Source organism: Rhipicephalus sanguineus, chromosome 1 (genome assembly GCF_013339695.2).
Source record: "Rhipicephalus sanguineus isolate Rsan-2018 chromosome 1, BIME_Rsan_1.4, whole genome shotgun sequence".
Lineage (NCBI taxonomy): Eukaryota > Metazoa > Arthropoda > Arachnida > Ixodida > Ixodidae > Rhipicephalus > Rhipicephalus sanguineus.
In genome coordinates this window covers 80,014,388-80,086,476 of record NC_051176.1, presented here as the reverse complement: position 1 = coordinate 80,086,476, position 72,089 = coordinate 80,014,388, and the positions used below count along the sequence as shown (strand labels likewise).

The 72,089-nt window shown below is 45.1% G+C and overlaps 1 protein-coding gene across 1 annotated transcript; it reads right to left on the bottom strand.

The window, feature by feature from the left end:
• Positions 1 to 49,916: 49,916 nt before the first annotated feature.
• On the bottom strand, positions 49,917 to 65,235 carry LOC119386002 (uncharacterized). Its single transcript, XM_049412069.1, has 5 exons — positions 64,567 to 65,235; positions 61,363 to 61,597; positions 59,782 to 59,848; positions 56,905 to 57,067; positions 49,917 to 50,147 (listed from the first exon to the last, which is right to left on the bottom strand). Exons 1-5 carry the CDS (start codon positions 65,196 to 65,198, stop codon positions 49,991 to 49,993), a joined length of 1,254 nt encoding a protein of 417 aa, XP_049268026.1. The 5' UTR covers positions 65,199 to 65,235; the 3' UTR covers positions 49,917 to 49,990.
• Positions 65,236 to 72,089: the final 6,854 nt, after the last annotated feature.

Genomic DNA, 72,089 nt, shown 5'->3' with positions numbered 1-72,089 from the left:
TGAAGGGCTCCGGTAAATTCGACTACCTGGGGTTCTATATAAACTTTACCTCACGTAAAGACAACTCCCATCGCACATTTAACAAAGGGCTTGTCGTGCACAGAGCGAGAGACGTCAACGTATGCAGGGCCCCGGGAACGAGAGACGAGATCTTGATATACGGTTACCCGGCGGCACTGGGGCGCGCCAGAAGACATCGAGTATACGAACTTGGTAAAGTATGCTTGTGTCTGTTAAAACAAGCTTTAAAATTGTAATACGCACAAACGCAAGTGTTTTGTATTCAAGTATTTGTGCTTATGTGTATGTGTGTTTGTGTGTTCAAACCTTCCAGACAACTAAGATGCACTTCGTGTGTTCTGCTGTTTTCGTGTTCAGATTAGAGCACTGCACGGGCCCGGGCCGGCCCGAAAGCCCGGGCCGGGCCGTCCGAAGCGTTTTCCGGCGGGCCCGGGCTGGGCTCGGGCTTGAAAGTGCGGGCCCGGGCCGGGCCCGGGCTTGAGGCTGCGGGCCGGGCTGGACTCGGACCCGCTCACTAAAAGGCGTAAGTCGGGCCTTATATATATATATATATATATATATATATATATATATATATATATATATATATATATATATATATATAGCACTAACAATGGGCCAGTTTTATTCGAGGTTGACACATAATACGATACATTTCATTTATATTCCTTGGTATTTCGTCCCAAAACCACGATATGATTACGAGGCACGCCGTAGTGTCCCCGGATCAATTTCGACCACCTCGAGTTCTCTAACGTGCACCTAAAGATAAGTATATACACGGGTGTTCTTGCATTTCGCCCCCATCAAATTGCGGCCGCCGTGGCCGCGGGAATCGCACCCGCGTCCTAGGACTTAACAGCGAAACAGCTTAACCGCTGAGCTACCACCGTGGGCAAAGCAACATTTCGATGCATGTACACACCGGATTTTCCGTCCGATCGCCCGCTACAAAGCGCACGGCATCATTAATAATCATCAACAACGACTAATATCCTCTAGCGGGCCCGGGTCGGGCCTGGTCATGAACAAGCGCGCCCTGGATTAGTTTAGTAATGAACGCCCGGGCTCGGGCCGGGCTCGGGCTGGGTTCGGTCATGTACGCCCGGGCCCGTGCCGGGCCCGCGCTTGGAACCATGGGCCCGGGCTGGGCTCAGGCTTCATAAAGCGGGCCCGTGCCGGGCCCGGGCCGTAAAATCCGGCCCGTGCAGTGCTCTAGTTCAGATATCATTTCATCTAAGATATTGGAGCATTGAGAATAAAGCAATATTAAGTTCTGAATATCGGAGTATTAAGGATTTAAGAGAAATAAAGTTCGATAAACGCCGAATTTCCGCCAAAAAAATTAGCTCCGAAAAACACCCTCCGAATTTCAAGAAAAATAAACTCCGTAAACACGGAGCCCCGTACCTAAGACCCTTTCCTCCCACAATGGGCGGTTGTCAAGTCTATCTAACACTTCGGAAAGTACTTTTCTTGGGGCACTGAAGCGAGGACACACACAGAGCAGATGTGCGATTGTCTCCTCGCAGCTACAGTTGTTAAATGTTGCGCTGCTGGCCATTCCGAGTCGAATGGAGCAAGCATTCGTGAAGGCCACCCCAAGCCACAGGCGGCACAGGAGCGTCTCCTCAGCTCTAGTAATTCCCGACGGAAGACGAAGCTGTAGATCCGGGTCCAAGTTGTGAAGACGAGCGCTCGTAAATTCCGTCGAGTTCCACTGTGCGATTGTCGTGCTAGTGAACGAAGCCTTGTAGAAGCGTTCGTTCGGGATAACGGTATAGTTACACAATGGAGAGCATCATGAGCAAGCCGGGCGGCTTCATCTGCGCAGTCATTTCCGTAGATGCCGCAGTGACCCGGTATCCACTGATGCGCTATGCTATGGTTGTTCCCTATAGTGCCGTGATGAAGCAGCCTTATGTCAGCGACTAACTGTGCATTTGGTCTATGACGATATGGCGACATATTTCACTGGAGGGCTGCCTTGGAGTCGGAAAGGATTATTCATACCTACGACGGTTCTTCAACTACGAACTCTAGAGCAGCACGGATGGCGGCGAGTTCTGCAGCAGTAGAGGATGTTAAATGAGATAACTTGAATTTTATTGTGATGGACTTCGCGGAGATGACCACTACCCCCGCTGAGCTTTCAGCAGAAACTGATCCATCCGTGCAAATGTGAAGGCGTCCACTTTGTTTTTCATGAAGGAACAGCAGTGTGGCTCGTTGTAGGGCCAAATATGAGGGCTGTTCTTTCTTTTTTTCTTTTTTTTCTATTCCGGGAATGGTTATCAGGGCTTCCAGTAGATGCAGACACCACAACGGTAACGGCGGTCTCGCTACGTGTGTGAAGTTCGAGGGAAGCACTGTGCAATGCGAAACAATATAATACCGCTGAATGCAGAGTGTGGCCTAGAAGAGGAGGCATGCGATCGGGACAAATGGGAGAATTGAAGTCCTTCGTGCGAGAAGCCCATTTCCGCATTGAGATTTACAACTGGCGGCATCTGGTAACGAAATTCGACCAAGTTCACAGCCAAAACCAAAACCGAAGCGCAGATGAGCGCAACTAGCAGACGGCCAGGATGACGTCACTGTTCACGAAAACCATTGCAGTGTTTTGGTTCTTCTGCATTCGTTAACCTATGTGTGTCACGCGCGCTATAATTGCAAGCACAGCCCGCACACCTACGAAGCGAAGTCGATCGAAGGTTTCTGTAACGACCATCGCTCATTCTGGAGGTCTCGGAAGAGTATGAAAATTGCCCTATTCCCGGAAGCTTTTCGGTTTCGGTTTCGCCTATGGTCAGATTTCATCACTCTGCTAATGTTACAAGCGTCCGGTTTTTGGAAATCTCAGAGCGGCAATGATATCTTCGCACGAAGGGCTCCAACACTCCCATTTGAGATGCGTACTCCACTAATTGAATGGAATTGAATCTTTATTTTCATGATTACTGCATGAAGGATGGTTGGAGTAAAAGCAGCACCAAAGCAGCTTGATTAGCTCCCACTACCTACAAAGGGGGTCATAAGCAGGGGCACATAAATATGAGATGAAAAGCATGATATTACTGAAATGCGACATTGTGAATCAGTAAAACAACAGGAATCAAAATTATTACGTAATCTAAACGTAAACAGAATAAAAAAACGCCAGGCCTGCGCGGAAAGCGCAGCATAGTCACAGCGAAAGCTGGAAGAGCGGCATTTCTAGAGCCCGTTATAAACTCTCTTGCGGCTACTAATACAAGTACACTAGCAACGTACCCACTACGCCACAAATCATAATTTTTGTGAAGTTGTGAAGCACCCACCACGACAATATCCGTCATTCTGCGGAGACGTGAGGTACCATCTGTAAGGCATTCTGTGCACTCTGTTGATGCGACGGTTGATGACGATGAATTATGGCTGAGCCCTTCGTAATGGGTTCGAAGCTTTAAACTACCCACTAGTTATGTATTTCGCATTGTGTGACGCCCGGTCGTTATTTAACTCTCCCGCCACGCTTTATAACATACGTTAACGTGAGAAAGAGAGAGAGGGGGGGAATTAACTTTATTGAGACCCTGAGGAAATGGATCATGGGAGCCTAATGGGCTTCCTTGGCAACCAATAGAAGTGCACTTGCGAGGAACCCACTACGCTATAATCATCATAATTTTGTGAAGTAGGGAAGCAGCCACTATGCAATTTTTCGTCATTCTGCGGAGAACTGTGGTACCCGCTAAACACCTGCAAGGCATTATATTCACTTTTGTTGATGCTGTGGCTGATGACGATGAAGAATTATAGCAGAGGCATTTTTAATGGGTTGGAAGCATTCAAAAAATCATTCGTTGCGCAGTTCGCATTGTGTAACGCCTGGTTGCAGAATTCGCGTTGTGTGACGCCTGGTTGTTATTTTACTCTTCTACCAGACTACATTACATATCCTAAGGTGGTTCCTTTCCGATATGAAGCCTGTATAGGGTATTTTTGCAAAGCAGTTTCAAGCACCGGCATGGCTCTGAGGTAAAATACCGGGCTACCACGCAGAGGGCCCAGGTACGAACCTCGTTCCATCCATGATATTTTTTCTTATTTAGCCTTTTTTTTTCTTTATTTCGCGCGGTAGTGGTCACGGACACCGGCGGCGCCAGTGGCGGCGGCGGCGGCGGACAACTACGGCGCCAAAAACGGCCCTTGTTGTGATCTCATAACAGCTTTCGCTGTAAAGCTTGGAGGACGCTTGAGCTTCGCTTTCAAGAGCAGAAAGTGTTAGCGTAATCGGACCGTCTTCGTATCGCCTCCCCAAATGCTAGCCTCGCTTCGCTTCTCGGTGGAAACCTAAACCATGCAGCAAAGAAAGCCAAAGTGCGGACGCCCTCCGGCTCCACTATCCATGCATGCGGTGCGACGAAACGCGGCCGTTTAAAAGCGTGCCCGTGGGTCCTTTGCGCCATCTCGCGGGTGATAGTCAAGCCGCTGAAGAACCTTCGAGATGTGCGTACCACCAACGCTAAATGGTGTATATAAATAGCTCGCCGTTATAATGCTACAGGCTGTATACGTGGCGGCCGAGCGGCTAAACGCATCGCGCCACGGAGCGAGAGGTCGCAGCTCCGAATCCCTGGTCTCACTCGAACCGAAGATTTTTTTATTATTTCCTCATTTGCATCTAACTCGATTTTTCGCTCACAACCAAAGACGCCGCCGCCAACACCGACACCGAAATTTCTGCGAAACGAGTTCTTTAACGCTATCGCGTTAATATAGTTATCAAGCAAAACGTCGCAAGATAGATTAGAATATACACAGCTTGCCCCAGCTAGCCAGAGTTCAAACATACGCCGACGCGATCTATGATGAGGCGACCGATTGCATGTTGTTAGCAATTCCATGAAGAAAGTTACACCATTTTCTTGTTCTGCTTAATTGCTTTAATTGGGCAGAATTAATTGACCAACTTTGGAAACAAAAAAGGCTGGGCAAAATTTTCCAGTACGAAAGTTGTAGATCGGTTTCCAAAACGTCCGCTAAGACAGTGCCTAACTTTGTACCTATTAAGCATTAGTGTTTTTCTGCTTACTACAGATGTCCGCGAAATACAAAAAACACCACGTGGCATGCCCACTGACGTACCTATGCGCGCCGTGATCGCAGTTCTCCCTAACGTTCCGCGTGCAAACGACCATAGATTTCGCCGCGTGTGCTACCGCTTAAAGGGCCCCTCACCAGGTTTGTCAATTTTGAGCTAACGAGCGCAATGCATACACTGGGCATTCACGATCACGTCTGCCGAAATTTGCAACGCTACGCGCCGCGGAAATGGGTCAAATTTCAAGGTGAACGCTGCTTGCCCTTCCTATCGCGGGCGCGTGCTTTAGAGAATGAGGGGATGACGTACATGAGAAAATGGCCCTACGTAGATGGTAGTGCTGTGACTTCGCTCCTCTACGTAGACGGCTGTGCTCTGACGTCGCCAACAGTAGCATGTGACACTGCGATAATTATTTGACACGACATGTGTAGTTTGCGTAATTTGTTGCTTGAATAGATTAATAAAACTTGAGAGAAATAATGAGACACACAAAGGGAATGTGTGCGTCTTTTTCTTTTTTTTTTCGTCAATTGCAGGGAGATGCGGGGCTAATGTGCCCCCTTTCCCATGCGTTCGTGTCCACGCGGTTAGCGCATCGAGCAGACGCCAGCCCTGGAAACGAAAGTAATGTTCTGGCGCGTTCGAGCACTCATCATGCTCATTTATTCTACCCCGTCCAAGTAAACGTTATTGCGGCACTGGCTCACGATACCGCCACTCTCGTGCCCGTAAAAACGTGTCAACTTTCATGCCCGTCCCGCAGAAACAGGCAGTACACCACAGAGAACGCCGACAAAACGCCCACGGCCGCTACATAAAAAAAAAAAAGGTAGCGGCCGTGCAACGGCGCTCGCGTGCTCGGGCTGGCTCGGGCACGTCATGCGCATGACGTCATGCGCATGACCATGCATGCGCATGACGTGTTCATGCGTATGTGTCAAGTGAAGAGGGCAGGGAAGGGATTTGGCTTACTAAGGCTACACGGGGTGAGTGGCAAGGGTTTGAAACTCGCCCCCTCTCATCATGGTTTCGCGCCGCTACAAATTATTGTTTTTCTCAGCTCGTAATGAACCGATTTGAAAAATTCTTGCGGCATACTGATCTTCATTCGGCACACAACAACTTCCAGCGTCTAACTAAAATTTGCTACATGGCCTGGTGAGGGGCCCTTTAAAGGCGACAGGGCCACAACGATGGTGGAGGCTGTGCCAGCTGTGCGATGACGCACCTGTTGCTTGAACAGCGCAAGCGATAAATGCCCCGTCTGCTTATCGCTGCCATAAACTTCCGCGAGGGAAGCATATCATTTGTACACGGAACATTAAGGAGCACCCCAAGTCCCGGCGCGCATTGCGGGCATGTCACGTGGTATGTTTTTGTATTTCGCTGGCACCTGCAGTAAGCAGAAGAACAGTAATACTTAACAGATAGAAAGTTATAGGATGTCTAATCGCGCGTTTTGCAAACCAATCTACAACTTTCTCATTGAAATTCTTTGCCCATCTTCAATGCATCAAAAGTTGGTTAATTTGTCTTGTTTAGTTAAGCAGTAGGGCAGATCACAAAAACTAGTGTGACTTAGTTCATAGGACTGCAGTCAGCAACATGCATTTGGTCGCGTTGTCATAGAGTGCGTCGACATATTTATAAATTCTGGCTAGAGATAGATGCGGCACGCTGTGTGTGTATGCTTGTTGCAAAAATTAGGTTACATAGATACAAAAGGGTAAATTACACATAACTAATGACCGGTATACATATATAAAAGCAATGATATAAGATCTGTTGAGGTCACATTTTCTGTGTCAACACCAATGCTACTTAGATAATTTAACGTCTTAATTAAAATCTAAATAATTGAGTTGTTGCCTCTAGTCACGTTAAGATGTTTGCCTCCACAGAAAAACTGTGAAGGCAGCGAGCAAATATTACTACTTTCTTTAGAATTTCCGGACACTGTGTGTGTGTGTGTGTGTGTGTGTGTGTGTGTGTGTGTGTGTGTGTGTGTGTGTGTGTGTGTGTGTGTGTGTGTGTGTGTGTGTGTGTGTGTGTGTGTGTGTGTGTGTGTGTGTGTGTGTGTGTGTGTGTGTGTGTGTGTGTGTGTGTGTGTGTGGTGTGTGTGTGTGTGTGTGTGGTGTGTGTGTGTGTGTGTGTGTGTGTGTGTGTGTGTGTGTGTGTGTGTGCGCGCGCGCGTGTGTGTGTGTGCGCGCGCGCGTGTGCGTGTGTGCGTGCGTGCGTGCGTGCGTGCGTGTGTGTGTGTGTGTGTGTGTGTGTGTGTGTGTGTGTGTGTGTGTGTGTGTGTGTGTGTGTGTGTGTGTGTGTGTGTGTGTGTGTGTGTGTGTGTGTGCAATTCCTAAATCCAAAAGTGTGCTGCGCCAAACAGCGCTGATACCCTTTAACTCGGCGGATTCGACGTCTTGTGCCTGGTTGCCAATAGGTTTTAATCATTGCCCACTTGATCAGGTGCTTTCTGGACGATTGCGTCCACCTTTTCTCCCGATATGATTGCACCAATTCGGTCCCTTATATATTCATTCATTAACCCTCGTTTTAACTACGTGCGAGTAAGCGCGGCAACCACATGCACGGAGCCGCCGACCCCGCTGTCTTTTCCGATGACCGTGAGCTCTAAAGAGCGCGTCGGTTGAATTCATGAAGAAGAGCTTGCCGCGACATCGCCCACGTGTCTGACCGACTTCGAGTGGCTTCGATTTTGTTGCGCAACGCTCCCTCCTATTCATTTTCCTACTCAGTGGCAGATTCGCGCGCGAAGAATGCTTGCCTTGTGCCGTCATGTTTTCTTCTCTATAGAGTTTATTTTCTTCGTCCTCGGAACAAGCACGCGCTTCCGGCGTTCCTCATCACGCCAACATTGTCCAGGCGTATCCTACGCCGGGCCATTGTTTATGCTGCGGAGTCAGGTTTCCTCTCGTTCTGCGGTGAGCTAAGAAATTACACCGGCGTATTGCTCGAACGCCGTCCGATGAGCTTTAAAAAAAATGCTCGTCGTGCAGCAGCAACAACGTAAACGCGATGAAGTCTTCCGATCAGCACACAGGAAACAAATATGCGTGGAAGCGCGGCTCACATTTGTGGCATCGGATGCGTGACAGCAGTACTGCTTTGTTTTCGTCTAAAGCGCAGCTCTTAGGCGCCCGTTCCTGCGTTAAGCGGCGTCGCCGTTGCGTCGGCTGGCGTCGGTGTAACCGATAGAGCGAACGAGGACAGAAGAGAGCGAAAGAGAGACTACCCCAAGGAGTTTTCCACCATGAGAGCCAACGAGCCGTTAAACTGGCGTCTGCAATGCCTCGTGCTTGCTCGCGTTTCGCCCTGTTAGCGTATGCAATGCATCGTGTCTGCTCGCGCTTCCTCTGGCAGCGCAACGCATGCCTCTGACCTGCGAGGCTTGGGAGAAGAAGCTGTGCGTTGGTCGAAGGGACACTGTGTGTGGAATGCTCCAGCGGACTCTTAAGGGCCCTTTATAGTCCGGCGTAGCGTTCACGTCAGCCAGCGGCGGCGGAAGTTGGCGATGCCAGGTTCACTACGTTACGTTGACGCGAAAAGCGGGCATTCTATACTTCTCGCGCCGCGCCGCGCCGTGTCGCCTTGACGCATGCACATTTGCTCAGCTTGTTGCAAAATCAAAACACCTAAACAGCTGCGCTTAGAGTTCGCATTAGGCAGTATTGTAATCGTCGATGAATTTTTTTTAACATATGTTTACTGCATGGTATACGATATACCCATGAATATACGAGTGTTACATCGTCTCGAAACTGATCACAAAGGACACTCATCTGCGTGGGAGAAATATTATGCGGCTGAAGGGGATTATCTGAGGCATATTCGAAACGCTGAGCCTTCATAATGAACTACTTAAATCGCATATAAACAGAGATCGACAATCTTGGCGAGTAATAAATCCTCAGGAGGCGCGAGGCGGCGGTGAGGCAAGGCCTCGACGTCCCCACGTGGGAGACCTAAAGCCCAGTCGGCGAAAGCTCTGCCGGACCATCAATAAAGTTGTTACCAACCAACCAAATGTGCACGATCGGCATATGCTTAAATGCACATGCGAAGCAGCCCGTGACAACGACTGTGCGAACATTTTAATGAGGGCTTCTTCTCTGTGTTTACTAATTAAATACTAACTGCAGACTTTCCGTCGTCATATGTTCCAACCAAGGTTAAGGTTACGTTCCCAATTACATTTTCTAAAGACGGCACCACCTCGATCATTCGAAATATCAAGCTTTCATTTTCTTCAGGCGCCATTAACTCAAAACGCACAAAAATTAGTTGTTCATAGAGCATGCATTTTTGAATTTTCCATGCAGAGGGATCTTGACCTCATCAGCTCTTGACCTCATCAATGTTCTTCAAGAGCAATACAGATTTTGTCACACAGCCATACTTTTCTTTCACTGATAGGTCATCCACCCTTGCATCCATGTTGAGAATTTTGTTACTTGCAAACCAGTGCAAAATAAAATTAAACGCGAAAACTTGGTCAATGTAAAAACTTGGTGTGCACTGCAGTCAAATATGGTGGGCGCGTTAGAACTCCAAGTGTGGTAGCTACGTTCAGTCGCAATATAGTAATCAAGCTCCACTTAAGTTCTTGTTTTGTTTGCAATTCCATTCACATTTCCTTAAATTCCATTCATAATTTGTTCTGTGTGTGTGTGTGTGTGTGTGTGTGTGTGTGTGTGTGTGTGTGTGTGTGTGTGTGTGTGTGTGTGTGTGTGTGTGTGTGTGTGTGTGTGTGTGTGTGTGTGTGTGTGTGCGTGCGTGCGTGCGTGCGTGCGTGCGTGCGCGTGCGTGCGTGCGTGCGTGCGTGCGTGCGTGCGTGCGTGCGTGCGTGCGTGCGTGCGTGCGTGCGTGTACGTGCGTGTGTGTGGGAGGTGTCATTTTGAAAGCATTATGCCGACGACTTGTGCAACGTGCATTCTTTCAAACACATGGTTGATCCCTCCGTCATAGGAATCGGTATCACAGTTGTATAACAGTTGATTGTTTATTGTAGATTGATGTATGAGAGCTTGCACAATGTCTATTGGTGTTCGGCCGCTATAGCACTGTTTGACGTGGATGAACCTACGTTGACCGCTAGTAGCACATCTCCACCCCGACGACTAACGCCAAAGATCATGATTAAACCCTTGTGATAGCTGACAATAGTTAACATACACCTGGACACATCATATGCTGCATCCCGTGCAAAGATGAAATCAGTAACTACATAACACTGGTACTCGATATGCGCTCATTCAAAGCGTCGTCGTTTGATGAGAGAAACGCCAATATGTGCGCTCCCCAGTAAAAGAGTAACCTACGCCTGTGCTCGACCTATAAGTGGCAGCACCGTCGCCCCGTTAGTGTGGATACGGGTTTCGTGCGGTGCGTGGAAGTGTACGATGCTGCTGTTTTCGCATCGTGACTCTGTGTTCCGTATCCACAGAAAACTCTTCGTTTTCGATGGTGAGGTTTTGTTTGGTGCCACAATGCCGTACATACTGCACAGAGCCAGGGATAAGCTTTCATTTCTATCCCACCGACGCGAAACGCCGTCAAGATTCGATCGTTAGGCTTCGTAACGGCAAAACTCTTTCCAAGTAAGCGATGGTGTGCAGCAAGCACTTTGACGACGGTGGATTCAAGCGTTCGCGAACGAGAAAGGATGGTGAGTAGTGAGCGAAAACTTCGGTAATGTGTGCATTTATGCTTGTTCCTGCTGTGCACTACGAGCGTGAAGACGGTTGCAGTAAGCGAACGCTCGGGTAAACTTCGTCAGTGGTGCCAGTCATGATTCCCCTGGGCTTTGATTGTCATACACTTCCGCAAGAAAATTAATCGAGAATCAGTCGAGAAAGAAGAAAATTAAGTCACGGAACTTATTTTTTGTCCTTCATGCACCGTCTGCGCTGCGAATGCAATGTTAGTTCGCGCTCAGCTGCGAGTCTGTTTAAGGTGTCCCCGAGCCCTATTCTAGTTTCCGCATGTTGCGTTGTGTTTACAGAGCTCAGAGAAGAGTTCTCAGTGTCCCGCAGTGTAAATACGAGCACCAAAACGCGGCACGTGTGTATCCATGATCTGGTGCATAGTAAGTAAACAGTATCGTTTTGTGAGCACTGACTCGCCACGTAAGATGAAAATGCACGAGCGAGTTGATCGCCACAACTGATCTTAATATATATTTTCTCGCTCGCTTTCTTTCCATTTAAGGGCTCTCACGGAAGAGATTGAGGCCTGACGCACTTCCGACAATGTACTTGGGCAGTGAAGTCAATCTACATACCCTGGGGCAGCATGGTAGTTCAGTTATGGGGACAGGTTCATATTTCTATTTCACAGTGTACTTTGCGTTCTGTACCCATGATTGGGGCAACTCAGTTGTTGATAGAAGGGTTAATCGCCTTACTTTGTTGACGTGCAACAGCACAGCAACACAGTGCTTGCACTTGTGAGATCTGCTGTAAGGAAAAGTAAGCAAAATATTGTCCAGCCTACATTTAATATTGACTAGGTGTCACTGATTCTAAAAAAAAAACTCACAAGGGCCCTTATGCATTCGACTAAGACGACTAGAAGGCGAAAGCTGTCTTCTTTTTTTTTCATAAGTCAATGTATTGATTCCCCCCCCCCCCCCCCCCCCCCCCCCCCCCGTGAAAGCTTTCTGCACCTCACCTGGTTTAGCACTGCCTCCTCGATCGGCCCGCCGATCACGGAGGAAGTGCAAAGCGGCAATGTCGTGATGGCGTCTTTATATGACATCACGTCATTTGGCGTTATATTGACGTCACGAAATTCGGCGCTGTGTCACGTCATGATGACGTTTTCTGCAACTCACCTGGTTTAGCACTGCCTCCGTGATCGGTCGCCGATTACGGAGGCAGTGCAAAGCGGTGATGTCATATAATGTCGTCATTATGATGTCACAAAACTTCACTATCTGTGACGTCATCACGTGATGATGTTTTTTTTTTGCATCACTCGTGTTGACGCCACCGACGGTCACTTTTCGAGTTTGATGAGGTATCTAGGGCTTCTGCCTTAAAGGGCCCCTAAACCACCCAGAGGTAGAAATTTAGTTGTGGCGTTGCAGTTGTGCACGAGTATACAGCGAACGCTGGCGGAGTTGCACGCCCTTTCTCGTTTCGCTCTTTCCTTCGCCAGGCTGCGTTCGTCGCTCGTCTATCCACCTCTCCGAGTGCCCTTCCTCAGCGTCCGAGATGGAAACGCAAGAAGCGCGCGCATTTACTAGCAGAAAACAGGCTCTTGTTTGCCCACTGACAGCGTCTCTTGCTCGCGACGTCACCTAATCATACAGGTGACGTCACGACGGCTGTTGTCAACAGAGCAAAGGCACGGAGAGGAGCAGGCGAGCGTCTGTTGGTGGTTTAGTGGCCCTTTAATAATGTGAAGTAGGGGGTTAGGATAGCGCGAATTTTAAAGTCAGCTTAGCATGATGTTTAATTGGTGTATTCATGTGGGAGGTAGTGGCCAAGTACTACACCAGGGTGGCCAATCCTGCTCTGGTGAGGGAGTGCATTGCTGGCTGTGGTCGCCAGTGAGGCTGCACCCCAGGCCTTTTTACACAATTCCATCATCACGCTGATTTTTTTTTTTTTTGGACTGGAGACTTACAAAGAGGGTTCAACGTAAATTGAGGACGACGCAGCGAGCGATGGAAAGGGAAATGATAGGTGTAACCTTAAGAGACAGGAAGAGAGCAGAGTGGGTCAGGGAACAAACGGGGGTTAAGGATATCATAGTTGAAATCAAGAAGAAGAAATGGATATGGGCCGGGCACGTAGCACGTCGGCAGGATAACCGGTGGTCATTAAGGGTAACTGACTGGATTCCAAGAGATGGCAAATGCGTGAGGGGGATACAGAAAATTAGGTGGGTAGATGAGATTAAGAAGTTTGTAGGTATAACGTGGCAGCAGAAAGCACAGGACCGGGTTGATTGGCGGAACATGGGAGAGGCCTTTGCCCTGCAGTGGGCGTAGACAGGATGATGATGATGATGATGATGATGATGATGATGATGATGATGATGATGATGATGATGATGATGATGATAGCATGATGTAAACAAATCGCGATACGTGCCGCGACCAACTACATCCGAACAACTTGAGGATTATACGGGCACTTTTGATTGCGATCAGGGCCGATACGGATAGGATTTCTCGACATAGATCAGCAATGGTTGCTGCTGCAAGATACAAAGTTATCCGGATCGAGTTTGGCACAGGCGTCGACCAGACCGAGATACGTAGACCGCGAACGTCGGGATTCCGATTGGGCCTCATCACTATTAAGAGTGACCGTGTCAGTGGCGTAGGCAGAAATTTTTTTCGGGGGGCACGCTCTTGATATGACGTGGGGTCCGGGCAGGTAAGTGTGGTCGAGTGTCATTTTGTGCTCTGTATACCATGGCAGAAAATTACACCATCTCCCACTAAAGGAAACCATGTGAGAGAGAGAGAGAGAGAGATAATAAAACGAGAGAAAGGCAGGGAGGTTAACCAGAATTGTAGCATCCGGTTTGCTACCCTACACTAAGGGGAGGGGGAAAGGGAAAGAAAGATGGAAAGGACAGCGGAGAGAAGAGCAGGCGCGCGATAAAAAAAGGTATAAACAAAAGGAAGCTGTAGAGCGGGAGTACTGCAGCCTATTCAATAGGCCACTGGCACGCAAAAAGTTCAGTAAGGCCTTAAATGATTTTCGCTGTGCAGACAGTTCGGGTCGGCATTCCAGCACTGACTGTTCCGACAGGGGTCTGTCATCAAGGCGGGCCAACACAGCAGCTAGCGACAGTCTGTGCGAGCTGTAGCGAGGGCAGCGACAAAGAACGTGGTCTATCGTTTCTTCGCTGTCACACTGGCAGCAAGCAACACTGTCTGCCATGCCGATTCGGAAGGCAAAAGAATTAGTGAAAGCTACACCAAGCCACAGTCGGCAAAACACCGTTGCCTCGAGCCGAGAGAGTCCGGACGGAGGCCGAAGTCGACGACACGGGTCCAGTCTATGCAGTCGTGTGTGCTGTAAACTTGGTGTGTTCCACAAGGCTTTTATTTCTTCATTGGCAATCTCTCGGATTTTCATCGCAGCATCCGTTCTTGATAACGGGATGGATTCTTGTACGCCGTCTTCATGTGCAGTTCGAGCAGCAGCGTCGGCATGCTCGTTGCCCAATATGCCGCAGTGACTTGGAAGCCACCGAAAGGTGATGTCGTGTCCTTGCACGAAGCGGTGATGGAGCAGCTCTCTAATTTCCAACACGAGTTGCTCGTGAGGTCCACGGCGTAAGGCGTATATCAGGCACTGTAAAGCTGCCTTGGAGTCCGTGAACACGCTCCATTTCTTGGGTGGTTGGTCATAAATTACTCTAACTGCGCTACGCAGAGCAGCATGTTCCGCAGCTGTCGATGTCGTCTGGTGGGAAAGCCTAATCATCACGGTGGTTGTTCTTGCAGGAAAGATCACCGACCCTGCAGACCCATCCACGGTAGTCGAGGCGTCAGTATATAGATGGCTATGCTCGCTGTACGTCTCGTACAACAAAAGAAGAGAAAGCTGCTTGAGCGCTGGTGACGAAAGCTGTGCTTTTGACCTTACACCTGGAACCGTGAGTCGAACTTGTGGATGAGTCATACACCATCGGGGAGTTGGAACTCTTGCTGGAGCTGTATATCCTGTTGGTAGGCGTGTACGGTAGGACAGGACTGTCTGACGCTATATCTATCGATGGCCAAATCATACCTTATGTCAGGACCCACAGATTTTTAGGTGTAATCATTGATAGGGACCTCTGCTGGGGTACTCTCGTGACCTAAAGAGGCGCCTGACGGACATTGCCCATCTGTTCAAGTATCTTGGAGGGAAAACCTGGGGTACCTCAGTACATGCAATGATGCAACTGTACAAGATGCTATTTCTCGGCTATTTGCGATACAGCCTGCCTGTGCTGACCAATACCTGCAGAACCAATATTCGCACACTCGAAAGCGTTCAGGCTATGGCTCTAAGAGTTTGTCGCGGGCTACCGCGATGTTCTTCAGCAGCTGAGACCATTGCGATTGCAAACGACTACCCGCGCCAAGACGCATATTATAATGGAAGCGCTCAGAGCACACGTGAGGCATCTTGCTCGCGCCCCTACCCATCATTTAGCCTCTCTGCCTGAAGACCGACCTCGTGCCTCATTTTGTCAGAACCATGTGGGGATGCGAAGCAGCGCATGGGTCGACTTAAAGTTCCGTCCATCACGGGCACCTTGCCCGATGTTAACGCGTCCTTGCAAGTCGGACCACACCATGAATTCACTGTAGTTGCTGTTGCTGTTACTCGTCCCGAACTCTTGCTGGAGCACGCCACGCGGGTTCATCGCGCGTCTGCAGAATCTCGTTCCCCGACGCCATCACGGGATTGCTGAGAGAGTGTAAGGGGGAGAGGCCACAGCGTCTTACCCAGCAGAAGCGTAGCCAGAAATTTTTTTCGGGGTGGGGGGGGGGGGGGTTCAACCATCCTTTTGTTATGTTCGTGCGTGCGTTTCTATCTGTGCGTGTATCTATGCGTTTCTATCTGTATGTGTGCGTGTATATATACACATGCAAAATCGAAAAATTTCGGGGGGGGGGTTTCAACCCCCCAACACCCCCCCCCGCCCCCGGCTACGCCCCTGTTACCCAGCCCCTTACACAGGCATGAACGCGCTATCGCGTGCTAGCACACATGGTTTTGTCTGCGTTACGCCAAGCTAGGACAGCATACGGCATCCCGCCCGGCCCTCTAAAGTGCTTTGCACGTATCATCATCAAGGCGGTTGAATAACAAGAGGAAAAAGACTTCACCTTGGCGCGAGCGCGCTCTCAGAAGGCTATGCTAGGTGGGACAGCCGTCAATGGAACTATGGACACAGCCCAGCGCAAAAGCTGCTTCGCATCTAAAACATTTCGGGGGGGGGGGGGGGAGGCACGGGCCCGGTGTGCCTCACCCCCCTGCCATGTGTCCGGAAGCGGACACATGGCAGCATGAAGTTTCGAAGTGGCTTCAGCTTCATCTCTCGGCTCTTTCATACTATGACCCATTTGTTGTTCCGAATTCTGGTGCACTGGTGAAATGAGTCTAATCCAGGGCAGGCGACTGGCTTTAGCATTGATGTACAAGATATGTACTATTCTTTACCTCATAACACGTTAATGCAGTGCATCAAGAGTTGTATAACAGATGACAATGATGAGCAGTCATTCATTAACAAATGTCTCGTTTCCGTAGATAGTTTCATAGAAATTTTGTCTTTTTATTTGAATTCTACGGTAGTTGCATGGGACAGGAAGCTTTTTCTACAAAAATAGGGAGTATGCATTGGGTCAAGTGTTGCGCCAGTCCTTAGTAACATTTTTTTTACCTTATGTGGACAAAAAAATTGAAAAGAGCATCGGAGACCTGGCTGTAAAAGTTGTGCGTTATGTAGACGATTTTTTTAGTTATTGCAACAAGTTGTGATGTACAAAGAAGAATTATTGATGTTTTAAAAGTGTTCAGAGAATGCGGTAAGGGCCTCTCTTTTACGTGGGAATTGCCTGTTGAAAAATAGTTGCAGTTTCTAGATTTAAAGTTATTTTTTTCTACGGGAGATCACATTTGTTGGGGGTATTCCCCTAAGGCAGATAAGCCTTTACTAGCGTTTTCATCTGAACACTCGAAAGTGGTCAAAAGCGGTATCAGCGTTGCATGCATTCAGTCTTCTTTGTTTAAATCATGTCACCACTTGATGCAACAAAGTTTTGCAAGACAGGTGTCCAGACTACAAGAAGCAGGATACCCCACTTGGGTTATCACGAGAGCTTGTGAAAAAGTGGCGAAAACAGTAAAAGCTAGACCGAACAGAACAGATGATGGTAATCGCGCTACCACAAGAAAGAATTTAGCAGTGATTCCTTATGTGCATAGGTTGTCACATGGATTTAAAAATGTGGCGAATCGGTACCATGTTGACGTTGTTTTCAGTGTTGGCCACAAGTTGCGACAGGTATGTACAGCCGTGCACAGAAAGTTAAATGGAGAAAAAATTCGGCAGATCCCACACGTTGTGGGAATCCGTTTCATGCGAAGCAATCAGGGAGTACTTCTATGCTCCATTTTATGGGTTTGAGCCAAGCGTTACGAGGTCGATCGACGTGTTTTTTGTAAGTGTAGTAGCTGTGTGCACATCGTGGGCTTACACTGGCGTTTAAAGGGTAATTTATGGTGCGACGTAACGTCAGCGCTCACGTTAGAGTATTTGTCAGTATTATCGAAACTAAGTGCACTTTATGGTGCAGTAATGTGAATATCATACGTAAATTTGTTAATGTATTCCTCCGGGGTCGAGCAATGCTTCAGTATAGCTTGCCGAGTCATAGGAATACAAATGTAATGTTTATTAGACTGCTATAAAAGCGGAGCCAACACTGGAACCACCGATGTTAATCTGATATGACACCTGTATCGCAAGAGTACAATTGTAGTATTTATTGGTTTCTTGTAAAATTAGATAGCCGGGGCACCACAGCCACAATTGACGTTGCACCGACATTACGCTTGCATAGGCTGTTTTTCCAAACCAGTTTACAGACCTGGCGTGCCTCTGTGGTAGAATACCTGAATGCCACGCAGAATGCTTGGGTTCGATTCCTGCTGGAATCCGAATTTTCATTCTTTCCACTCGTCAGGTCAACGCTGCTGATGTCAGTTTTTCTTAAGGCTCTCGCATTTAAATTATCTGTAGTCGCCGTTCCTGTGTAGATATACTGTCAATCACTTGTGGCGCATACCCGTACGCTGCGGCCCATGGTAAACGGGTATGTGCCACACGTGCCTGGAGGAAAGGGTTTGACGACGTACGCGGCAGGATTTTCACGTTATTCACGTCATGACCCGACAGTCATATTCGTCAAATCCTCTTACCCTCCCATGCCAATTTTGGTAGACACCAAGTTAAGGAGGCGATCATGAGAGCGCCCAGACGTAGGCGGCTAGATGGATAGATAGATACGTAGATAGAAACGCTCAAAGTGCCAGAGGTTCGCTAAGAAATGCTTCGCATTTAAAAAGTGACAAACGGCTAATGTGCGCGGTCAAACATAAGAAAAATATGTAGATTGTCAAACTAACGTTGTATATAAAATTCCATGTTCCTGAGGTAAGATTTACACAGGGCAAACTAGTCGATGCATAAACATTAGGATCCAAGAGCATGCGCAAAATGTTAAAAACGGCACTGGTTCTCATTTGGCTCTTCATTGTCGAAAAAGTGGTTGTAATCCCATTTCTGATAGGACGGAAGTTTTGCACAGGCACAGGGATCAGCGCACACGAGAAATAATGGAATCTTTTTTACATGTCATTGGAAAGTCACATATGCGTCAGCCAACCTTCGGTAGCCTTGTCACAGGCTCAAGTGTCTTATCTCAGAGATAACTTGCCTCATGTTCATGACTAATCACTCACGTAGGTTATTTTGTTGTTGTTGCTACTTTTGTCGCCTTGTGCATACGTGATGGTCTTTGATATCTTTTCCCAGATGCTATATATTCTGTTCCTTGTGAAATAAAGTTTTAGTTGCGAGTCAGCGCCGTGGTCTGTTGTTTCTTCTGTTCGTCCTCGTTCTTTCGCGCGTTTTATTCATTCAAGGTGGAATCACACCAAATTGCCCAGTTAAACGTTCTAATGCTACGCCACTGGACCGTGTAGCAGAACCAGATCCGCATCGTCCCTGATCGTGATAATAGTGGCCGCGTGACACGCACTACTTTCCCTGCAGGGCATGTGACCGATCTCACCGCGAGTTGCACTACGCCACCGCTGCCGCAGTGCATGCCGGTACTTAGAGTACTCGGTACGTTCGGCTGCATATAGCTGGTGCATTGGCGAGCTGCATCAACGTGATTTAGCGGTCGTTGTAAAGAACAGAGACCGACGGCATGGCTGCCTTCTTCTTTCCCTTTAATTCCACGCTAATCCTGATGATGATTGTAGCCACGCATAGCGTGACCGTCATTGTCTTCCATTTTCAACATCTTCCCGCCCGCGACAAAGAAGCGAAAAGGGAAGGATGGCACAGAAGCGAAAAGAAAAGAATGGCACAATACAACAAAACACTGCCGAGCTGCCGCACTGGCTGGGCGATAGTTCGAAGTCACGTCACTTGTAACATGTATCGCCATATTTTCGTTCGCTGGCTGCAGATAGGTCGATGCGCGATTCACTCAACGTGCATCGCGCACTAACCACCACTTCGCGTTCGCAGATTCGTCTCGTACGCACTTTGACGATCCTTTAGTTCGGTGAAGTCAATTAAACGCAGTTCGCAATAGTCCTAGTCCAGTCCGTGGTCGCGCAGTCAAGTCGGAGCTGTCTGGATGTTAGCGAGAACCTTTCTTTTCCATCGATGTTTGAAGCGTTTGGAGTGATCTCGAATTACAGTCACTCTTCCTGCGTGAAGTCGCTGCTTGCAGGTGGTTAGGTCAATAGGTGTCTCGCGCGTTCTTGGTATGAATTGTCGTCTTTGGAGGTCCTTACGTGCTCTTACATTCGCTGCTTCCAGGTCTTCTTTGGCTCTCACAAGAGTAGACCGTCGTTTCGTTCTTTTCCTGAATTTCTTTCCTTTCGATGGCATCATTCTGCCTTTCCAAGCCCCCAGATGCTTTCGTTTTCTTCTTATGTCATTTACGCCTCGAGCCCGATGGTTGCGTCTCTTCGATTGCAAACCACGTAAGTGCACTTTCTTCTTCAGGCTTGTCATCCAGATGCCCGAGATCATGACTCGAAAGGCTGATACCGATTTCCGCGTGTCATCTTTAACATTATTGGCGTGTTTGCTATCTCGTGAACTTCGATTTTTCCTTCGTTTGGGCCCTTTGTCTTCGTGACACACGGCTGATGCCTTTTTCGCAGTGGAGTCTGATGTTTCGTAATCTCCAGCAATATAGCTGAAAATTTCTTCAGGGCTCCCACAACTGACAGACGGCAGAGAATGAAGTCCTAAGACGTTATTTTTGGCGCAATTGTTGGAACTTGTTTCAGGCGACTGCTGCTCAATCGGAGCTTGCATCACTTCATCTTCGGCACCACTTATTCCGCGAATTACATTGCCTAGCCCATGTCGCGAATGGGCAGTTTTGTTTCCGTTGCCATCGACGGGCATTCCCTCACCGTGCGGACAAATCGAGTTCTCTTTAGACACCACCAGTGAACTTTCTGCTGTTTGTGCGAGTGCATACAACGGTCTTTTCTCAAATTCCGCTAATCGAAGTTGAAGGTCTGATGCCAGCCTTAAGATGTCGCAGTCAAACTTTTCACACCTTTCGACGTCGCTTCCTAGATCTTCAAGAGGTAAAGCGTCATAAATCTGGCGGTCTATTTTCTTCAAGTCATGTCTCATGTTTTTGAGATGTAGGCGTAATTCCTTGAGTTTACCGATCATCGGGGATCTAGACAAAAGTACTACTTCAGTCTTTTCCATTACTTCCTCAATAGCTGTACGCAATAATTTCCGAATACCGTACAGTCGCTTCATGTTCTCGTCTATCGTTGTGTCTGTCTCCTTCGCAGTCGTAATTCCACAGTCGTTACGAGTTAAGATCAACGATGTTGGCGTGGCGCTATCTGATCCAGGGTTAGGGCCGTCACAGTTACTCTCGTTCAAAGGTTTCGGCATTCCGACTTCGGGACCCTTGAATTGAGTATCGCCACGCAAGCACCGCAGGCCGAGTAGTGAACAGTCGCTAGCTTCGAGGGCTAGGCTTGCAGGACGGACGTCATCGTAGCAAAAGTTCATCGTCCTGGCCTCGCTACCCTCGAAGTTGTCACCGAAGGGAATATCTAGTAGATGGGCAGACATACCGTTGGCTGCTCCGAGGGCTGGGCTGACAGGATGCGATTCTCCTTTCTTTGTGGTCATCCAAGCCTTGCGAACCTCGGGCTGTTGTCCTGAAGGGCAAGGGCAGACCAGAGCCGAAGTCATCGTAAGGGGCTCCCGCCTCGCGAACCTCCAGGCGACGGACGCTGCCTCATCAATCCATGAGTCGCCGTCTTGGTCTCAGTTCAAGCCGGAGTCGTAGTCCCGGGTTTCGGCACCAAAATGTAAAGAACAGAGACCGACGGCATGGCTGCCTTCTTCTTTCCCTTTAATTCCACACTAATCCTGATGATGATTGTAGCCACGCAGAGCGTGACCGTCATTGTCTTCCATTTTCAACAGTCGTATTTGGACGAATCGCGATTGTTGGGTTAACGTGCTGAATGCTGGGATGCTACAACAACAACCTGAAGCAAAAGGACTCGGATTTTACCTGTTTTCAAAGGATGTCAAATTCCAACAGGAATTTGTGCGACAGTCAACGAAGTCGGACTGAGCGGCACTACCGCGCACTTTCAACGTATTGTTCACCGTGTTTGTGAATTCCGTGTGTATAATGCATGCTAATTTAGCAGCGATCTATTGCGTCATAACAAGCTTTCTGCGCGACTGATGTGCCGATCAGCGACAGCAAAATTCATACAACGTGTGATCGATCCCCTCGCCGGGGTGACAGATTTGATACAACGGGTTTTCCGGGCGAAACAGAGATCGCTTAAATATACAGCGACACCTAAAATGACCTCTCATCAAAACCGATGACGACTGTCAAGTGTCTAGTATGACCGATATCTGTGATACAAGCCAAACTTATAACTGCATGCTGTGTACAGCTCGCGCCATGGAGTGCACGGCGAAAACTCGACCGTGCCGGCATCGCAGCCAACTTCGCCGCCGGGATTTCCCTATTCCTTTCAAAATGTGATATTATCGCGAACGCAGCGTAAAGCAGCAACAGGGGTAGCAAAGCTTATTTTCTTATATAAGCGTAGGCGTCTCTTATTAACGTATGTACCTATACACTGCTGCTTCGAAGCGGTATAGGCCTAGCGACGATATCGGCGCCGAGCCATCAGGCTGCCGCCGCCGGCCTGAGCGCATTTTCTGACAGAGCGCGCTGGCATGCAGTGTCGCCCCGTTTGGTCACAGCTCGGATGCTCCGTTTTACTTCTGAGGCACCTGTACACATTGCACTACGTTCGGTTGCGCGAGCTCGCGCCTTAGTTTTTCAGCAGCGGAGCTGCTTAAGGGCAGCAATACACACACAATGTGGCTCATCTACCACACTGTGTGTGTCACCAAAACCTCTTACTGACTCATCCATCCCTTGTGCGGTAATATACCTGAACGGCAATATACCTGAAGCACGCAGCAAGCAGCCGCACCAGCAGTGCTCAGAGTACTCCAACTAAGATGGCGGCAGTGCCGCTGTCGGAAACTCGCGCATGCGCAGAACACCTGGTGAGATCGGTCTATTCTGTTATGTTCGCATCGCCGGCCAACTTCAGGCCAACTTCAGGTCGACTCGATGTGGATCCTTCGTAAGCCCGGACGATTGCAGCACGAATACGATAATGTGCACTGGACCGTCAGAGCAGCACGTGAACGCGACGGCATTACATTCAATAATGTAGCCCACTGTAATGACCTCGTCGCCTTCAACGAGACACCTGACACCGTCCCCAACATGGTTAAGAATAGTGCTCAAAGGCAAGGGCACTGGAAACGAAAAGAGAACGCACATTAGCCTCACAACACGTTAAAAGTAGGTATGGGCGAATATTCTGGTGTTTCGAATATTCGAACGAATATTACGGTATTCCAATTCGCTTCGATACGAATTTAGATTATTTGAAATTTCGAAGTATTCGAAATGAACGAATACATGTATACATTTGACCGCGCATAACTCCTTGTAAAGGTGGTTTTGCTGCAACGTTTGGTTGCTGTGCCGTGAAACAACCTGTTCAGGAGAAGTCTGCACTGCCGCGAAGCCACACTTCAAGGTTAAATGTACATATTTTTTTTTTTTTTTTAAGTTTAAAAGCGTCTTATACAGGCTTATATGCGCTAAGTATAGTAATTTTTAAATTGTAACGTATTGCGCCGCTTATAACCCTACTGCTATTCAAATCCTGATACTATTCCAGGCTGCTTCCACTTCATTTCAAACCAAAAAAGTCACATTCACTCATACCTAGTTCCAATCTTCCAAACTAGCCTAAGTGGGCGTTTTAAGGCCTGCGTCCTCAATTTTACTTCTTGAAGAAATTATGTGGATAAAAGGTGGGAAGAAGAAGGTAAATTCACGATCTCACGTCATTCATCACGAACAAGACCAACAAGAAAGTCCCATCTCACCTCCTCTGTCATGTTTTCTTTTTATTTATTCCAGAAGCTCTCCCCAATGCCTTCAGTGCTGGCGGGCATGCATGCAGCTGTGCATGGGGAAGAAGTGTGTTGTCATAAGAAAGAACAAATTTATCAGAATGCCTAATAAATTTATGAACGCGCTAATCAATTATTTCTTTGTATCGTCGACTGATATATATTGTCGTACGGAATCCTGCAGAGGGCACGCTTTTGACCGTTAATTGGGCTCGGGTTCACGCAGCACTTCGACCACAGAATGACTTCGCTTATGTCGTGTTTCCATCAAATCAAAATGCAGTCAGTCGCCACACTCTTGGCAAAAACTGAAACAATCATAACCGAAGGCTCAAGCGATGACGGCCAGTCGTCTCAGTCGCCACCAGAAACAGGCGTACGCATTCGATTTGCCCTCAGTGTTCGAGGAGCCTCGTTTTGCTACGTTAGTTTTCTATTCTAGAAAGAAAAATATTTTTCGCGAAAGCAACTAATCTTTCACTCAAATTTACTTTCACTTTTTTGTGGAAGCCACTGAGAATAGAGAAAAATGCATACAGTGCTCTACAAATTAAGCACGACAAAAAAACTAGCAGTTGTTCCGTGTACGAATACAACCGATGAGCGAAGCTCCTTAGAAATGGGACACAAACGACTATGCGCCTGATCTCGCTGCTGGCTTTCATGAAGGCGGTGGGTGGTGAGCGGGTGGAGAGAGCGTCTGCTGCGCTCGGTGGCGGGAACGACTGAGCGAGTGAGCGTGCGGCGCGCGCAGCGCAGGGAGTGGGAGACGGGTGGGAGAGGGGTGCGAGCGCGCGGTGGTGCGGCCGGGAGCTTTGACGGCAGCGACGGAACGCCGCGCGCGGCGTTCGGCGCGCCCAGCGTTTCATTGTCTTTTTGCTCCGGCGCCGGGTGGGGAGAGCGTCTGCAACTACCTTCGACAAAGCGCCCGTGGTGCGCTAGAATGATGGTTGTCATTTCACAATCCACGATAAAGGTGGTGAAAGTGAAGACGACCATTATAACCAGTTGTGCACAGAGCTTATTTCTTTTAAGCTCGAATTTCTGGTGCTCTAGAACCAAACCGCTCAAGGCCTAAACGTTTCCTCTTAAATAATAATAATAATAATAATAATAATAACTTCTTTATTTCCATCAACGATGGAGGAGACTGCGGGTAAAAGTTGCTTGAAACAAGCAACTTGACAGAGGCCCACAGCCACCTCTACAATGCACGCAGCGATAGCACAGTTTCACAAAAGAAAAGAAAATCATATAGAACACAATATTCAGAATACAAATATATCCAAAAAATTTTACAATTTCATACAAAAAAAAACAGCCACAACAGTAAAAAAGAATGAAGAAAGCAATATTTTTCTCCTATTTACTATGTGAGCATGGATTGATGAAATGTTCGCGCAGTGTTCGTGCAGAAGTTATCTGCAAATCAATTTGTAATTTATGAAATGAATTTAAAAGGGTTGGTAGCGTGTATGATATTCGCTGCATAGAATAATTTGCCCGCGGAGTGACCACCTTCCACTGTTCTATGTGACGAGTGCCATATGAATGAGTGTTTTTAGCAAGATTAGATAACTCATGGAAAATCTTTAAGTTTTCCTTTATTTCTCGTTTAAACGCTAGACTTAACTTATAATTGTAAAGGTTAAACACACGGATGATATTTCCTTTCAAAAATAAATCTGAGGTATGGGAATTATAGGGTACAATTATAGGGTACAAATCACCGGCCACTGCAACCTAAAGCGATGCTTAAGAGAAGGTAGCTTCGACGGCGACGACGGGGTGCGGGCCTAAGGAGCTTCGCTCCTAAAAAGTGTTTTTAGCACCGCCGGTGCTTTCCGTCGTGCCGGAAGGTATCGAGCGTTCCATGGAGTTGAACTGCTATTTCGAATTACTACGCGTATGGGTGACCTATGGGAACTTAAACACTTAAACTTGCTAGATCAGTGCGCGATTATATTCCTCGTGTTCAACCTTCAGCCTGCGACTTGCATGAGGACTTCGTCGAAGAGACGCTACTTTTTTTTTTCAGGCTATGGTAGGGCGTTGTGTTTACCAACACGCGTTCCCGGATTGCCGACACCGCACCTTGGGACCACTGCGTCGACGAGGAAACGACTTGGCCTATTCTCTGTGAGTGCTCGCAGTACAGTGTAAAGACAATTTTTCCAACGCGCTCAAACAGCTGAATGCCGGTCCGCTGTTCGGAGCAATTCGACAGCATCGGTAGTACTTGCCATTGCAAGCCGTTATGTGGCTTTTTGTCTGCGTTCCTGTTATCTGTACTATGTATAGATGCGAAATAAAGTTCAAAGTTCAAAGTTCATAAGGAGGTCGTGCAACCATTGCTGCGCGCCACGCTATCCACCGGTCTGTGTGCATGAACGCCTCTAAGCGGAACACCTTTCCTCTCTTCCTTTGTTCTCTCTTGCGCTTAGCCCCTTTCCAAACCCCTCCACCCAGTTGAGGGTAGCAAACCGAATAGTCAAGTCTAGTTAACCTCCCTCACCCTTACTCTCTGGATCTTGCGGATGAAGTGCATGCAAGACCGCACACTTCAATCGCAGAGGGTGTTTTCTTTCTTTTTTTTTTTTCTGTGGATATAGCACGTGGATTTCAGCGTAAAACTTCCATGCAAGCGCAAAAGGCGTCGTTATTGCGAACTGAAGAGGAAACTTCTGGCATAATGTCACGTGGTCGTGACGGTGAAGAAAGCAATTGCTAAAGCCGGTAAAGATGAAACTCATTATTGGGCGAACTTGTGCCCAGAAAAGGAATGACACTCAGAGCGCAACGATTACGGCGCACACATAGGCGTGCGCACGAGGGGGCGCCAAGTCTGCCCCATACCTTTACTCAGTCGGACCTCTAATAATAATAATAATATCTGGGGTTTAACGTCCCAAAACCACGATATGATTATGAGAGACGCCGTAGTGGAGGGCTCCGGAAATTTCGACCACCTGGGGTTCTTTAACGTGCACCTAAATCTAAGTACACGGGCATCAAACATTTTCGCCTCCATCGAAAATGCAGCCGCCGCGGCCGGGATTCGATCCCGCGACCTTCGGGTCAGCAGTCGAGCGCCATAACCACTAGACCACCGTGGCGGGGCATCAGTCGGACCTCTACCGTCATTGTTTAAAGTGCAAGGTTACAGCCATTCAGGCTTTTGACTGTAATGCCGGCTGAGGAAACCTGATGTTGCATTCGAAGAGCTGCTTACTTCCCATTTTTGCCTCCTGAAAACTGGGGACCAAAGGCGGGCCGTTGTGGGAAGCACGTCATCGCTTCATTTTCATCGTTGCATCCACTGCAATGCTTGTTGTCTTTCGAACGCGACCAACGAGGGCGGCGAGGAGGGGGTGGTGGGTGCGGTGCGGTGCGGTGACACTTCGCCGCACCAATTGTGTAGCAGAAGGCACCGAGATGATGGTTACTGGGCAAGCGATATTATTTTTCAGAAGCTGTGATCATATACGTTCGCGGTTCTATCAGTGAGTAGCTTACGGGAACAGATAGTTCTTTTTTTTTTCTCGCGAATTCGGAAAAGCTGTATTCGTGCAGAGCGTGTGCTAGACGAAACAAAAATAAAAACATGGCTGATGCCTCCGTCATAAGAATCGGTATAACACGAAAGTGAAACGTGTCTTCACAGTAGTAGTTGATTTTTTTATAATGCATTGATATATGAGAGCTTGTATAATGTCTTAAAAGGAATGAGCGCTGGGCGAGTTGGTGCTTCATTATTACGAAAAAGTGCGCAAAATAAACAGGGACAAGCTGCGCTTGTGCGTGTGTCTTCCCTGTCCCTGTTTATTTCGCGCAGTTTTTCGTAGTAATTGTAATTTATATATTGTTGTTGGGCAGATATAGAACCGCTTGATGTGGACGCACCCACCTTGACGCCTAGTGGCACATCTCCGTCCCAACGACTAACGCCCATGATCATGATTTTAACATATACCGGGACACCGCATATGCTGAATCCCGCGCAAAGATGGCATCAACAAGCACATAGTAAACACCGGTATTTGATATGCACTCCCTCAAAACGTCATCCCAGGTAGCACAAAACGGGTAATTGACGTTTTATAAACGTTTATCCGAGACGATAAAAACGTTTAGAAAACGTCACGGAAAAGAAGCTAAAGGTCTAGAAAACGTTTTATATCTCGTCTAATGTCCGGCTAGAATCCGTTTTTAAGACCATCTAGAAAACGTTTTTAAGACGATCTAAAAAACGTTTTTAAGACGTTCTAGAAAACGTTTTAAAAACATTTTAAAAACGTCGCAAAAAATCCCATTTTTAAAACAGATAAAAATATCCCATTCCATCGTCTTTGAAAAGACGTTTTCTAAACGTTTTTAAAACGATCTAGAAAACGTTTTAAAAACGTCGCAAGAAATCCCATTTTAAAAATAAAAATATCCCATTGCATCGTCTTTGAAAAGACGTTTTCTAAACGTTTTTAAGACGTCATGCATGATCTCTTTTCTTTTAGCTGTTTTGTTTTTGCGCATGCAATTATATTAGTGCACGTTTTTAGGAAGCCCCCTCTGTTATAGTAAATATAGTTACTTTATTCCGTAATTACTATTACAGAGTGAGAGCTCAGTAGATTCACAGACAAAAGTGGTCATGTCATAATTTATTATGTAAAACAGCAACGATTCCTGTACAGCATAGAAACGTAAAAACCACGAAATGAGATATAGCATGCGACTATATAATATTATTCAGAAGCGGCAGAAGAATACAAAATATCGCGGTAATTAAAATGCAGCTACATAGTATCCAACCTTCAAGAACACTTTTTGTTGCATGATTCATCATTCGCAAAATTGTTGTCAAACAACTAACAGTGCAATATGACAAAATTTAGGATCTGGCACAGCCATTCTGCAATATGTAAGCGTCGACTCATTAGCTTTACTTAATCAAACGCAAAGATGAAGTGAACAGAAATTGTCGAAAAGGGAATGTCGCTGAAGCCAACGCCTCGACAAGGGGACTAGTTTCCGTCAGGCAGGGGCGTAGCCAGAAATTTTTTTTTTTTGGGGGGGGGGGGGGGTTCAGCCATACTTTATATATGTTCGTGCGTGCGTTTGTATGTGTGCGTGTATATAAACACGAGCAAAATAGAAAATTTTTTTTTGGGGGGGGGGGGGGTTGAACCACCCAACCCCTTGGCTACGTCCCTGCCGTCAGGGCCCTGACGAAGACAAGCATTCATGATGAAACGTTTCCTCAACGCTTCATCTTCCGCTGAACTTTTTTCTTGTGGGAAGGAGCGAGAGAGAGAAGGAACAGAGGATAGGCAGGGAGGTTAAATAGCGTCCATTTTGCTACCCTACTCATGGTAGGAGAATTACAGAGTAAAAATAGAGAGAAAGAGACACATTTCACAACACACACAGAGGAGTGTATCATAGGTGGTCACTCAGTTTGGTGCCTTGAAGTACTGCAGGAGGGCTCGTGTGGTTTTCTGGGCTGATCTGCTATGAAGACAGACTCCCAAGATCTTTCCTTCGGGAAAAGGCCGACCGTCAAGTCTCCTGAAGGCACACTGGAGAGTCCGGCGATGTGTTTGAAATAGCATACAGCGGCACAAATGATGATCGATAGTCTCTATGCAGTTGCAGTTATCGCACATTGATGAATCTGCCCTACCAATCCGATAGGTGAATGAGAAGACGCTACACCGAGCCACAGCCAACTCAGCAACACAACAAAAAGACGTGGACAGTAGAAGTGGACAGGACAGCGCTTACTCCTGTCCACTTCTACTGTCCACGTTTTTTTTTTTTCAGTGTGCTTCAACCTAATTTTCCAAACATGAACGTAAACCAACAGGCCCAACTCGCCATCTTGCTCCAACACAGCATTCCAAGCAGGAAAGGAGGCATGCATCAAGCACCTGGTGTGTGTCTCCCTTCGTTTCAAAACAATCGTTCAGTAGCGCTACTTAAGACCAGAGTTAAAGGAAATCGTCTCCAATGTGTTGAAATCACTAAGAACAAAACAAAACTGCAAAGTAATATTTGGCCCACCGAGCCAAGAATGCGTAATGAAAAAAGAACGTAAATTGCTTGCAAAATCACTGTTGCTGAAGTGTATTGCTCACAAAATGAAACTTTTAGGAACGTTCTTACTGCATGCCTCTGTTGGAACATTTCTCACTGAAAAAATTTTTGGAAAAAGCTCTGGCATCATTACAGAAGTAAGATAGACGTTGGGAACAAAAGGCGCCATTTTAGACGTTAGCTAAAAATATTTGTGGATGCAGCATACGTGTTTCAACGGTGCCCACTAAAGGAGTAACGGTTTCAGGATTCGAAATGCAGCGTACAAAACTTATCACAGAAATTATGGTCTGACATCCCTAGAGAGCACAGAGTTAAGCTTAAATGTGCCATGGCTAGCAGAAAATATGAGCACTGTAAATTACAGCGACATATAACAAAAAGTTCAACTAAACCAACTGTGGCGCGAAAACAAAATGTATGAACAGAAAACTAATCGAAACGACCGCAAAAATTACAATGAATGAGCCACTTACTAAAATGAATAAATAAAAATTAGGAATATGAAAATACCAGCCTGATAAAAAAAAAAACATGATTCTTTTATGATGCCCAGTATTAGAAAATGTCAGGCTAAAAGAACAAATTAATGTTATAAGACACATCAGCTAAAGAAATTGGGACTCTTCCCCATTTTTTACTCAATAAGCACACAGCTGTAAACTCAGTATTGTCAGAGGCAGATCAGGGTATTGCACTTAGTACATCACATTTCTCAGTGTCAAAATATCACAATGTGTGGCAAGTCAGACTGAACACATGGCTTCATGACAGGTACTTGATGGAAATCACTAGGCACATCAGGAAGTCTGGAAAGAACACTACAAATAGCATACACACGAACGTTGTTGTGCCATTGCAGCATGGGGCAGCGTTCCACGTCAAATATATTTTAGCACAATAGCCCTAGTGCGGTTTCTTGAAGATGCCGACAAACAAAGACGCTCAAAAAAGTTAACTGCTTTACAAACTGTGACCTTTTGTTTTTGAAAGTTTCCAAGGAAAAGAGAAAAATGTCAATCTCTTGACATCCACCTTTTTTCATACTAAAACCTGTCAGTCAGCCCATCAAAAAGAAGAAAGTAATAATTTAGTTGGTTTGTTTCTAAACATCTAAGGCAAGTACCATCTGCAATAAATAGTAGAAAAGATCATTTCATTATTTGTTAATATACCTATAGGACGGTGTGAAAAGATGAAAACTCGATAAAACCGTACGGCGACAGAGAGCGAGCCTGCTATATTTAACCAGGCACAAAAGACGCGCAAGAGAACCTCTTGGTTCTGCTAAGAGCTGCAGGCTTTACCGAAAAAGGAGGAGGTTAACAGAGTAGGGGAAACATAAATCAGAAGTCCGAAAGTGCATCGAGATAGTCAATGCAGCACTGAGAAAAAATGCCGAACTCCTCCCGTGAAACGCGTCTTTGACACTCATGCCCTCAGAAATTCGCAACTAACGGAGAAGCGTGACTATGGCCTCTCGTTACATGCAGCTATAGTACTGTGGAAGAAACCATGAACCAGTACGCTGTCGCTGCAAAGATTCTCGCATCCACAAACTTCAGTGACACAATAAAACAGATGACACATGCCTTAACTTCCAACAATGCACTTTTAAAATTGGGTGCGCAAAGCTTTGCGTTCGTTCATCGCCATTGCGCATGCATTATACGCTACGTACATAACAAACGCTATCTGCGTATCCCATTGTAAAACTGGCTACTCTGCATGCGTCGCACGCCATCCTCTTGCGTACTCACGTTAAGTGGCGGAAATAGCATATGCGCCCAACGAACGCTATCCTTGCGTACCCCATTCTAAAACTGCTTCTTACGCGGCACACGTAGCTTAAGCTAACGTATATATTGTAACTACCTCATCAAGCGGCCAAGAAAAAAACATAGTCATTGTGCTGAAATTGGGTTAACAAATATACATACGGTTTCCGCTCATGTTCGTTCGAACATGGACGGAAACCATGACGTGCATTTACGTTTCGACAGCCTTATCATGTATGCTGAATAAATTCCACAATCACGTACTGCTGAAACATGTCACACATGCAGCCCGTGATGCAATGGAACACGCTTTTCAGTAAAAATAAACTTACCTTCAAAAATGACAGAAGCCCGTGGTTTACAGTATCCGCAAATCCACAGAAAACTAATCGCACATCAAAGTAACCACGCCCGTCCCTCGAGCATAGAAGAAAGGAAGTTGCGAGCGCGTCCCGCGCGCAGGCTGTTGAGTGAAGTTTTCCACAGAGAATCTTACGGGACTCTAACCGTCAGTCAGCGTAACAGTCGCTCCACACAGGCATACTTGCATTCGGGTCCACAAGTCTAACACGCAGCGAAGTATAGTTTCTTCACAGCTGCGTTTATAGCCTCCACGAACCACGACACAAGCACGAAATATAACAAAAGAGTGCATGACCGGTGAGCTCGACCGCCCATGCGAAATCGGCGAGTTTAACTGACATTGCAGAAGCAACGGCCGCGCGGATGGATACAGTCAGCGCTAAGGCCTTCGTGCGGAAGTTAGACGGTTATCGCTGCGTGTAAATTACAGTATATTACGTAAAGTTTACTGGTTAACGAACTTTCAAGTCTTCATTATTGCTGATGCAATGTAGACACCATACGCCTTTATCCTTTTGCGCGTTACTCTCTTTATCGCAATGAGAGATGGCGTGCGCAGGCTCGAGTTCAAATTTCAATTCGCGGTGGTTCATGCATGCCCATGCATGCATGGGCCAAGTGGCGCGCAGTCCGCTGCTGGGCGACAAAACGTCTTACAAAGTGCGTCTTCTAGACGTCACGAACAAGACGTTTTTAAAACGTCGAAATTGGTTTAGGATCGAAGAAACGTCTTGAAATATACGTTCCATACCAAAATGGTCTCAAAAAATGCCTTTTCTAGACGTTATCAAAAACGGATATAATACGGATTTTCTGTGACGTTTTTAAAACGTCGAAATTGGTTTAGAACCGAACAAACGTCTTGAAATATACGTTTCAGACCAAAATAATCTTAAAAAATACGTTTTCTAGACGTTATCAAAAACGGATATGATACGGATTTTCTGTGACGTTTTTAAAACGTCGAAATTGGTTTAGAATCGAACAAACGTCTTGAAATATACATTGCAGACCAAAATGGTCTTAAAAAATGCGTTTTGAAGACGTTATCAAAAACGGATATAATACGGATTTTCTGTGACGTTTTTAAAACGTCGAAATTGGTTTAGAATCGAAAAAACGTCATGAAATATACGTTTCAGACCAAAATGATCTTAAAAAGTGCGTTTTCTAGACGTTATCAAAAACGGATATAATACGGATTTTCTGTGACGTTTTTAAAACGTCGAAATTGGTTTAGAATCCGTTTTATCCCATTTATCCCTAAAAAAGCTTTTCTAGACCATGTGTGCTACCTGGGATGAAACGCGAAGGGAAACGCGAGGCGTGCCGTGTCTTCCCTCTAGCCTGGCCGTGATTTTTCACAGGGTGAGCGGGGAACGCGGTGCGACAGCCAGGCGAGCGTCGGAGAGCTGTTTTTTTAACATGGATCGATGGTATGAGCAAGGCTCAGGCTAAATCCGCTACCTCGCGGTGTGTTGTAGCGCTGACGAAATTACACTTCTCCAATTGGAAACGCGCCGAATGGGATGGTCGTAGCAACGGCGTGTTGCCGGAGCCACGCATTACTTCACTCTATACAGCGACACAACCCTGAGAACCAAGAGCACAGCGAGAGGAAAGTGCGAGAGCTAAAGTGTGAGTTTGTGCAGTCACCTTCACGTGTTTGTTGGTAGCGCAGTGGGCCAGCCATCGCCGCGGACCGAGAGGTCGTGGTTTTCGACTCCTGTCAACAGAACTTTTTCTTCTAGTTCTTTTTTTTTTTTGCCATCTGATCGCGTTCATTTTGCTGACGTATTTCCGTGACGTAAGTACGTCCTCAAAGTCTTGGTGGACCCCGGCTAAAACACTCTTCGTGTTAAAAAGTTTCATGGTCACTGTAACTTTTCATTTTTACTTCCTCACGCACAATAGAACGCGCTATTAACAAACGCCAAAAATGAACAATTGTAAATCTCTTTATATTGGTCGAAGTGGCCTATTCGATATGATCTTTGGCATTTTTTTTTTTAATTCTGCGCATCACTCCGTAATCCTATGCTTTCGCCCACCACCAAAAGAAAAAGAACGTCAGATTTGATCGGCAGATGCGATTTTTGGTATCGCGAGTTCTCGCCGTAAGGGCAGAAATTAACTGGGAATTTCGTTACGTTTGTGCGCACACGCTTCATACTTTACCTTGGAGTGGTACGAGGGTCGGATAATTCGCTTAAATTTTAGCTGGTCTTTTCGTAGTGGCATCCAGCGCTTTGTCCTTTTGGCTCCTCTTGAATTTTAACACAGAAAGGCAAGTGAATATAGCGGCGAGTACATCGACGGTCGAAAAAACTGATCGGTGGCGAAATGCGTCAGATTTTACACATGCGTCACAGTACATTCTAGTGTTATCACTGATGATCGCGTACAGTCTGAAAGGAACTAAAACATGCCCTTCGGGCATGCAATGTTTGAAGAACAGCTGGCTTCAATCTCGAAGCAGCACGCAAGTTGAAGCGCGGCCTGCGCCGAGCAATAAAGCGCTCACAAAAAATTTAAAAACGCGGTCCCCGTGAAATAAAAAATAAAGCAAGTACGCCTGTCAACATTCATTACCATGGCTGTGCGCGAAGTAGCACTTTTGAAGGGATCTTATGTAGATCTACAAAAGTGCTCAGGACACGAAATTCGCAAAAAGAAAAAAAACTGATTTCTTGGTTAGCTTGAGAACATCAGTTGCTTCTAAACAAGGCTTGCAACCTGTAGTTGTTCCTGCGACCTGCAGTTATCCGCTAATTTAGAAGGATAGGTCATGCATTAACGCAGCAGGAATTCGCATTCGTACTGCAGCTTACTAATAAGGAACAAGTTGCAAACGGTGGCATGTGCAGACATAGACTGAAATCATGCACTGAGGCCTTTTGAACAGTTACGCACTGTGGCAACCTCTACACGTCAATACTGATAATAGTCCTTATAGTGCTGTAAGGTCATTCCTAAATACTTTACTGGAGTAGCGACCCAAGGCATGTTTGCAAATAATTTTGGAGTGAAAGCCAGCTGCTCAGCTACACACCTACGCATGCAGAATATGAATATATTTGAACCATATCAATGCGTTGTACCGGTGGTGTAAAAAAATGTTCAAAGTAGGAAACTTTCTACAAAGGCATCGTCGAGATATTTTGTGGCGGTGGAATGAACACCCTCTCTAGAACAATATGCAGAGCCGACATGGAAGATTGCACTCGGAATTACGGCTTTGCGAAGATTTTATGCCAAACACGCGTTTCGGTGTTCGCGGAATGCGCCTTGCGTTGAACCGTTGCAGACGGCGACGAATGCTAGGAAGAAGATTGAAGACTCCTTGCCAACGCCGTCCAACGACAACGTTCCAGGGAAGGCTGCAAGATAGCACACTTTAGCAGGTAGCGCAAAAAATGAAGACACAAGCGAGGAACAGACATTTTTTACATGATAAAGCCTCGTGATACAGGCGCGAGTCTGAGCATGCATTACGTAATCGCAAGCTTTCACTTTTTAGCGTGTTTAACTGCGTCGCTGTTTGCTCGTATGGCTTTCGTTATAGGGGACGATTAAGATGTTGTGGTGTGTTGTTATCCATTATCGTTGTGGGAGCGGGATGAGGTGTTCATGTGTGACGGTGCGGCTTTCTGATCTCTGCTGAGTGATAGATGGGCGTGGATACCGAGAATAAACTTTAGTTTGAAGTTAATTAGCGCTCGTCTTGTGTTTCTGTTCCTCGCTTGTGTCTGTGAGGCTACCTGCTCAGTTATGCAATTTTACAAACTCACCCAGATTTCAGTTCTTGTATCAAGATAGTTCCTCACAATAGAACTGTATGTATACTCACGCATCAGTTCGACAACTCCCAAAGGAGATTCTGCGTGGACCTTTTTATCTTGGGGCATTTCAGCGCGGACATTCTGTCTCCACAATAATGAGACAGGCTGCTAGAGAAATGCGTGACATAAATAGCGGCATCATGTTCCAACATCTGTAGAAAGCTTGTTCGGAGTGCTTAGTTCAATTATGTTCCTCTGCCAGCTTTTTATGCGAATACCGCTGCCAAATTTTTCGCTTAGTCTCGGTTACTTGTGGGATGTTCCCAGCGGCGTAGCGAGACTATTTGGGGGGGGGGGGGGGGGGGGGGGGGGGGGGGGCGTGTTACCTATACTTTATGCATGATCGTGCATGAGTTTATATGCGTGCTTGTACATATACACATGCAACATTGAAAATTTTTCGAGGGGGCAGGGGTTGAACCCCTCCCCCCCCCCCCCCCTTGTTACGCCAGTGGATGTGTCGCTCTATACAATCAATACATGAATTTTATTGAGTCTAGACAGCCACTCTTAACGACCATTTGAATCTGGCGGGGGTACACCAGATGCTTTTGTCTCCAGCCGTCAGACAACAATCTTCTGCGTTCATTTTCTTCGTCCAAATGTGCACTGCTTCTGCAAGTCTCCAGGCTTCTCACCCGCCGCGAATGATTTTTTTTTTTTGTAATAAATAAATCAATAAATAAATAAAGAAGAAATGAGCGTACAGCTTCGAAATGATGGTGCCGCCCTCTGCTACCGAGTTGGTAATTCGTAGACTACGCAGTTTCTCGCATCCGTCGTAGGGTGGCGCCACGAGCGCGTCGGCGGCTCGTTTCCCAAACATAGCGCGCTCCTGGTGCGCGCTTAAAAATAACGGTGCGCACCTCCTTGCAGAGCGTGGTGGAGCTTGACCTTGGTGGCGGCATCCTCCCAGACAGGCCCTCCCGGGCCGACCAAAGACGTCTGGAGGAGGGGAGATGATGTGTTACCAGAACCAATTGGCTGCGAGCCTCAACAGCTGTGCACCGCTCTGCGGCGGCCAGGGGAACTGCTTCGTGTGCTCGGCGTTTTCAAAGTTAGCGCTTAAAAATAAACTCCACTGCATCGGAGGGCTATCCCCGCGAAAATGCTTCACGACTGTTCCTCGGAGCCAGACTCACGGTCTTTCTTTCTTCATCTGGGCGCCTGTGCGCGTATTCTAGAAATTGTAAATCTGTAACTTCTAATTGCTTTGCACAATAGTTTACGCGATTTAGCGCGCCAAAACAGCGATATGATTATGAGGCACGCAGTAATGGAGGACTCCACATTGATTTTGACCAGCTGGGGTGGTTTTAATGTGCTCCGAAATAGAAGCACACGGGCGTTCTTGCATTTCGCCCCTATCGAAATAAGGCCGTCGCGCCTGGGAATCGAACCCAGACCTCGAACTTAGCAGCGCACCATGATCAGGAAAGCCATCATGGTGAGAAATCTCTCACCTGTAGGGACTGCATTTTATTAAACACAATTGTCTGTTTTTTGCGCCTGAAAGAAGCACATCACCTCAGGCGCGGTAAGCGCCCGACATAGGCAATATAAATTTTTCGCAAACCGCGATCTGTTTATTGCTTAGAGTGTGTGCTGCCCATTTCTGTAGGAAAAAAGTTGACGTGTAGCGGAATCACTTCCCAGGTCTGAAAGGTAACAACCGTATCTTTGAATTCATTGCTCTACAAATCTTTGCTGGCTTTTTAGACGGCCGCTTCTTCCTCTTTGAATCCGTATTCTGCTGCCAACACATTTTAATGAATTTATCCTGAATGAGCAGGTAGTGAACATTTATCGTAATAACACAACTTTTCTGTTTACAATGGTGAACTTAATCATGTTAGCTAAGCCCAACAAATACCAAGCGCATCAGGAAAGCTTCTGAATGGTTACTGAGACTAGCTAATGAAGTTCACGCCTAATTGACTAAAGTCGGCAAATCTTCAACTTAAGAAAAAGAAGAGTTGTTATGGCCTGTTTTCCAAAAGTTACAGGGAGTGTAGAGAGAGAGAGATAAAAGCGAAGGAAAGGCAGGGAGGTTAACCAGGTTGTACCCGGTTTGCTACCCTACACGGGGGGAGGGGGAAGGGGAGAAAAAAGAAGAGAGAGAGCAAGGAGGAAAGAGGGAACAAGTAATACGCGTGCGCACATCAGTGTTCACCGCATACACACAGACAGTCACAACGGGAAAATATTTGACATCAGTTCCTCTGCGAGATGCTAAAAAAGGCTTGCAAGGATTGGCTCCAAGGAATCCAGTACTTGCAGAGCGCATTGAGCCGACGGGGTTGTCATTCCGTTGAGGAGAGTGCGCATCGTGGTCATGAGAGACCTCAACACAGCGAGGACTTGTAGGTTCTTGTCGTGACAATCATCTGTGGACGATGAAGCACACTGCGGGGCATTCTGCATCGGCTCTTTATGAGTGCGCAGTGGTGGCAGTGAGGGCCACGCGACATCCGCCGCCGCTTTCAAAGCTTCTGCGTCTTTCCGGCTCTCCAATTGTGATGCGTTGGGCGGTGGTGGTGGCGGCAGTGGTGGTAGCTGTCGCTTAAGGGAAGTCTGACGATCTGTCGGTGTAGGAGATCGCGTTGTCCGTCCAGATTGGGTAGCAGTAGTCTTAAGGCCTGAACACACGTACGCGTTGCAGCGCGTCAGCGCGTGGCCTTTTGACGCGGCGTCGCGCCCTCTCCCTATGGGAGGAGAGGGCGCGCGGCTACGCGAAGCTGCGCGCCCTCTCTCGCTATAGAGAGAGGGCGCGACGCCGCGTCAAGAAGTCACGCGCTGACGCGCTGCAACGCGTACGTGTGTTCAGGCCTTAAGACCTTCGTCGCCGACGCGAGCGTCGTTGTCTATTTCTCACCACATCAGCAGCCTCTTTGTGCGTCGAGCCGTCCCGTACCATCTGTTTCATGACGCTCCATTCTTTTTTCACTAATGGACAGTCCCTTGATGAGGCTTCGTGTGCTCCATGGCAGTTGGTACATTTGAGGGCAGTTGCTCGGCAGGATTCCGCATTGTGTGGCTCTGCACAGCGGGGGCAAATCGCCACGTTCCTGCAAACTCCGCTCACATGACCCATTTTTTGACATTTACGGCACTGGAGTGGTCTTGGTGTAAACGGACGGACCACGTGACGAAAGTGTCCCACCTTCACGTGGGATGGCAATATGTCACCTTTGAAGACAATCTTCACGCAACGCGAGTTGCCAAGACGTGAGACTTGGACGATGTTGCTATGGTCACTAACTTCCTTGACGAGCATTGGAAGGTCGCCACAAGGAATGGAGATGTCTACATCGTATATTACACCTACCACCATGTCCTTGTTAAGTGGAAGGTGAGCTCGAACCTTGATACCGTCGAAGTCTGTGACCCTGGTCAGAGCAAGCAGAGAGTGTAATGCACTATTGTGACTGCTGGGTTCCATTAATTACCAGGCTCTTTATTTTCTTTTTTGTCTGTTGAGTGTATGTTTCACATATCAGATAACAATAATGATAATAACCATGGCCTGGGCCCAAAACAAGGAAATGCTGTGGAAAGCACAGCACATGCCTCATGGAAAAAAAGAAAAGGAAGAAAGAGAAAGGCAGTGCCACGAGCGGCACAGGATCCCGAAAATTACAGCGTTGATATTGGCCGCTGTCAATATACGAAGGTGTAATATCTACTAAAAAAAAAAACAATGACACTTATTTTTATTCCACACGCTAAACTATCTTCCGCAGAATTTCTCCGTAAGAGCAAGGACACTGCGGTGTCCTAAACTATAATGCTCAGGAAAGCAGTGCTGATTTATTTTTCTCTGAGTTTTTCTTCGATACCCAAGAGCGGTCTCCCGGATTCGCATGGTCCTCAGAGAGCCTAAAATACGAAGTTCATTCGTGTCATTCTGTCAAAGCTTATATTGAGCAACAAACTTCAGACCATTTCACTCGGTGAAGGTAGCTCACCATCGGAGCTGATTGGTGTAAAATCTCATTCGGGAACTGTCTAAAGGACGTGCAAGCGTAGAGCTTTTTTGTAAACTGCGGCCTTCCCTGAACGCTGTTTTCGGGCGGCATCGGCATTGCGTCTTCTTTCTGGAGTTCGTCAGCGTCTTCAGCGTCCCTTTAAAGAACGCATGGCTAAACGCATATTTGGCGTGAAATTTTCGCAAGGCCACAATTTCCCTGATTGGTTCAATAGGGGATATTCAAAATGTATAGCGCTATCTGTCGGCAGGCCCATAAGCTCGATCCGCCATGTTTTGTTGGGGCCAAAGCGAAACCAGTCGCATATCACAGTTTTTCAGGTGCTAGCTGCTGTTTTTTATCTTCGTTCTGCGATGACTTCCCAATGTTTCGTGCGCTGTTCAGGCAACGAGGGAGCCCTGACAGTGCTGGGAACAAGGTAGCACTAATTTTAATCGAATTTATCAGTTACCTGAACGAAGAAAAAGAAAATACCGACGCGAAATCGTTTCGTCAGCAAGATCGGCACTGTGCTTTGGTTTGGAAATGACTGGCGCGCTCAAAAGCGCTCTTCAACTTCAGTTCTTATTTCTCGTGCAGTTTAGTTGCTCGCCTGTAACATAAGCTATACTTGCAGAACAATATTACGACACATGCATTTCAAAACAGACGGCCTACGTCGTACACGCACGAAAGATCATGATCGATCAACATTAGCTTGTCGATGTTGCAGATCTACGAAAGCAAATGTTTTACGTATATAAACGTGTGTAGGCAGTGCCACAGACGCCGCTGCGCGCGTCCGCGGTAAATCAGAGCCCCCATACGAGACTCTATTGGCGCAAAGATTTCCAACAAGCATCTCTTTGCAAGCTTCGCAAGGCAGTGTGCGCCGAAGTACGTAGTCCGCATGCCACGTCTGCCCTTCGCTTTACACCCCCTTATCTCTCACCTTGTATTTTTCGTTTGCTTTCTTCGGTCAGCGTGCGCTGCGAACACGGATCAAAGAGTTACGGAGCCGTACAGTAGATGGAGCTGTTTGTTTGGTAGATCTAGAGTCACTGTATATGCTACCTTTAGGTAGCAGAGTAGCGCATAGGTCCGGCTAGCAACCACAGCTATGAGGTGAAGTCGCACTTCGTTTTTGCAGGCGATATGCCTACTGTGTCGCCGATTAACTTGTCTGGCGTGTCGAAGACCGGCGATAAACATTGGCTGTCGATGGCTAGTGTTAATTCAGTTCGCTGCAGCGGCGGCGTCGAGAAATAAAAAAAAATGGCCCAAGCGGCAGCTTCTCCGCAATGCATGGTTGCTAGCGGCGTTGGAAGGCAGATGCGCAACTCTGCTACCTAAAGGTAGCATATACAGTAACTCTAGGTAGATCATCGCACTCATCTTTCCGCTGATCGCGGGCCCTCGTATGCTGTTCGCTGCCGTGGAATGCGAAAGGAAAGGGCGCAATATTTTAAAAAAGACATGTGAATGAACGGACACGTATAGCGTTCAAAAAAACCAGAACGACAATACTAAATCCGCGCGATAGATTACGACTATAAGGCATTATAAACAACCAGTGTGCAGTAAAAGAACATTACTCGGGCCGGTCTCTTTGTATATGGTTGAAACGCGCGATCAGTATTTTTGTTTGGTTTGCGGCGCACCGCTCATGCACATGCCTTGTTTATTTCAAAAAAAGGTTATGACTAGAGGCCGGATTTTTAGGCATTAAAAAAGCTCGTTTTAGGCGCCAAAAATAGGCAGGCAAAATTACGTTTTAGGCCTCCAATATCGTAAATATAGGCACAATAAACTTTCACATACGGAATGCAAATAATTTCAAAGACGTGCACGACCTCTATCTACAACAGGAAAAAAAATGTTATTGCTTAAGATGGCACAAAGGCGCCAGCAGTTAAACACATAACCGTGCGATTGTACAGTCGAGCGCGATATGAAGGTTATCGCGCGAGCGTCGACCGGCCTACCTTCCAAGAGGCCTAGCGGCAGGTTTCGGAACAGTGAAAATCAAGATTACGCGTTCTTCTCACTCTCGTTTGGCTGTTCCATGCTACAGGGATCGCCCCTACGACGAGCTCTACGCCATTTCCCTTTATTTTAAGCTTTCCATTGGTTGCAATCAAGTGTATTCTTCGTTGGCTCTTCTCTCCGCGGACGATAACAAAGTTGCTGGGGAAGGACTGGTAAAGCTGGTGCCTTGCACTGCGTCGTTTGGACGGCTTTCTAACTTGAAAAAAATATATATATCGCGTTATCATAAAAAAGAAAAGAAATGAAAATGTGCCTTCCTCAGACGGGAGTGATCGTAGCTTAAGGAACAGCAAAAAGAGTGAGTGAAGCTTGCCTGATACCTCCCTCTCCTCGAGAGAGGATTCTGGGCCGTGGCGCTGTTGTAGTTCTTGGTCGACGCTCGCGCGATCACCTTCAAATCGCGCACGACTGTACTTTGTCCCGAACGGTTCGCAGAACACGGTGATTCAAGTGTCCACTGTCGAATCAACATACTCTTGAGTGTCTTTTCGGCATGACTGAGAAGGGCAACGACTGCTGCTCAACATCTCCGTGGCATTTCCTTATGGAGCCGCTGGCAGACGATTCCACGACTGCGCCCAACAAAAAATGGCGCAAACGGCCAGTGTTGCCGGAGCACCAAGCATTACGAATAACCCCTATTCTCCTTGTCTGCTTTACATGTTGTCCTGCGGAGGGCTGCAGGACGACATGTAAAGGGCAACATGGAGGACAACATGGAGGACAGCGCGGCCGCGACAGGCGCTGCCGCATCGGCCAATGGCGAGGCGGCAACCGCTGATGTTTTTGGTCTACGCGCTCGACCGACGCACGCAGCGATCCGCTGGAAACTAGCGCACAGCAGCTCGGCTGTAAAAAGTATTCTGACCTCAAAATCTAAGAACATCCTTAAACGATATCGTGCACGGCTGCCATGTATTCTCGTGAGAATATTTGCCTCCCAATTGCACAGGGCCAGTAAAGTAACCAGAACATACCGGAGTATATTCTAGGCACCATCTACTTCAGGGCAGCTATGCAAATCGCTAAGAGTGGATAGATTGCGAAGCGTTAGAGAGATGGCGATGCCGACACAAATGACATGTACGACGCTTTCGGTATGCAGCCAAATGAATGTGAATCACTTCAAAGTGAGAATGGGCTTGTGATAACGCTATTGATTCGATAGGATAACGTATTGCGCATGGTAAACGGGAGAGACTATTTTCTGCCATTGCGACATGTTACCATACCCACCGTGGTTGCTTAGAGGCTAAGGCATTACGCCACTCAACGCAGGTTTGACTACGCTAAACGCAAGTTTGACTCGCAGTCACGGCGGCCGTATTTCGATGGAGGGAAACGCAACAACACTGGTATACTTAGGTTCTGGCGCTCATTAAAGAACCAACATGGTCTGCGGGGTGCCGCATAATCATAACGCGAATTTAAATTCTTTTCTCTTCTTTTTTTTTTTTTTTTTGCTCTGACCCTTAAGGAGAACCACTGGCTTGCGTTCGTTCGGACAGTGTATTTTATCCAAGAAATGGCTGCCTCTTGTACATGAAATAATATTTTTATAATTGGAATTGGTGTCGCGAATTGAAGTGCGGACGCCCGTGAATTTCATCGCACAGACTTTGGAAATGAATATCCCAACTGAGGTCGCCCTGAAAATTTGTTCAAGGTGGTTACAGCTTACGAACGCAACAATCCGCCGATTTCAACATGCGCCTTAAAATTGTTTCAGTACTTAATTAGCGCCCTTGAGTCAATGAACCACTAACTCACTTTATTTTAGTTTTAATGGACAGCCGGTGCACCTAACAGTTTACTTTTCGCGTGTTTTCATTTCATCACGTTAATATTAGCTTTTAAATGTTACTTTCGGTCTTCCTCTAAACATCCGTCATTTCTAACGGCACGAGAATAAATATCATCGGCTGAATGTTCGCATATCATCAAAGAAAATCGCAAAGTGCTCAGGTTGTGGGACCTAACTGGTGTTTTGAAAAAACACAAGAAAAAGTGGTCGTAATCAGGCATCGCTTCATCCCATAACTCACACGCGCCCACCTTGAGTGTTCTGTCTACCCCGCTCACCCCCCGCTCACCTTCCTTCCTGCATCGCTGCAGGCTAAAATAAGGCCACGCGTAAATTGTCACCAGCCAGCACCAATTTTCCATTTGCGTTGTCGGTTTAAAGCGTTGCATTATTGGCGAATAATAAATCACGCAGAAAGCGTAAACAGCGCTTTTTTTACTGAGTCCGTCGTTCGCCATAGGGAAGGGGAAGCCTTCAATGGCGGCACAGTCTCTTACTCAAAGATGGAAGCTTCCTGTAGATAGATAGATAGATAGATAGATAGATAGATAGATAGATAGATAGATAGATAGATAGATAGATAGATAGATAGATAGATAGATAGATAGATAGATAGATAGATAGATAGATAGATAGATAGATAGATAGATAGATAGATAGATAGATAGATAGATAGATAGATAGATAGATAGATAGATAGATAGATAGATATAGATAGATAGATAGATAGATAGATAGTATAGATAGATAGATAGATAGATAGATAGATAGATAGATAGATAGATAGATAGATGACAAGGAAGTCAACTCGGAGTGATCTCCAGTTGTATACCCTATACTATATACTTGGGCAGGGGAAATAATGAAAGAGACGGGTATAAGATGACACTACAAAGTCACTATGGCTGTGGAAATGTCCAACTAATACACAAGAACAGTTCAATACGCAACCATAACGCGCTAATAAATGCTTTACCTATTTTCAAATATCGAAATAATTAGGAACAGTAAAGCACGTACTTCAAACGGTGCACAGCTTCTCTACGACGCTGCATTTTAAAGAACAATAGACCTTTCCAGATAACACAGCGCCGCACCTTCCCCGTAGTTGTAAGGCGCAAGGCACCGTGGGAGTCGAACCGGCGTCCTCGAGCCTAGCAGCGCCACGCCGTAGCCGCTGCGCTAACACGGCAGGTAGCTCCTCTTTAATAAATTCAAGACGGCCACACAATGCTGAAGCACGCAAGAATTTATTTAGCCGGCGTTGACTTGTGCAACCTCCAGTAAAAAAGATCCGCACGAGTACATCGTTTCTATATCTGATCAATATAATTTCCGTAACATCCTTTATCGACCCCTTTCATCTTTACGTTGTTCGTGTTTCGTTCTTTTTTTTTCCTTTTCTGGTATTTATGCCGCGGTATTGTTTATTTCTACACGTCTTTCTTTTACCCCGTCACCTATATATATATGGTATTTATTCGGAATTGTAAAATTATGTTCTTTGTATCTGTCGCCTTTTGTTCCTTGCGCTGTTTTCATTTTGTATTCCCTCTTACTCTATGCCCTGCTGTACAGGCCTTCGAGTTTTATTAAATATAGAAATAAACAATGCCCTCAAATCAGCAATAATCCAATAACACGCAATATTTATTATCACACGGGGGAATATAATGTCGTTGCGATATTTTTAACATGGTCTGACTTTTGTAATTCGACAGTATAGTGCAACGTCACCGAACATGGAGCACAAATTGGGGGCAGCGCAGCAAAATTACTTTGGTGCGTCCGAAAGAATGCGCGAATCGTGACTCGGTGAGGATTAGTAGCCTTTGGAAATCAGCGATAAGATACCTCCTCCCGTAGATGGACGGATGGACGCAAAACTTTACTGAAAAATCTAAAGGTGCGCGACTCAGCGCGCAGCGGGCTGTTCCCACGTTGCGACAGTCAAGCCAAGCCCGATCACCGCACCGTGGGCCCTCTGGACAGCCCACAGATGATCCATATTAATACCTATGCATGCCGCCAGTACTACAGTAATGACGTGAAATTAAGCATCCCTCTACGACGGGCAAAAACCATTGTGTATACAATGTTCATAAATCAAAAGGAAAGAAAGCAACGGACATAAGCCTGCTCACGAAAGTTCACTGTCGGCTCATGTCAGGCAACAGAGAGTTTAGCTGAGCGTTTACTGCCCACTCCGCTCATGCCGGCGTATTTTAACGAGTCGCATGCCGCCTCTCAACGAGGGAGCAACGGTCATGCTGGCAACTAAACGCGTAGGACACTATGCCAGCTACGACGCTATACGTCGATCGAGAGGAGCATGAGAGTCCATCCTCTAGCATGTTCGTCGTTTTTGCAGGCGTGATGACGCACATCGCTCCTGCCTCGCGGTGACGTCATTAAAATATATATATATATATATATGAGCCCTTTCTTCACCAGGAAAATGGGGGCAGGCAAAGGTGTCAGCACCCGACATGCTGCTTTTATTTATTTATTTATTTATTTATTTATTTATTTATTTATTTATTTATTTATTTATCATTACGCTATGCTCCATCTTAACTTCTTATGTGTTGTTTGAACAAAATGTGTCAGCTAACGTTTCCGTTTGAAAGAAAGTCTTTCCCATATCTCATATATGGGTAATTTCTGAAGGCATTTGGTGTCAGGATTCGACAAACACATCTATAATGATCTCCACAATGACTAAAGACGCCGATCCTGAAGCATAGAGTTCTGTTCCGCCGTTGTTACATCATAAGGTGACCGCATGGGGCGTCCACGAAAAAAAAAAAATATGCTCAAGACCAGTCACGTACGTCTGTGTAGCTTACCCAAACAAAGCGTTATTAATCTCGATGGGCGAGAAAATAACGCTCAGCAATGTCACAAACAGTCACAGAGTCATAAAAAAAAATATGGGACGTAGACTGTCATGTGCGGGCCTCGGGCCGCAAGCGAAAGGCCGGCGGGCCGCGTGTTTGAGACCCCTGGCATATACTATACATGACTATGCTTGTCCTATATTTTTTAATCTTTTTCTTTAGTCTGTGTCTTTCTACCTCTTTCTCTTTGTGTCTATTTGTTTCTCTGTCCTTTATCTTTTTCTGCTTTCTTTCCTTTCTTTCTCTCTCTCTGTACTCGCTCTCCCCTCCTCCTTTCTCTCCTCACCCTCACATTCCTTTCCCACCCCCTTGCTATCCTATATTATACAAGGCTATGCGATGCTCTGTTGGCGTGCCTGGATAGCCGAGTGGTTACGACGCTCTCCTACGGGTCATGGGGACGCGCGTTTGAATCCCGCCTCGCCAAGAATTCCTTTCTTTTTCTTTGTATCACTTTCTCTCTCTCTGTTTCTCTCCCTTTCTTTCTTTCTTTCTCTCTCTCTCTCTCTATGTTACTCGTTGTTTCGCCCATCAGAGTTATTGCATCCTACGCCGGAAAAATCGGCGCACGTGAAGCAGAAGAGGAAGGTGATGACGAAGAGAGCGCGCGCCGTTCATGATGACGATAATTTTCTATCTACGACACACGGCAAACCCAGTCGGCCATAAAAGCTATGCTGTAAAAAAAGGAGGGCTGAAATCACCCTGTCGGCACCGAACCGCAGGCCCGAGTTGGAAGCTTTCATTTACGACCGTGGTTCGGGCAGATACATTTAGATCCACGCTTCCCTTTTGCAACAAGTCGACTCAATCCTTTTTCGTATATGTTTCACTGCCGGTGAAATGAAAGCGAATCCGCCTCATCTATCACTGCCAAACGGAAAGGCGGTTGCAGGGCACCGCGGAAACGGCGACGGTTTGCCCTTCGGGAGGTCGAAAGAAAAGCGATGCCGGCGAGAAACGCGACGATACAGTGACGGTGAGCAGGAAGTTCGTCGTGACCCATTCCACCCAAGCCTTGTTTTGTTCCGGCCCCCGCCTCGCTGGAGCTGAAAATTCGGTCCGTGTAGTGACGCACGTATACTTGATGACATAGTGTCACAAGGGCCAGATATCGAGGTCAGCTGCCCCTCCTGTATACGTCGTAAGGGCCACAACGCGGACACAAAGCAGCACTCTGTTTATATGGGAGCACAACGATTCGTTTCAGTGCTCTCATTCTATCTTATTTAGTTTTTACGCTAAACGCGATTTCGCAGCGCAGAGAGATACAGAGCATCGTGGAGCTCAAAGTTTCAAGCTGATACCTTTTTACATGTGTGATACATTTCACAAGCACTATACGAAAGCGTACATCAATACATTTTAGACCCCAGTAATTAGTTGACACTTCGTCGCAGCGAGAACGTGCGTATGCTTTGGAATATTTTCGTTTCGCGCACTGTACTGTGTGTTCTAACGGCGACCGCCGACAAAACCACGTGGAATATGTAACGCAACCTTCGCATTCGGATAACTAGGCAAGAATCACTTCGGGATCAACTAAGTCTGACTGCAAGAACCGTGATAGAACATTTAAAGCGGTTGGCTGGGTCAACTGGAACACAGAATTTTGATGCACTTCCAGCGCACAAAGAAACAAAAAACATACGCGTACACAGAAAGGCAAAAGAGCAGTACGAACCCAGCGTTCTCACTGTTCTTGTTGCGTTTGTGTGTCCGCGTCTTCTTTCTTTTCTCGTGTGCGCTGGAAATGCCTTAAAATCAGTGACAGAGCAGATTTGGGCAAGATACTTCAAAACTGCGTTGAACATGAGTTTCTTAATATTGCACGAAAAATAAAGTATTTCGTTGTTTTGAAGATACTCCCAAGATGCATTCTCTTGCATCGCAATTGGTTGTGTCTAACAAAGAAACGAGGCCCTCTGAAAAATTCCCTTCTCTCACGAGATAAGCTGTTTCTCGAACTCCTCATCCGAGAGCTTGTCTTTATGTTCTTTCTCAAAAAAAACAACTTCCAGTGCTAGGAAAGGCGCTCCACTTGATGCGTTATAGTAGAAGGGACGGCTACATGATACCGTAGATAGAGTTCGTGAAGCGCCGGGCATTTTAAAATATCTGAGACTTCCCTTACCTTGTTTTTGCACAGGTACACGGATAGCACGCAGGCAGCTGAAGTCCTTTCATCTTTGGCAGGCGTCGACTCCGCAGTCAGGAAAAAAAAAAAAAAGTGATTTCGCACTGCTGCGGAGTGCTGCTCTTCCGTTCACTCGAGGCATAGTCGCGGCAATGCTGTGATTTCATCCCTCACGAGTTCGATCACTTTATCTCTTTGAATTCGTTTGACAAGTGTACGCAAACTTGGGCACACTGTTAAAAATATTGCCGTAATCATACACTAAAACAACACGTTAACTCTTGATGCCAGCATGTTACCCATTACGGCACAAGACACTACCGAAGCCGTAGTTACTTCCAAACATTGCCAATGCCGTACCTCCAGGATCTGCTTTTGAAGCCGTAGTGTTCCTTAACGTTACGATTAATGTACCACAAACAAGTAGCTCAGAAGCCGTACTTATTCATCGACATTAGCGATGCCGTACCACACCAAACTGCTATTGAAGCCGTAGTTACTTACAAACATTACCAATGCCGTAGCTAAAGGATCGACTTTTGAAGCCGTAGTGTTTGTTAACGTTACGATTACTGTACCACAAGCAAATAGCTCTGAAGCCGTACTTATTTATCAACAGTAGCGATGCCGTACGACATCGAACTGCTATTGAAGCCGTCACACTTCAGAACATTGCCAATACTGTATCACAAGCAAAGTTGTTTAAATCCGTTATTATGTACAGCCGCTGCCACGTCTGTGTAGAGCACGCGAGCAGCCGGTATTTTCTCTGCGGGGCGACACCTTGAGGCAGTCTCGGGCTCTGACGTGGTGTGTCAGGAGCATGGGCGGGCTAGCAGTCAGGCTGACCACGTCAGAGCCCGAAACTGCCTCAAAGTGTCGCCCCGCAGCGCAAAAACAGGCTGCTCGCGCGCTCTACACAGACGTGGCCGCGGCTGTACTGATCTTGTCGATGTCGTACGATGGGTAAATTGTTACATAAATATAGCGTGCAAATTCGGAGTTGATAGCGTACCTGGCACATGCAGGATCTAACATCTGAACCATGGTGCAGTTGTATGGAAACTAATTAATTTGTATTGTTGCTGTGTGGTAAGAGCAGCTTTTATTGAATATTCGAAGTACCATCAAGTGATGCAACCTAAATAGATGGGAAGGACGGCACCAAATGCACCAGTGACTGAAATAGATGCTCTTTTGTCTCATGCAGCATTCATTTGTATCAATATATAGGCCTCTATGCCCTTGTGAAAACTACTGTTGTAGTCCTTTGTTAAGTGGTCTAATTAAAGCAGAATTCAGAGTGAGAGCTCATAAAAAAAGAATATGCTAAAATAACAATAATTATTAAAGCAGTTTGGCTCTCAAATGATGAGCTTTCTCATTTTCCTTTCAAACACCTTCAAATGTTTTACATGTAGTAACCAGTGATATCTTAATAAGGTTACATGAATATTCACGATAGTGTTTCTAAAGAAAAAACACAGAAAGGTCACGTGTAAGTTGTATTATATTTCAATACGAATACATTGTTCATCTGTGGATTGCACATACTTTGTGCAAGAACAAACTAGGTTGAACCCACTGTTGCTTGGGCCATCAGAGGAGCTGAAAGTGAAAAGCAAAAAGTGTAAGTCATTACCTCAAGTCAGCCAAACAACAAAATATAGACTCACAGAGCTCCATTTTTTGTTAAAAATGGCAATATCTGCGCAGGCCGCCAGAACCTTCGATCGGGTTCCTCGGTGTCGCTTGGTTTCTTGTCTAGTGCCATCCTCTTGGCATATGCCAACAAGGTACCTGGAATAAACATGAGGCATGCCATGTGACAGATGTACTAAAAAACAGCAATGCAAAGAACAATCACTGTCACACGTTGCTTGTAACCGAAGGTTTATATCACACAATAGGGGGTTAGGAGTCCCTATAAAATAGTGTCAAAGCCAGTGCGCGCGCCCGAGACGTTAGGGTGGTCGTTGGGCACGTTATTGCTCAAATTTAGGGGAGCCCCAATGCCTGCCTATAAAGCTTTGCATCAAACGAACATGGCAGCACCTATAGAAGCAATGGTTTTCGGACAAGACCATTAACCTGACTTCTCGACAACTGATAAAGTTCTGAATAAATAAATACTGGATAGTTTTTGGAGTCATTTGAAAACTCCCTAATGTAAAGTGTGGCACGACATTTAGCCCCTTACCCTCACCCTACATTAAGCTACAGATGTTTCAGCAGACACATGTGATCATCTATCCAAATAAGTAGCAGGCTGTGTTCAGATAAGAACGTCGGTGCATGTCCACGGACCCCCTTTAATTTCACTGAAAAAAATATATTTTGCGGTTCAAGTCCCCAGGGCCACGAAACCATTGTTTGTTGTGCAAACAAAAATGTTTGCCTTAGTAAAAAAAATTCAGAAGTCTCCACTCAGCAGAACCGTTTTTTGCAAATTGAGTGAAAATGGGACTTAGACAAGGTCCTACTGTGAGTCTCAAAATTTTTCTTGGCATAGTACGAGTAAGGTATGTTTACCAATATCTTGCAGTTTCGTTGCCCATATATTGAAAAAAAAATCGCAAATGCGGCACATTGCTCAATAACGCTCTAGTTTCAGATTTTTTTGCTTTGCATCTATAATGCTCAGAACATCAAAAATTTCACAGAGTGTTGCCACGCATTATTTTAACAACTGTGATAAATATGATTGCCGAGAATGATGTCAAACGCAAACCAAAAATGCCGAAGTGAAGGCATGTCTTTAAAAATGCAATACTTTGAAATGCAATTAAAAAAGAAAGGCATCTTTGATTTTCTTTAATCTCCCAAGAATTAAAGCCCAGTGCGTGCTCTCACTTAATCTGTAAAACATGTATTATTTTTGTGAAATCAGAGTTACAAAGCCGCCAAAGTGCCTAAATTGGTGTTCCCGCGCAACCACTTAAATGAGCGAGCATGTAGCTATTGTTGCAATTGTCATGATTTTAGACCTTAAATATGTTCTCTCGTGTTAACGAAACACCAAGTTGACAGAAAAAAAGACGGAAGTGTTGCTTTAAAGTGCAAATTTGTACATATGCGTGTTTGTAGTAATCGTAGTATTGTTCCTAGCCAAAGCAATTATGGGAAAAAGTTCGTCTAGATGCACACTCAAGTCGGGTTTCTGCATGCAACAGTTTCTTCAGCCCCATGCACACAGGATGCGATACAGGCATTGAAAGAAAACTGGGTCCGTGCAGAAAGTGTCCTGGAGACGGCACCAACGATCTTCGCCTTCTTGCGCCTGGCGTAGGACGTCTGACAACGTTTCCCTTCACTGCCATCTTCAGAGGAGAAATTTCTGTTCAGTAAATGAAACTCTGCATCTTCAAACAGATCGTCGTAAAATGTACAGATGCATCTATGTCTGTTAAAAATTTTGTTCCTCAGCAAAATGCTGTTGAGGAGCTAAACTTCGTCATTTACTTCACAGAAATTTCTCCTCTGAAGATGGCGGTGAAGGGAAACGTCATTGTCGGATGTCCTACGCCAGGCGCAAGAAGGCGGAGATTGTTGGTGCAGTCTCCAGGACACTTTCTGCATGGACCCAGTCCTCCTTCAATGCCTGCCACACGTCCTGTGTGCATTGGGGCGGAAGAAACTGTTGCATGCAAAAACCCGACTCGAGTGTGCATCTAGACGAACTATTTTCCCATAATTGCTTTGGCTAGGAACAATACTACGATTACTACAAACACGCATATGTACAAATTTGCACTTTAAAGCAACACTTCCGTCTTTTTTTCTGTCAACTTGATGTTTCGTTAACACGAGAGAACATATTTAAGGTCTAAAATCATGACAATTGCAACAATAGCTACATGCTCGCTCATTTAAGTGGTTGCACGAGAACATCAATTTGGGCACTTTGGCAGCTTTGTAACTCTGATCTCACAAAAATAATACATGTTTTTACAGGCTAAGTGAGAGCACGCACTGGGCTTTAATTCTTGAGAGGTTAAAGGAAATCAGATGCCTTCTTTTTTGAACTGCATTTCAAAGTATTGCATTTTTAAAGACATGCCTTCACTTATGCATTTTTGGTTTGCGTTTGACATGATTCTCGGCAATCATATTCACCACAGTTCTTAAAATAATGCGTGGCCACACTCTGGGAAATTTTTGAAGTTCTGAGTATTATAGATGAGAAGCAAAAAATATGAAACTAGAGCGTTATTGAGCAATGTGCCATATTTGCGATTTTCTTTTATTATACGGGCAACAAAACTTCAAGATAACAATATTTAGTAAACATACATTACTCGTACTATGCCAAGAAAAATTTTGAGACTCACAGCTACAATGTTTATTTTGTAGGACCTTGTCAAAGTCCCATTTCCGCTCAATTTGCAAAAAATGGTTCTGCTGAGTGGAGACTACTGAATTTCTTTTACTAAGGCAAACATTTTTTTTTTGCATAGCAAAGAATGGTATCGTGCCCCTGGGGACTCGAACGACAAAATATATTTTTTTCATTGAAATTAAAGGGGGTCTGTGGACATGCACCGACGTTCTTATCTGAACACACCCAGTACTAATGCACACTGCAATGCAAGATATAACAATGTTAAGCAGATGTAAGTTTCCTATTTTGCCTACATTGCTTGAAGTGTTACATACAGCAGTAGCTGGTGCCCTCATGTGGCATGAAAAGTTATGGATGTGACCAGCCATGTCACTCTGGAAAGGGGGCCATATTGTTAGAATAAACATGTCTGCCTGATGTGCGCACATGTTGCGTGTGTGCTTAATCCAGCTCATCCAACATGACCCGAAGCGCGTATTATCAATCCAAACATAACATGTTGTTAGAATGGTCTTCCATGGCGAACGTTAACTACATTTTTTTAGTGATGCCGTCGTTCCTGCCACCAGTCTCGCCATTCTCATCAAGATCCAATTCCAGAGAGGACTGGAGAAAATGGAACCTGAAGTTTGATATCTTTGAAGTAGCCACCACAAGGAAGATGACTGGACACGGCTCACACTGCTATACATGTCGGAGGGCCGGAACTCATGCAGAACTACCATACCCTCGCGTTTTTGTTGCCGGAGCAGAAATACAAAACACAGTGGAACGACCTGACCAGAACTTTGCCAAGTATCGCAACATGACTCATGCATCCTACGTCTTCCCAAACATGAACCAGACCAGGTCAAGCTTTCGAAGTATTTGCGAAGCAGTTTCCATTCAAGTGGATCAGTGTTCGTTTAGCACTGCATGTTATCGTGTGATCATGAATCGACTGGTCCTTGGAATTAACAACAGCGCACTCAGAGAGCATGAAGGGCCAATGCATGACGGCACAATTGTCAGATGTATGCGCTAGAAATGCAACCGGAGAAAAGCGAGGTGTTCGCACTGAATCGTCGCAACCAGGCAGTTTCACAACATGTTGACAAATGGGGAAAAACCCTGGGACGTGCACTGTCGTACCATCAGCTACCACAGCATCAACGTAATGCACAAAGAGCCTGCTCAAGGTGTGGTCAGCAGCAGCAGCAGCCACAGTGTCCAGCATTTGGTCAACAGTGTCGCAACTGTGGAAAATTCAACTGCTATGCTGCATTGTGTCAGCAGCCACCTCTGCTCCCATACCAGCCAAAGCAGCCACTTGTCATGCGAGCACTGCATAGAGACAATGAAGATGTACCTTTCTCATTATATGTGCTGACAGTTCCTGCTGTTTACTGCACGCCGTCATTGCTGCAGACGATCAAGGTAGATGGACATGATGTCTCATTCAAACTGGACATTGCATGGTTCTGGTGTGAACATCATTTTCACAAACGAACTGCATAAATGGCCCAATCTCCCAGTGCTCACTCATCCCCGTGCATGTGTAACCACCTACACTGGTGAACCACTGCCATTACAGGGAGAGTGCCTTCTTAAGTGCTGCACATAAGGCACATCAGCTACACTGAAATTCTGCGCAATTGATTTTCTAGCTGCTCCTATCTTGGGGCTAGACGCCTGCTGCAAGCTGAAGATTATTCAGCATGTCAGCCAACTGGACTGTAGCACGACTGTCGGCAGGCAAGCAAGAAATGAGACACCACAAAGCATCATTGAACAGTACAATGATGTATTTGAGGGAACAGGACATCTCCCGGGAGAATTCACAATAACTCTCAATGCAAATGCACAACTGTTCATAGCCGCACCACGTAAAATCCCATCGGCCATGCAAGACAAAGCCAAACAAGAATTACAGTGCCTGGAGGAAGAACATGTGATCACAAAGGTCACTGAACCCACAGATTGGGTCAGTCCAGTAGTTGTCATCACCAAAAAGGACGGCTCTCTTCAGATTTGCTTTGACCCCAGAAAGCTCAATGAGGCAATCAAGCGGCCGCACTACCAAATGCCAACATTCGAAACCCTCCTCTCAAAACTGCATGGCTCTCTGGTGTTAACCCTGCTCGACACCTGCATGCGTTTCACCACATGAGACTCGACAATGCCAGTTTTTGGCTGTGCACATTCACAACACCTTTTGGGCGCTACCGGTTTCTGGTGTTGCCATTCCTGAAATGTTCCAGCAGGCGACTGACCAAGTGTTCTCTTCAGAAAAGCACATTAACCTGTATTTTAATTATATTTGATTGCCTAAGGCTCAATGCTTAAACACTGCAAACAAATACGCCGAGTGCTAGAGAAGGCTTGCCAGGCCAACCTGAGGTTGAATAGAGACAAGCTAAAGCTGGCAGTGCCCAAAGTCAGCTACCAAATCTGCTGAAAAGCAGGTGGATTTAGAGCAGATCCAACCAAGTTAGAAGCCATCAGAATCCTCAGCCAGCCAATCGAGAGGAACTTCCATGCTTTCTTGGCATGGCTAACTTCCTGCCAAAGTTCACTCCACAATCAGCCCAACAAACACATCACTTGGGCTGCTATTGCACAAAGGCACAGCTTGGCTGTGGAATGCCAACATCGACAAATGTTTGAGGAGGCAAAGTGCTTGCTCTTGCAGGCTGCAGTACTTGCATATTTTGACTCAACCAAGGGGGCTGTTGATGCCCTGTCTGTTGATGCCAGCTCTTATGGTTTGGGAGCAGTACTGTTTCAGCACAGCAAGCCTGTTGCATATGCATCAGTAACACTTTCAAGTGCTCAACAGAAGTACACACAGATAGAGAAAGAACTCTTGGCTGTTACATACAGTGTAGAGCATTTTCACTACTTCGTGTACGGGTGTCCTGTCATTCAAAGCTGATCACTGACCCCTCCTTAGGCTTGTGCAGAAACCTCTCGTCGACTCTGTGTCTCCTAGACTCCAGCATCGCTTGCCATGCCTACAATCATAGGATATTCACTTGGTCTTTGTGCCTGGCTGACATCTCATTGCAGCAAATGCTCTCTCTAGAGCCCCTCTTGTCTCCATGTCCATAGACACATCTCTGGACACTCATCCATCAGTCTGCTTGCTTGTAGGTGCATATTGTGACACTCTCAGCCACATAAGTGCAAACAGCAGTGGACAGAACCCTTCAGATTGTCATCAAGTATGTACAAGATGACTGGATGGAAAAATGAAAAGTACACCCATGTGCTCAGTTTTGGGATTGCAGAGATGAGTTCAAGAGGGGCTGCTTTGCCGAGGGCTCTGCCTGGTGCTTCAAACAGCTGCCCAACCAGTGGCGCTCGAGAAACTGCATATGCATCATTTTGGCATCTGAGCATACAAAGTCAGGGCGTGAGAGGCTCTTCATTGGGCAGAGATGACACACGATGTGGAAAACATGGTAACGCACTGCATCACATGTAAATGCATCATGCCAGCCAAACACTACAAGCCATTGATGGATATCCCTCTGCCAACCCTGCCTTGGCAGAAATTGGGAATAGACCTATTATACCATGAACGATCACCACATTTACTTGTAACTGACTACTGCTCGAAGCATGTAGAAGTTGAACAACTGTCTACAACAACAAGTCGTGCAGTCATCTGCAGCCTCAAGAAGGTTTACGCCCGTTTTGGAATTCCACAAGAAATCGTGCCGGAAACCAGCACCCGTGTGACAGCAAAGCGTTTGCAAGCTTCAATGCCTCTTGGTCTATTCGGCACCACAAATCATCACCGCACTACCCCAGATCAAACGGACAAGCAGAGTGAGTCATCAGAACGATAATAAACACTCTCTGCTAGTCAGGAGAGGACCTGGACATAGTCCTTCTCAACTACTGAGCAACATCCCCGACCAAACTTCCATCCCCTGCCGAAATGCTTATAAGCCACCAAATTCGCACGTTGCTCCCTGTACATACAAACTTCCTAATCTCAAACTACGCAGCTAAAGCCCATCATCAAGGGCTTCAGGCCCTTCAATGCAGAACGCATAAGCATGGGGACCAACACACGTCGCCCAGGAAACCACTTGAGCCTGGACAACGGGTCTGGTTTAGACTGAACGATGAATGCAAAGTGGGCAGTGTCATGGCTTTGGGTGAAGAGCCATGTTCATTTATCATTGAAGACACCAATGAGCTAGGTAAGAAGCAAGAGACAGTTACCTCTGAAGAAATTCAAGTGTTGCACCTACGCGTGCAGCGTACTTGATGTTTAGGCAGTAGTGTACCGCAAACAAATACTCGATAGCCAGCTTCAACGTGATATCCGGCATGATCAGCTCCTTATCCACGAACAAGTGACATGTGCATTCGAAGATCGATTGACCTAGAAAAAAGCAAATATGCAATGAAAAAACAAATACTGGTATGTTTACACATGCTGGGCAGTGTTACACATGTATTCTCTAGAAGTTAGTAAGAATTGATTTTAGAAAAGTTTTACAGGGAGATGAGCCAACACCTGTATGTGGAAGTGGCACTATGAAAAAAAAAAACAAAATGAATAAGAATGTTGAATTATGAGGGTTCCGAACAATTCAAGAAGGGCCCTTAAATACTTTTCTTGTCACGAAACTCTTCTGTCACACTATGGAAGAGCTTCATACACTACTTGTTTCTTGTATCAGTGCCATGTGTTTAAGAAAATTATTCATTACGTGAGGCTTTCTGCTGTCCGCATGCCATGTATTTTACGAAATAAATAAAATGTCATGGTAACGAATTGTGCGAATTTCTGGATGAATTTCTTAACGACATTGATAACTCTACTGTGCAGTCAAACGGGAACATGTTTGCAGCTGAGGTAGAACGTCTAACTAACAAACACATTCTAACCAGTGCCATAACCTGTAATCATGCACGTATTGGTACAATAATACTTTAGAATGCCTGTCTGTCTGTATCGTTCCGCAAAGCACGCGTCCACTGACTCTCGTTTGGAAGTTTACACACTTGCATCTAACACCTATGTAGCCGCTCTCAAACACTCTAAAGAAACATTTTTATCAACCACATAACCATCTATGCTAATAACCAATGTCAGAAAATTCTGGTCAGTCATACATCCCCTTTCCGATAATTCCATCACTCTTAATGATAGTTTCGGTAACACTGTTCCAAAAAACCATTGCGCAGCTCTCTTGAATAATGTTTTCGTAAACAACCTCTCAAACTACCGATATTACTCTGCCTGTACTGAACAGCTATAACTTATATTTACCGATGCCTCCGATAATTATTGAGGTTACTGGTGTAATTTGACTAATGGATTCATTGAAGATGCATTCGTCACCTGGATTTCACAACATCAGAGCAAATTTTTTTAAAAACACATCTTCGTATAGCTCTATTGTATTAACTAAAATTTTCCAGCAATCACTCAACACATCATCTCTCCCACTCGCATGGAAAACAGGAAAAGTTATTCCTTTACACAAATCTGGAAGCAAAGCCTCACCTACAAATGATTGTCCCATATCATTAACTAGCACCTGCTGTAAATTATTAGAACATATCATTTCTACTAACCTGATAAATTTCCTTGAATCTAACTCATTTTTTACACATTCACAACACGAATTTCGCAAAACCTTATCTTGTGAATCTCAGTTATTGTCTTTCACTCAAACTACACCAGATACTTGGCCGTTCTTCCCTTGTTGATTACGTTGTTTTAGACTTTTCAAAAGCATTTTATAAAGTAAGCCATAGACTTTTACTTAATAAGCTAAGCATACTAAACCTTGCCCGTAACCTTCTAAAATTGATTGAGTCGTTCCTCGTTAATTGTTCCCAGTTCGTAACAGCTAATGATCGTGACTCACCACTTAGTATCGTTCAGTCCAGAGTACCGCAAGGCTTGGTCCTGGGACCTCTTTTATTCCTTATTTATATTAATGAATTAACTTCAGCAGTAACTTCTAATATACAATTTTTTGCCGGCGCCTGTGTAATTTTCAAAGAAATAACTACCCCACAAGATATAACTACTCTTCAGGCCGATCTTAATAACATCTGCAACTGGTGTCAACTGTGGCGAATGCAGCTTAACATGAACAAATGTAAATTTATGAGAATATCTGTCATCAAATAGCTATCTGCCTGTGTACCATCTGAATATCATTTCTTTAGAAACTACCAATTCATATAAATACTTAGGTGTACCTATAACATCTAACCTAACACAGAACAAACGGAATGAGTACATAACTAATCAAGCCAACCGTTTCCTTGGTTATTTGCGCCTTGGTTACTTGCTCCTAGTGGCGGGCGCTGGTTCCATATGAACTTGGAGTGGAAGTTTCGTGCCCAGATGAACGACTGTACTTAAAGTCTTCCACAAGTTCCCACTAATGTGCCCTCCCTCATCAACACCGCTGTTCAGCTATCAGCCATAAATTTCGCAATCATTTGAGGAATGGGCACTCAAAACTGGTGTGCAGCCACCAGCCATGAAAGCTAATTTTCATAAGTTGTGCTCGTGCTGGTCACACAGCCCACAGTACAATTGTTGCACATGGAAGTACACAGGCTGTCATCGAAATGTGCGCCTAAACAGTGCACTGTCAGTGACAGTGGTCATAAGACTACTGTATTATCACTCATGGTGTCTCTGCAAGATGAACTTTGAACTGGAGTTCTCACCTGCCCACACTGCGCTTATTGACTACATACATGCTTTTTAACTGCAGCTCAAGTCTGAACATGACTTTGTTCAAAATCCCTTGAACGAACTGTACTGCATTGACTTCGTTTTTTTTTTAATAATGCACCGCTTTACATGCACTTTTCTAATTAGGTTTACTTCTAATTTGACATCTGCTGTCCTGCTTGATGATAATCAGCTTCCAAACGTCATCACTTTCAATTAGACTATCAAGCAGTTATCGCTGTGGCAACAGTAGTATGTGGCGACATGCGCCATGTAGTCTTTCAGAGAATCCCATACATACTTTGCAATTATTGGCTTTGATATATGATAAAACTTGGAAATTTTGGTGCAGCTCATATTTTAAAACATTATAACTTTAAAAAGCTTACCGAGCGCAACTACAAGTGGACAAACTGGAAGGTTGTCAAGGAAATCGGCTGTCATCTCAGTAGATGCCTGAAACAAGAAATAATGTAGCAGCGGCTTAAATTGATCACAAATACATTTCAATTAATGAAACATTAGTATACATGTGAAATATATGTTAGTTCCGTTGAAGCACATTTGTTGTATAGGTCTGTTAGTGTCTAGACAAAGAAACCTGGCTATGAAATGAAAATTCAGACTAATCTTATAATTTTTAGTAATATAGAATTACTTTTATAATTTATGAATCGGTGTTTATTTTTACAGCCTAAGAATTCATGCGAGAGGAGCTGCTTGGCTATTAGGTCCCTATTTTTTCTCTGGATCTGTGTGTGCATGCTCAAAATGCAAAATAATCTAGGAGCACAGAAAGCATATTATTAAAATTATCCTGGAGGGTTTAAAACAAGACAGCATGGTGATTATTACTGAACTGCAGTTCGAAAATTTTCGAAAACTTCGTTCTTAAAATTCAGCTTCGTGAAACCAATAATGCACAATATTTAGCCGAGAGTTCCACTGCCATAACAACGGAAATATTTTCCGGTATCACTGTGTTTTCCGAATAATATTTTTCTATGCAGGAGCAATAAACTATATAAACACCTCGATTAGCACACTCAGGTCCCTCAAATTTGTGTGAAATGGCCTTAAGTATTGCCAGCCAACTTTATACATTACACACTATTGACTAATTTCTTGCGAATAAACAAACACTCGCCATAGTTGCAATGAAAAAAAGAACTTATCACGTTTCGAGACCACTACAGGTCTCTTGTTCACAAACATGTAACAATGTATGTGAACAAGAGACCCGTAGTGGTCTCGAAACGTCATAAATTCTTTTTTTCATTGCAACTATGGCGAGTCTTTGTTTATTCGCAAGAAATGTATGCCCCTTGCCAGATGGTGTTCAGTCGAATCCTGGACTATTGACTAATCTTGCCGGTCATGACACGGAAGTGAAAGAAAGACTCTGCAGATGTGCCCTCTGTAAAAAGTTCTGCGGACGCCCTTGAATTCAGTGTAGCCATTCGCAGTAAAATGGGTCCTTTAAAGCACATCCCCCTCAGCAATTCACATGTATGAGGGCCTAGTGCAATACTGCGCAACTTTAATGAAATATGTGCAACTACATAGTTACATGCATTACTTTTTCCGTGATGAAACGACACCAAAAATGTCACTGCCTGGGGCAACTTGCTAGCACTAGCGTGGTTCAGGGGTTCAATAGTTTACTCCCATGTAGCACTCCCAGTTTCAATTCTGTTACGAGCAAGATATCTTTTTATTATTAAGTGTGATAGCTGCAATATGAACACCAGCATGAGCTCATGGTTCCTGCTTGGCCAAACGCTTTGAAGAACTGCCTATTTGCCTGCATCCCCAGCTAATAAACTTCTTAGCAATGTTTCACCTATGCAGTAAAGATCGGAGAATGACCACTCACCAATCAATGGCTGCCAACATTGCACCCCATAACTGACAAACCGTGCATCAATGAGACTCACATGCAACTCATGTATGTTAACCGTGCCTCTCACCTCATTCACTTGTATCATTTGATTGAGGTCATCCTTGAAATAAGTGACTATTAGGGGTATTAGTCCTACTCTTCCAGCATCACTCTTTCCGAGGTTCATTTCTGCTTGACTTATCTTCAATGTCCACTCTAGAATAGCGTCATTTCCAGTGTTTGACCCAAAGAATGACGTCAGCAGCAGCACAACATCATTTGGCACGTTACTTAATTTTCCATCAAGTCGCACCCCTGTAAGTCTGAAAAAATTCAACACATCATAAAATGCAGTTCATGTAACCAAAGGCAATTCTTACAAATAGGGTAACAGAGATCCAGCCGAATTAGTGTATCACTAGAATTAATACATGCACAAACATGAGCCTGTTGTATTTTTGTTTTAGCACATGCCAACCATCTGTCTGCATTAACACATGGTTTTTCTAGATCGTGTTAAGCAAATAGAATGCTTGAAAGTTTAGTAACATGTCCATACCTGAGCATGTTACAACTGTCTTTCCTTTTCTCTCATCTGCACTTTTACAAGTAGTGAGCTTCCTCTATGAAAGCCATTTCCATTCGAACACCACTGAACAACTGATGAGCTACAGAGCAGGTTTACAAATAACTTATGGGTTTGCTCAACTTATATTTTCGTATTATTTAGTCCCAAAATGCTCACCCTATGCCCTTAAGCTTCCAAATTCATTATACATCAAGCATGTTTTAGTTAGGTTACATAGCCATATTGATATGTACTATGCGCGTCAAATGAAACCCGAACACCGGCAAGCCTTCGCAATGGTAGAGTGCGTGCCGTCCAGTTATCACCATGGACAGGCGCGCATATGCGCAGTGCGGTCAAACTGGATGCGTGCGCCTGTCAATGGTGGTGACAGAATGGCGTACACTACACCATACGAAGGCTTGCCGCTGTTCACATTTCATATGACATTTGACATGGCACCGAAGAGCGCAGGCACCTGCGCTCTTCGCAACTTTTCTGCAACTTTTCTGCAAGACGCAACTTTTCTGCAAGTTGTCCTTCGGAGCAACGAAATGGGCTTACTGTGTAATACTGAAATTTTTGCCCCCGCGTGAGGTGTGTTAGGTAAAGAGACGAAGAAGTCTGTTGAAAACGACTACCCGCTGTCCGTACAGGGGCAAGAGAACGAAACGTCCCTGGCCAGCTGTCAAATATGACCATGCCCTTTTTGGGCCGAGCTCCGCTAGCTCGATATGATTATTTCATGTTCAAGAAGTCCCCACCGCAACGCTCTATTCAAAATACCGTCGAGCTTCCGGTTAGTGCCCCACCACGGTGGTCTAGTGGTTATGGCGCTCGACTGCTGACCCGAAGGTCGCGGGATCGAATCTCGGCTGCGGCGGCTGCATTTTCGATGGAGGCGAAAATGTTTGAAGCCCGTGTACCTAGATTTAGGTGCACGTTAAAGAATCCCAGGTGGTCTAAGTTTCCGGAGCCCTCCACTTCGGCGTCTCTCATAATCATATCGTGGTTTTGGGACGTAAAAGCCCAACAGTGATTATATTATTACATTACCTCGTTGCCCCGGCGCTGGTTTTCTTCAGGCGCTGAAGAAAACCAGCGGTCAGCCACCCCCTGCCTACGCCACTGAACGCGTGCATATTTAATGAACCATGTCACTAGAAGCACAGGTGTGCAGTCTTCTTAGCGGCTCTTTCCTCGCCACAGTGTATTTTGGTCCGCAACCGAGCAAGGGCCACCCTCCAAGTCTTATCTGATTATCATTCACAGTAGGGGGGGGGGCACTTACTCAGGATTTTACGGTATATGTACTCCAGCCTCTGTATAGTTCCCGCTGAAGTGTAAATAAATATACTTTGGCACTCTTTTCTTTCCTCCTTTGAAATAATGTTTGGGATATGCAAAAATGAGGTGCTCCTTTTTGTAGCTGTTCTGCACTTATAGGTCCTTAAGCTGTAGCTATCTACAATTAAAACTTTAACGAAACAGTTTTACGAATTTCCCTGTCTAACGAAGAAATTTCCATTCCCCGGCAGGTACCCATAGGGTTCAATGTTGTCATCAACCCGAATTAACGAAAGTAACTTGGCAACTTGGCACCAAATCTGATTTAGTGATGCTTTCTTTTTGTAATAAATTAGCAAAAAACAGTGATTTCTTTATAATCATCCCACAGATCAGGTTTTCTTCGAGAATGCACTCTAAAGCTACCACAGTGAATTATTTAGCCACTTTAGTAACAATGTTTTATTTTGAGGAGGCTGCATGCAGTGCCCATTCACAGAAGGGACTCAACAGTCAGCAGCGCAATTACGTACCAGATGGCACTAGGGGTGGCAGCGGTTTATTATCCCTGATAATGATCCAACAAGAGCACTACGGTTGCTTTCATTATTCCATAATTTATGTTACAGAAGGCACTGAGTGTCTTCTCATAACTCTCTTGCTCAGCTGGCTTACACAATCACTGCATCTATTCTCAACATCTTTGGATATTGGCAGCCTTTCATAGATTCTCGTGTCAGTCTACCTGGCCTGCATCACCTAGATGCGGGAGGCTTATGTTCGGGCAATGCTCATGAGTTTTACACATGCACAGGCGTGAGCTGGCAGCAAATGCAATGTCATGGTAGCCTTTAGGAGTCACTATGTTATAATTCTAGATTTCGAAGAACTGAAAAAAAACACTTGATTTTACTAAATTTTCGAGTGTGCATGCATGGTTACCGTTCCGTTAAATTGAGTTCTAGCTGTATGTTAAAGCTAGAAGCTCGCCCTGTATCTATGAACATGAACAGGGAAAGTAGTACTGAGGACCTGACATTGCTGACTTAAATATAGCAGTCACTACTCCACAGAGACTTTATAGACTTTCTGTGTGCATCTTCAAAACAATCACAGACCTAAAACCAAATAAGTTCCTGTGGGTACTACACTAGCACTCAGTAAGGCACAGAAGTAGATGATGAAAGGCAATGACACTTCTGCTGAAATTGATGGTGACATTTTGAAATACATTTTTCGCTCAGCTTCTCATTTTCTCGGTGCTCCTGGCACAGCAGTCAACTGCAACAATCAATTATGAAGACGCTCACTACCACTGCCACAAGTTCTCAATTTACTTTTGTTTAACGTAAGAAACCACTTCATCTTATTTTTTCTGCTGGTACATTACACTTACAATATTAGTGAAAGTCCCTAATAGTTCACTGAAATGTATACCTGTGGAAATGGTCGAGAAGATGTTCTTTCTTGAACAGTAATGGCCACATCTGCTTTATCTCCTTCGCTGAGTGTGCTGGATCGGAAGAATTTATATCTGCTCTGATGAGAGGGTAGCATTCTCTCATTGCCTTCCTCTGGAGGGGGATGTCCTCTTCACAGGGCGCTTTTGATGCTTGCTGTGCCAAAACTTGCTTTGCCGATTCTATCTCATCGGGCATTAATGCGACAGTAGATGGCTGCCAATCAATGCAGCCATAAGAAGAATTTGAGGTTTGTTTCCTTATTTTTGCGGAAACAGAGAGCGCCTCTGAAAAACGCTTCGAGCCTCTTCGTGTGTTCTCAATTCGGGTCTCAATTTTGTAGGCAAGGCCTACTGAAGAAACCGGGCTTGACCCAGAAGCAGGATCACCGAGTGACCTCGGGTACTTGCTTACAGCATGGTTCGCAATGCTCCTGATTTCTTTTGCTGATGGCCGGTCCTTTACTTTTTGGCAGGCAGCAGCTATCATTCTTACTACTTCCTGCCTTTGTGGTGGCTTAAGAGTTTCAGCACTGTTCAACGCGTCTATCACATCATGGCTGAGGCTTTTCCACGGAAGTTCAACTCTCGAAACAAAAGACGGAGCCATGTCGGTGCTACTTGATGGGACTTTATTGACGTCTGGAAAACACAAAACATTGCCTTCAAATATTCTTACGATCCAATACAGACCACAGCAACACTATAGTATCTGGTATACAAAGTGTATCATAAATTACTGCGTGATTTTTCTATATAAGTAGCAATGTTTGAATACACTTGCCTGATATCCACTCTCCGTTGCATACCGTAAATGTGTGGGTGCCACTCTCAGCACTCTCCACCAGGCAGCTGAATGCTTCTTCATCTACCTCTGTTCCGTCTAGTAGATAGACCTGCAAGCAGCAGAGTTCACATTTTTTTATATTTTTTGCACAGATATGAAATGCACATAATTTTCAGGCTTTGCAACAAGGAAGTGCTTGCCATATTCAGACTCTCTATGGAGAGGCGAGCACAAGCTTTTCTTTATCTTGTTCAAAAAATGATAAGTGTACAGACATGAGAGTGCAAATAAAATCATTTGCATCTGCAGCCAAATATTCTGCATCATGTTTACTATTAATTGCTAGAGTTTTACGTGCCAAAAGACAATATGATTATGAAGCACGGTGTAATGAAGGGCTCCAGATAATTTCGACCACCTGGGGTTTCTGGCCGGGTTTGAACCTGCAACTTTGGGTCAGCAGCCAAGTACTGTTACCCGAAGCTGCCGCCGCTGCTCATCAAGTTTATTCTTTTTCCCCGTATGCCAAACGTAGAATATATAAATAAAACTAACATGAACACAAAAGACATTTAATAGGACTAATCACATTGGATATTGAAGGCTTGTTAAGATGAGAAGCAGCAGCAATACCTAGCCATTCCAAACTACTCAGCCAGGATCAGAAACTATACACAGCAATGAGCCCAGTTTTTGTACACTCATAAGAGGAAATAATGGGCTCAAAATAGAGAAAGGAAAAGGCAGTATGCACATCCTAGTTTTCGACTGCAGTCAGAATGTATTGAGTCATTAGCACTACCTCAATATATATTTACGAACCTTAATGTTGTCACTGCGACACCTGTCAAATTCCACTGCTTTCCTTTTGAGAGCATCAAGAGTGCTCACAACTGCAAGTTTTTTTATGGTTTTGTCACGGCTCCATATCTTCACAATCATCTGAAATAAAAGAGGAAGATGTATGGTCGCTTGTTTAAGAATTCAAAAAAGCGCTCTGGTTGACAATACAGACACAGTTAAAGCAGCACTAAATTTGTCCAGCAAAAATGACAGTAGATAAAAGAGTTCTGAAAAACCTGCAAGGTGGAGAATTAACGGAGGGAAAGTGATCACACCTAGCCAAATCCTAGCTACAAAGGAGGACCATACAAATTTTTTCAAGGTGAAACTTCATATCTGAGACAACGTTCTCCTGGTCTGGGACTCGCACCAAGAAATACCTCCTTTCTGAAGTAGACACTCCACTACCTGAACTAAGTGGCTTGCAATGGCAGCATGAAGTCACACTTACAAATGACCTTAAAGCAAAACTCAAAGGTTAAAGAAAGAAATTCTGTACAAATTTATGTGGGAAAAGAAAGGTAGATTACTCTGCAGTAAGATGGAAAGGAGGGCTGGTTGGTCAGGCTGCATGGTGGAAAATTTGCGCACACCACACGAAGACACAACAAAAAAAGTTCACAAGGCCCACTGCAAACTAACTGACCTTTATTCCACGAGAAAGCACGTACATACATTCCCGACAAGCACCTCTTAATCCTGCGCATGAGCAATATGCACTGTATATTCCTTTGCATAAAAATGATAAAACCATTGACAGCTGAACCGATACGCTATCCCATCTTATCGAGCAAGGTGATTTCGTCTTCATTCAATGCGATAGACGGATGAGTAACACGTGCATCTTTAAGTCTGGAGATATTCCAAGCTTATACAATCTCTCTTGTTGTTTGATTAGGGTGAACATACAAAACAGCAGTTTGATTACACAATGGACTACAAGACTTAATAATAATAATAATAATAATAATAATAATAATAATAATAATAATAATAATAATAATAATAATAATAATAATAATAATAACTTCTTTATTTCCATCAACGATGGAGGAGACTGCGGGTAAAAGTTGCTTGAAACAAGCAACTTGACAGAGGCCCACAGCCACCTCTACAATGCAGGCAGCGATAGCACAGTTTCACAAAAGAAAAGAAAATCATATAGAACACAATATTCAGAATACAAATATATCCAAAAAATTTTACAATTTCATACAAAACAAAAAAAAAATAGCCACAACAGTAAAAAAGAATGAAGAAACCAATATTTTTCTCCTATTTACTATGTGAGCATGGATTGATGAAATGTTCGCGCAGTGTTCGTGCAGAAGTTATCTGCAAATCAATTTGTAATTTATGAAATGAATTTAAAAGGGTTGGTAGCGTGTATGATATTCGCTGCATAGAATAATTTGCCTGCGGAGTGACTACCTTCCACTGTTCTATGTGACGAGTGCCATATGAATGAGTGTTTTTAGCAAGATTAGATAACTCATGGAAAATCTTTAAGTTTTCCTTTATTTCTCGTTTAAACGCTAGACTTAACTTATAATTGTAAAGGTTAAACACACGGATGATATTTCCTTTCAAAAATAAATCTGAGGTATGGGAATTATAGGGTACATTGAAAAGTGCTCGTAGAAACTTTTTCTGCAGTATATGAAGTCTTTCAAGATTGGTATATGTGGTCGTACCCCATACCAAAAAACAATAATATAAGGAAGAAAAAAAGAGTGCATTGTAAACAAGAAGCTTTATTTTAAAAGGTAATATAAATCTGTGACGCGCCATCATACCGACCACACGAGATAACTTCCCTAAAACCGATTCGATGTGTACATCCCAAATCATATTTTGTGTGAAGGTAACGCCCAGTATTTTTACACTACTTACTATTTCGATTGTTTCATGTGCATAAAGGAGAGTGATGTGATCGCAGCTTATCTGCTTAGATTTCGGTCTGAAAATCACGGCGTTTGTCTTTTTTGTATTAATTTGCAGAACGTTTGCTGCTGACCATTCTTGGAGAGCCTTCAGGGCAGTGTTGGCGTTGCTCTGAAGGCTACCAAGTTCAGGTGACGAAAAAAATAGACTAGCGTCGTCAGCGTACATGACGTATTTCGCATCACTGTAGATATTTACCAGGTCATTTATGTAAACTATAAAAAGAAATGGGCCGAGAATACTGCCTTGAGGAACGCCTCTACTGATATGTTTTAAGTCTGAACGGCAATTTTCAATCTGAACGTATTGATAGCGATGATCAAGGTAAGACTTCAGCAGGTTTAAGCAGTGCCCGCGAATACCGTAAGTTTCAAGTTTTTCAAGTAATATGGAATGATGGATGCAATCAAATGCTTTAGTGAAATCAATGTAAAGGCCGAGCACAAGATACTTGCTTTCAAATTGTGATAAAATGAATTCTTTTTGTTGTAGTAAGGCTAACTCAGTAGACAGGCGTTTCCTAAATCCAAATTGGGCTGTAGAGATAAGATTGTGCTTATCGAAAAATTTAGACATTTGCATATGTATAAGTTTCTCCAGCCCTTTAGATAATACTGGTAATATCGAAATAGGCCTATAATTTTTTATATCGTTTACGTCTCCTTTCTTAAAAAGAACAGAAACTCTTGCGATCTGCATCCTCCTGGGAAAGACAGCGCTCGCCAAAGACAGATTAAAAATATAGGTGAGATATGGACAAATGATATCAAGCACATACTTGATTGGACGAACCTGCATGCCCTCAACATCGCAACTTGAGCTATTTTTAAGTGAAAGAAAAACTGACAGTACTTCAGACTCTGTAAATGGGTGAAGGAAAAAGGAAGATGGATTCCTATCTGGCATAAATTTTGTGATATCAGCAGATGCACAAGAATTGCAATTTCTCACAAAATAATCATTAAATGTATTCGCCAAATCATCGCCCGATATTTCGCGGCCACCAAGAAATAGCTTTTCCACACGTGGAGACGATTTACGGCGATTTAAGATAGTATTAAGCTTTTGCCACAACATATCGGGTTTGTTCGAGCAGCTATCAAACTTCAATGAACAACTTCAATGCAACTTCAATGCAACTTCAATGAATGCAACTTCAATGCAACTTCAAGCAACTTCAATGAACAACGCGCACAATGTAATGCTAAATGCATGTCCAGCCTTCACCATAGGTTGGTTAAGTGTTCTTTTAACCTTACATTTAAGCATCGGCCGGTCTGACCTACATAGCACTGGCCACATTTGAATGGGATCTTGTAAACTACGTTTTGCAATCCACAACCTGGTGATCAGGACGCTTCGAACACTTCTTAATGATACTTTTAGGCTTGTCTTCGTACAGATTATTTAGAGCAAGGCAAACACTCCCTACTTTGTTTCTTGTGAAGAAAACTACACTCACACCATACTCAGCGGCCACCTTCTTAAGCTCATGTGAAAAACCATGCATGTAGGGCAGGGGCGTAGCCAGAAATTTTTTTCGGGGGGGGGGGGGGTTCAACCATACTTTATGTATGTTCGTGCGTGTGTATGTATGTGTGCGTGCCTATATACGCAAGCAAAATTGAAAAATTTCGGGGGGGGTTTGAACCCCCCCAACCCCCCCCCCCTTGGCTACGCCCCTGATGTAGGGGATTACCACAATTCTGTTAGCGTCTTGGCTTGTTTGCACCCCTTTCTCCCCAAATTTTTCTTCGATAGCCTTTCGCTTGCAGTTAGAAGAACTGAGTGAGTGCGGTTTTCTCGGCAAGAAACAAAGTAGGGGGTGGTTGCCCTGCTGTAAATAATCTGTACGAAGACAAGCCTAAGGCTCGTATCACTAAGAAGTGTTCGAAGCGTCCTGATCACCAGGTTGTAGATTGCAAAAGGAACATAGTTTACAAGATCCCATTCAAATGTGGCGAGTGCTATGTAGGCCAGACCAGTCGATGCTTAAATGTAAGGTTAAAAGAACACTTGGCCAACCTGAAGGGAAGGCCGGACCCGCATTTAGCACTACATTGTGCACACTGTTCATTGAAGTCGTGGAGTCCATCGTGTAATCAAACTGCTGTTTTGAATGTTCACCTTAATCAGACAACAAGAGACATAGTAGAAGCTTAGCACATCTCCAGACTTCAAGACTCTTGTGTTAGTCATCTATCCATAGCATTGAATGAAGACCAAATTAACTTGCTAAACAAGATATGGTAGTGTATCGGTTCTGTTAATGGTTTTATCGTTTTTATGTAAAGGAATATATGGAGCATGTTGCTCATGCGCAGTGATTATGACGTGCTTGTCAAAAATGTATACATGAGCTTTCTTATCGAATAAAGGTCAGTTGTTAGTCTGTGCTAGTCCTAGTGAGCTTTTTTCGTTGTCTTTGTGTGGTGTGCACAAATTTTCGACTATGTAGGTTACTCTGTTGTTCGAAACACCCAGTACATGGTACCATAAAATGTATTTAAGTTACAGGAAAAATACACCCCTCTCTAGCCCTTGACTTGTATACTACAGGACAGCGTGCGCTGGAAATGTCGCCGATCTACTGAATACTGAACACACCATAAAAAAGGTCTCTAATCCACGCCGTGAAGGTGGTTGGCCAGCGAAGTTGTGGCCAAATAGACCACATGATCCGCTAAACCAATGTGACGTAGCCTTGAACGAATGAGCAACGTACTACATGAAATGACTGACAGCAAGGCAATTAAGTGTTTCTCCGTGTTCAAGCTGCTATTCGAGAGTGCGAATATGCGTGGTCTTCACATGGCGCTATCACAACAAAAATGAAATCAGCTAGGCGGGTTCTTCTTTTACATGTGAAAGTATAGTGACATCACTCCCTACTTACCTGGTAAATATTTACCCTTCAACGTATTTCTTATTGTAGTCGAGGCTTCAGCATCCAGCTAAAGCCTCCTCATAACAGCCATTGCGACATGAATGTGCTTCCTGCGATCTCTCTGAAATGTGCATGACTTGCGAAAAGTGCTTGCATCTATAGTGGCCGCATGAAGCTGATACATGGTAAAAAGCAAGAGAGCAAAATTTCCTTTTCACAAGCAGAAAGTATGTATTGCAACTAGTACAGGCACATTCTTATTGCATACCAACTGTCATAAAGTTTAAGTGAAATACAGGGTGATCAAAATTAAGCTTTATGACTTTCTCAAAATTCAGCGTTGAGAGGTACGTGAAAACCACCTTTGCATATAAGTATTTTTATTCAGTGGGACACAAAGTGAGACAATAATTTTCGCTGTCAGCCGCCCAATTAACTAAGACTGAATGAACTTTTAAATGCGAAGCATTTCTTAGCGAACTTCTGCGACTTTGAGCGTATCTATCTATCTATCTATCTATCTATCTATCTATCTATCTATCTATCTATCTATCTATCTATCTATCTATCTATCTATCTAGCCGCCTACGACTTTGTGCTCTCCTGGTCGCTTGGTTAATCGAATGTACACCAAAATCGGTATGGCGTAACATGACTGTATGACGAACATAAATGACAAGTCATAACATGAAAATCATGACACGCATGTCATGTACAACATGATTTACATGCCACGCTCATGGTGCGCTGGCGGCCGTTTCGCTAGCTTTATATACACCAAAATTGGTATCTTGCGACGTGACTGTGTAGCGAACATAAATGACACGAGTTAACATGAAAATCATGACACGCATGTCATGTACAGCATGACTTACGTGCCACGCTCATGGTGCGCTGGCGGCCGTTTCGGTTGCTTGATGTACCCCGAAATTGGTATCTTGCGACGTGACTGTGTAGCGAACATAAATGACACGAGTTAACATGAAAATCATGACACGCATGTCATGTACAGCATGACTTACGTGCCACACTCATGGCGC

Excerpts from the sequence above, each read along its gene's own strand:
- LOC119386002 (XM_049412069.1), bottom strand. The coding sequence starts at position 65,198 with ATGGCTCCGTCTTTTGTTTCGAGAGTTGAACTTCCGTGGAAAAGCCTC. Across the intron at positions 61,598-64,566 it reads CTTCTCGACCATTTCCACAG|ACTTACAGGGGTGCGACTTG; the intron begins GTATACATTTCA and ends GAATTTTTTCAG. Across the intron at positions 59,849-61,362 it reads AAATGATACAAGTGAATGAG|GCATCTACTGAGATGACAGC; the intron begins GTGAGAGGCACG and ends TTCTTGTTTCAG.